The sequence below is a fragment of the Gigantopelta aegis genome, chromosome 12, assembly GCF_016097555.1.
Source record: "Gigantopelta aegis isolate Gae_Host chromosome 12, Gae_host_genome, whole genome shotgun sequence".
Lineage (NCBI taxonomy): Eukaryota > Metazoa > Mollusca > Gastropoda > Neomphalida > Peltospiridae > Gigantopelta > Gigantopelta aegis.
The window spans coordinates 34,391,643-34,463,731 of NC_054710.1; the positions used below are offsets into that span (position 1 = coordinate 34,391,643).

At 36.5% G+C, this 72,089-nt stretch overlaps 2 protein-coding genes across 2 annotated transcripts; one reads left to right on the forward strand and one right to left on the reverse strand.

Moving 5' to 3' along the window:
- Positions 1–8,059: 8,059 nt before the first annotated feature.
- On the reverse strand, positions 8,060–28,934 carry LOC121386905 (hepatocyte cell adhesion molecule-like). The gene is made up of 5 exons (XM_041517946.1): positions 28,725–28,934; positions 25,336–25,656; positions 21,252–21,512; positions 12,782–12,884; positions 8,060–8,539 (listed from the first exon to the last, which is right to left on the reverse strand). The coding sequence occupies exons 1-5, from the start codon at positions 28,834–28,836 to the stop codon at positions 8,479–8,481; spliced, it is 858 nt and encodes a 285-aa protein (XP_041373880.1). The 5' UTR covers positions 28,837–28,934; the 3' UTR covers positions 8,060–8,478.
- Positions 28,935–43,925: 14,991 nt separating this feature from the next.
- LOC121386018 (fibrinogen-like protein 1) lies at positions 43,926–67,031 on the forward strand. Its single transcript, XM_041516813.1, has 4 exons — positions 43,926–44,045; positions 61,155–61,170; positions 62,937–63,101; positions 66,757–67,031. The coding sequence occupies exons 1-4, from the start codon at positions 43,926–43,928 to the stop codon at positions 67,029–67,031; spliced, it is 576 nt and encodes a 191-aa protein (XP_041372747.1).
- Positions 67,032–72,089: the final 5,058 nt, after the last annotated feature.

Here is a 72,089-nt window from a genome sequence, read left to right on the forward strand (position 1 = left end):
GTCCTGAGAAGCTTTGTAGGAGCTGTGAATCTCTAGCAACTAACGTACATATTTTCTTTGTTTGATTCTTTATTTATTTACACTTCAACATCATTTATATTAGTCATATACAACTGCATATGAAACATCTGGTATTTACGATGTTTTAAAAATATTTATTTATTTATTAGGCCCTATTTCTTCTTTTCCATTCACCTTTTTAATTATTTCGGCTTAAATTCAGCCTTGGCTTGTTTACTTTTGTTCATTCTCCGCCGTCTGAGGCCTTACTTAATTCCAAATACCGAATGCGCGGTCGGTCTGAGATCGATCCCCGTCGGTGGGCCCATTGGGCTATTTCTCGTTCCCACCAGAGCACCACGGCTGGTATATCAATGGCCGTGGTATGTACTATCCTGTCTGTGCGATGGTGCATACAAACGATCCCTTGCTGCTAATCGAAAAGAGTAGTCCATGAAGTGACTACAGCGGGTTTCTTCTCTCAATATATGTGTGGTTCTTAACCATATGTCTGACGCCATATAACCGTACATACAATGTGTTGAGTGTGTCGTTAAATAAAACATTCCTTTCTTCTTTCTTTCCAAATACCGAACAATTTTTTTTAATAACTGGGTGAAAAGAAATCCGTATAATGCTTTATAAATATTCGAATCATGTTAAAATACGATGAATATCTGTATACATACACACGCGCACACGCGCACACATTAATATTAGTTCAGCCCATATCCGATATTCATCCGATATTTTTCGTGTACGGATCCGAACCGATGGTTTCTCGAGCGTTAACAAAAACATATTTTTGATTTCGTGATCAGCAATAATTCACAACTGTCTCCAATAAGTCTTTGTTGGATGTCGACAAAATTTTCGGGTTCCCTGCTGATAGAATAATTAATCATGGAGATATTCACATTCCTATTGCATGACCTCCCATTTTCTTTGCCCCCGAACTCTGCGAGATCTCGCGTGAGTTCAGGGTTAGCGTCCACGGGTTGCTCCGCGACACGGACATGCGCAGTGGAATGAAAAGGGCCAGTAAAATGTTTCTTCAATTGGCCCTGCTGGCGACCAAAAATTATGTACACATCATATATGTTAACAAAAACGTTTTCGTATACGGGCTTCTAGTGGTGGGTGTTTGTAAATATGGGGGGTTTTGTGGAAGGGCGGGGGGCTACTTTGACCCCCATATTTGTTTTAGCATATATGATGAGGAATACAAAAAAGGAGGTCTACATGATTCCTAGACCGGCCGCCCATCAGGCGAGCGCTTTACCACTGGGCTACGCCCCGCCCCCTGATTATTTTGAGAGCTGCGGGATCCAGAGGGAACTTAGGGTCGCCGTCACCCATACAAATATGTCTGGATAAATCGATGTATGTGATGGGCTGGAATACCTTACTGCGTTCTTTTGATTACCAACAAGACAAAAGGTGTAAAAACGTTCCTACAAGTACAAATTAAAAAAACCCCAAAAACCTCGAAATAAATCTCAGTAGGCTATTTGGAAAATGGTGAATAGAACCGAGGGCATAAAGCCGTAATTAATCGTCCCATCCCTATTCCCTATAATGGTATTTTGAGAACTCCTCGGATATGTACGAATTGCAGGAATGATCCTGGCGGGCCCCAACACGCGATAAACCAGGCGAATTCTCAGGCCTGAAATTATTTATAGAATATAAGTTACACTGGTGGCACCTAAATCTGCGCACCTAAGCATTTGTGTTATATTTTAGAGTTAAAATCTCTCATTAAATATATTTGTTTCACCACCACAGTACAATGGAAAAATAAACGTGTTACTATTGAAAGTTAGAAATTAAATATATATTTTTAAAACTCAAGTAGGCCTAATGCGAGCTTTTTAGTGGCACCCCACTGTATGACGACACATACATCTGCGCAGCAAACATTAAAACAACCACTTCTGTCCCTACTGTTCACAGAAACAAGAAACTGATAATGGATCCGACTTTTCTTAAGTTCTAGACAACAGACACTTCCTATTATAGTTGGTTTCAAGCTAATTTAGAATATTATGCAAATTAGATAAATATAGATGGTGTTCGATGCTCCTTAGTTTGGATAACATAAAATTACAATATAAAAAGCCAATATCTCAATTTATGATCATTATTCAACAAAAGTTGTCTGCCATTAACTGTGTAAATGGGCATAAATGGTGTTCGTTAGATATATAGCACACTCAATGATAATTCTGAAACAAACTATAGCTAAAAATAGTCCATTGTGTAGGCTTTATAGTCTGGGCAGCCATGTTGGTTGTGTTGTGTCACTCGGAGGGAAATTCAATGTATGCTTAACGGATAAAATAAAACATTTATTTCATTTATGGAATCATCAGTTACAATAAGGTACCGTATGTATTGAACCTTATATGTAAACTTGTGTAAGTTAATATGCAAGTAACAAGTAACAAGGTTGATCACTACAACGATGACAGACATGTGTTGACAGGTGATATGAAAAACATGTTGATCGAGGCTGGCAAACGTATATGTTTAGTGCATTAATTCAGAGATTTCTTCAATCAAATTGTTATCTATCAGTTGTACACATATATTCACCGTCCAGATGCGTTGTTTTAACAATTGTTTTATGAATTAAATTAATCTTGCGTGTTTGTTTACAAGCATACACCAATACTTGTTTCAAGACGTAATGCAACGTAACTAACATGAGTGTATTTACATCCTCCGAGGTATCCTGTTCACACCCAGTGAGCACTGGAATACTTGATGTGTTTACGTAATATATGATATTAACGATACTGAAACATACTCTGGTAATAAGTTATAACATATTGTGTGTGTGTGTGTGAGAGAGAGAGGTGTTACTACCAGTGTTTTTCGGTATCGTCAATATCATATATTAGGAATAAGAATTGTAATATGCGAGCCTCTGACTAGCATAATACATTATTTTTATCTCTAATATATGGCATTGACAATACCGAAACACGAGGTTATCATATAATTTTAAGTTTAATACGTGTTTTTGTAAACTGTACACGCAACTTTAATTTGAGTCCGCCATTACTATATATTCAATGACGTAAGAATATGTGGCATGGTCTTTGTGACTGGAAATGAAGTCAAACACGAATGACGTCATTTTGGATGTCCTTACATCAAACTAAACTAGTGCATAACGGGTTTTTTTTGTTTTCTGAACGCTGGACCGCTTTCAGTGTATAATGTTTTTATTTGATGACTTTGAATGCATACGTCGATTATGGAGTGTCACCCTAGTACGTTTGCATAAATGGCAATAAACCTAGTGCCGTGACCTCGATTAATTTAGGGGCGGGACGTAGCCCAGTGGTACAACGCTTCCTCGATGTGCGGTCGGTGTGGGATCGATCCCAGTCGGTGGGCCCATTGGGCTATTTCTCGTCCCAGCCAGTGCACCACGACTGGTATATCAAAGGCCGTGGTATGTACCACCCTGTCTGTTGGATGATGCATATAAAAGCTCCCTTGCTGCTAATCGAAAAGAGTAGCCCATGAAGTGGCGACAGCGGGTTTCCTCTCTTAATATATATGTGGTCCTTAACCATATGTCCGACTCCATATAACCGTAAATAAAAATGTGTTTAGTGCGTCGTTAAATAAAACATTTCTTTCTTTCAGTTAATTTATAACTAATTTGCAAAGTTATCCAATTCTTAAAGTATGTGATCTAAATAAAATATCACTTTGATTGCACTGAAAATGTAAATACCTGTATATATAATTGATACACAAAAACAAACACTATAGAAGTAGTTGAAGTTTTATTTCCAGAAACAAGAGGTAACACACTGGAACACACAACAATAATAGAAGCATATACTATGAATTTACCCTATCTCAATCTAAAGCTAATCTTAGCTTGTTTATTGGAATATCTATATAAAATACGATCACAAATTAAGATGAATTGCTTATTTATATAAATATCAAGATGTATGTCAGGCCAGAGAGAGATCCGCTATTTAATTTGCAATGTAGTTGCTAGTACATGATAATTCATAGATAATTTTCAGTGTTAAAATTCTAAACTTCCTAAATATAAATTGCAAGATATCCAATCAAAATTCAAGAAGGTAAACTTTACAATTTTTAATTTTAATTATTTAATAAATAAATAAATACAATTCTTAAATGTATCTCTGTTAGATGATCCTTGTACCGAGTTTCAGAACAACCTAAGTTAAAATATAGGGGAAAATCAGAATCTGAATGTCTTAAAATTTAATAATTATAAATTCAAAATATCTATCCACTAGTTTTTGAAGACTGCCCTTGTGAATCATTATCTTGAGTTTCAGAAATATGAATTCAAAACTGTATTTACATTTTAAAAATTAAACACAAAAAGTTTAACTTTTCCAAAATATCGCTCTATTATTTTGTTCAGACTGACCAATAAGTGTTTGTTTTTTGTTGTTTTTTGGGGGGTGGGGGGTGGGTGGATGGGTGGTGTTTTTTTGTCATTGTTAATATTTCCAAATAACAAACCCGTGTTGCCCACTGAAATGACACATTAAATAAATTTCGTTATTTTGTTTTCGAAATTAACTGTATTTGATTGTCCTAAGTTTTGTAATAGAACATCTTCATTTTATTTCCACACACACACACACACACGCACACGCACACGCACTCGCACGCGCACGCGCACGCGCACGCGCACACACATACACACACACACATACATACATACATACATACATACATACATACATACATATATATATTTGTCGTGTACCTACTATATTGAGAATTAAACATTAGGAAGACCAGGCACCCACTGAATATACAAAATCTGATATTCTAAACACAACGTTCATAGCCTTAAACACGAAACTAATTCAATGACTTTCAAAGATTGTTACACAGCGGTCAAAGACAATAGAATGCGATAAAATATATTAATTCAGTTCCTTTATATTGCTTGCCATGACAAAGAATTGTTTGTTTTTACATGCATCATGACAGGCTAAACCTTGTAACTGGAAAATATCAAGTGCATGCAGAAGTAAAAAAATATCATTATTGCTTTGGCTATGATTTGTGAGAATTTAAAGACTTAATAGAATTCAAATATTTTCAAAGAACTAAACAAACGTAGTTATTTTCAAATTTAAAAGCTTTCAAGAAATTTAAAGACCGCTTCGAACCCTGTAAACAGGACAATGTATTTAATAAGCAATTTAAGTATTGGACATGTTTTATGAGTTGGACACGTTATAATGGCAGCAAACTCTAGACAGTCAATGCAACTTGATTTTTGTTTTGCGTTTGTGTTTGTTTTTGTTTTTTTAAATAACAATTATGGTAAAACGACCTTTATCACAATGTGTTACAACAATAATCATGAACTATTTTAAAGTAATCTTAACTTAACTTAAATATCTACACAAAAGATAACAACACTATTTAGTTAGTGGGTTTATCAAAAAAAAACCCACAATTAAATGTAAAATCTTACAGCTAGTCCGGGAGCCATAGGTTGATTTTTGGGGGAACATGAATTTGCCGGATAATTGTTTTCTTTGCTGCTTTTTTAATTTGTTTTTTAAATTGGGATCGAGCAGAAGGGGCGTTTGTAACCCTTGTGCAATTCCAGATATTAACCTTTTTTTATATAAAAGTTACACACAAAATGTTGGTTTTTATCAATTTCTTATAAGATAATAATACTAAAAGAATTAATTTTGCTTGTGCCAATGTCCACTCATTAGGTTGGTACCGTACAGTATATTGGGATTCATTTTATTAATAATAATCCCATCCTGGCCATACCAACATGGCACTTTTGTTTTGGAAAAATCCATAAAAAGGATTCACACCAATTAGGATGAAATAAGAAAACAAAAATAAAATAAAATGAACCCATGGCTCCCCTACTAAGCTCACAACGTGTAACAATAAAAAAAAACACCCAACGTAAACCATCTAAAGTCCACCTAATGAATACGTAAGCATTTTCATTCTAGCTATATATATATATTGAGAAAACAATCGATATACGTAATGGAGTCTCCAATTTTAGTGCACATATAGAAAATATATCAATAGTGGCATGCACCTATATACCTAATGAATATACCTACACTCATATATAGTTTGAGAACTATTTTAAAATATCTACACACAAGTTACAAACAATATTTAGTTAAAGAACAATGGAAGGTAAAATACTGGAGCTAGTCGTGGAGCCATAGGCCGAATTTTTTTTTTTTTTGGGGGGGGGGGGACCTGTGTGTGCCGGATTTTGTTTTTTTCGTTCCTGGTTTATGTTGATTTGGTGTGTGTGTGTGTGTGTGCTGGGGGGTTGCAAATCGAGGTAGGTACTGTACTGCCAATTTCCATACCGTTTTATGAATATTAACCCTTTCCTGGTCACACCAACATAGCACTTTCATTACATTTCCTCACTTATTGAGAAAAAAACCAACAAATAAACCACACCCTGCAAAATCAGATTTCTATCAAGTAGGATGAAATGAGAAAACAAAATATAATAAAATTAACCCTTGACCCCTGAATTAAGCCCACAAAGTGTAACAATAAAATCATGAACCATCTAAAGTTCGTCTAAAGAATACATAACAATAAAACAAAGCTAGCTATATACAGTAAGAAAGCAATGGATATACGTTATGAAATTCGTACATTTTAGTACGCTTGTAGAATATATGTACAATTTTGGCATGTAACAATTCATAGATAGTTTGAAAACTTGAATGTATGTTATGTTTATATAAGGACAATAATTCCTTTGTGACAGACGTACATATTGGACGATCAAACTAGTAAATAATGAAACAAATATATAAAAATCAGTGAAGTTAATAACGGTTGCATTTAAATATTAGAGTTGTATATTATGCCCTTTAAAAATGTATTTTTCTTGGCAGAAATGTGGAATAGTAGTCCGTGTGACGAACGGACGTGGAGAATGACTGAACAGCCAGTTTTATCAGCATATTGCCTAAATTATATTAGCCGTTAGTTGTCACGTAATTAATTCCTATTTCTATTTATAATCTAATCATGAGGGAAACGCATCACTGCATATTCAAAATTCAATAAAGTAAATGAATTTAACTGATTCATGTTAAATATTTTGACGGGCGTAAATAAATCATTTGACGGATTTACATTATTAACATAAGATAAACCCCATTATAATTATATTGAAATATAATTTAATAATTTCTAGTGGGGGGGGGGGGGGTTAATAAAGGGCTGTCCAAATATTACGTAAAATTAGACACCATCTCCTTTCTGTAACGCTAAACCATACACACACATCATCAAAAAAATAACCCCAAAAACACATTTGATAATTCTGTTACTCGATAACATCTTAAAAATTGCAGCAAACTCAGGAATGTCCCTTTAATGAGTAATTTTAGTCATCAACATAATCTGTCCCTTTAAATTGCAAGGTAAAATTATATTTTTCATATACGAACGGAAACAATTAATGGAACAGCCACGTTAAAGCATTTACACGTACAAATTTACCCTTGATGTTTGTGTACTGTTTTATTGTTACAATCCATGTAAAGCCGACTACCTTCGCTGCTTCAGCATTTTGCCTTCACCCCATATTAAAAATATGATTTAATTAAAGGGACATTCCCGAGTTTGCTCCATTGTAAGATGTTTCCGACAAATAAAATATTTCTATGAATAAATTTACATATTAAATATATTTTCTTGTTTAGAATATCACTATCTGTATATTCAATGTGTTTCTGGTCGTCTTAATATTTGTAAGAAGCTCGAACTGGATTTTGTCTTTCGTACGTACGAAAAAATATTTTTTAGCAAATAAAATGAAATTTAACCTTTTACAAATATTAGAACGATTAGAAACACGTTTAATATACAGCCACTAATATGTTATGCAGAAAAATATATTTGATATGTAATTACAGTCGTGAAAAAGACTCTGTTAGTCGATAACATCTTAAAACTTGCAGAAAACTCAGGAATGTCCCTTTAATATAGTTGGCATTTTGGTTGTTTGTTGTTGTTGTTGTTGTTTTTTTTGGGGTTTTTTTTTTGGGGGGGGGGGGGAGTAAAATGTTATGAGAGAAACCTTGATTTTAAAATTACTAATGTTTATATAAGTTTTAACATTATTCATTCAACAGTTTAATGCCAATTCATCAGTTACCGTTTGATGCAATCACACTATAGTTATTTTTAACCAAGTAAGATTAGTGAAATACTATGATACTTGAACTGTAGTGTAATTTGAGCTACAATGTTATTTGAAGAAACGACGAAATGAAAAATACTGGAGAACACACACACACACACACAAAGCAAAACCAGAACAACCGTAAACCATCTTGAGCTTGTTTCGTGATAACCAAATGATAAACACTGTGGAGTTATAGGGTTAGCCTCATTTTGTCTTCCATATTCGGGCACTAGTTACGCTTACGTTTCTTTAGTTGTACATTCATTCAGCCCATCATCATTTTCTTTCTTTAGTTTTTTTCTGAAAAGAAAAAAAGCTTTATTCCTAATGCACCAAGACATTTTACTGCTACGATAACACAATTTTCAAAGATTGAGCGCTTTCTATTTTCAAGGATGACACAAGAAAACTTACCACCTCAAAGAAGCTATCAGTATGTGCAGATAAAATAAATATCTGAAGATTAGAACAGGGTTTCTGCCAGAGGGTAAAATGGGTATGACGCCATACCCAAATATTTTGGCAGATTTTGGTTTTCAAGTTAACCTTTTGACAAAATTAATTATTCGTATCATTACTGTATGATTTTCTTAACCCTAACCCTAAACATAACCCATTTTCTTTCTTGGGGAGCCTCCCCCATACCCCCTGTTGACTGTGGTTGCAGTAAATTCCATAGCGCCATATCCAAAATTTTATTTCTGGCAGAAACACTGGATAAGCTGATCACATAAATACATACATGCAGACACCGGGTTTTCAAAACATCGCCCAGAAGCATTATATAAGTAACACAAAAGAAAAAAAAAATACAGGAAAAAAGACGATAACAACAGAAAAAGAAAAAAAGAAGACTACTTGAGTACAAAACCAATATATTGGCTAGTTAGCCCTGGAAAATATTAAATAGGACAAAGTAAGAAAAGCAATGCTAGACCAAATAAGCAAAGCTTTAAAGGGACATTCCTGAGTTTCCTGCATTGTAAGATGTTTCCGACAAATAAAATACTTCTATGATTAAATTTACATATTAAATATATTTTCTTGTTTAGAATATCAGTGTCTGTATATTCAATGTGTTTCTGGTCGTCGTAATATTTGTAAGAAGCCCAAACTGGGTTTTGTCTTCAAATAATTTCGTACGTACGAAAAAACTATATTTTGGGAAATAAGATAAAATTTTACCTGGCACAAATATTAGAAAGTTCAGAAACACGTTTAATATAGAGTCACTAATATTTTATGCAGAAAACTATATTTGATATGCAATTACAATCGTTAAAAGTCTCTGTTAATCGATAACATTTTAAAAAGTGCAGCAAACTCAGGAATGTCCCTTTAAGACTCAAGCTCCAAATAAAGCACTGAATTCCTCCACCATATAAGCGGACACCGTGTCACTAAAATTGACTCGCCAATATACCAGTAAGGAATTGGAATACAAAACCAAGAAATCAATCCTCTTCGACAATGATGGAGAACCATGGATGAAAACTAAGAATCTGAATGCATTTAAAGGGACATTCCTGAGTTTGCTGCATTGTAAGGCCGAACAAAAAAATGTACTTGTTTCCTATTACATGCTGGAAAAATATAGGGTAGGTAGGTAGGAAAAACATTTTATTTTGGAAAATAATTTTATTTATGGATATTAAATAAAGGTGTTGACTATCGGTATCCAAAATAACCTCTGCATGTATAGAAATGCATTATGCAAACCAACAATACCATTCATCACAGTGTTTTCCCTAGAAATGAAGTAAGGCATGGTAAAGTGACGTTTTGGGGGCATATTTTATGTGCAGTTTTAAATATAAGGGCTTTTTTTTCCATTATACAATTTTCAAAAAGACAAAAACAGTATGGCCAATTTATTTTCTATATCTATTTCATAACTTAATTAAAAAAAGGAAATATGTAGTACTATCCACATACATGTAGGTGTGTTTAAAGGCTTCTTTTTACATGGGCAACTTATACATTTATAACAGGCAAGGTATTTCGATTTTGAGGGCAACATGGTGCTGACCTATCTGTGGGAGAGTACATACAAAAGACCCCTTGCTGTTTAATAATAGGCAGAAGGTTTACTCTCATACTAACACTTAACTTCTGTACTGGTCAGGACAGACTTGGTTGAACCTTAATTGGATAGAAACCAGTAAATAAGTTATAACAATTTATTTTAATGAAAACTGAAAAGAATAGTTCTATATTTATCTGTCCAACAATAACATTTAAAAAAAATGTAATGAATATTATCTTTCCTAGTGTATCTAAGAAATTGTAGACTTAACAATTTTATAATTTGCAATGTTAGTTTTATTCTGTATGCATCCAGTATTAAAGTACACACTTGGTTTGAAGCAATCAATTGGTCCAATGAATAGAAATGCAGTACAAATGCTCAGGATCCTCAAACGAATGTTGAAAAGTAAAGTTTGTTTTATTTAACGACGCCACTAGAGCACATTGATTTTTATCTTTAATATCATCGGCTATTGGATGTCAAACACATGGTCATTCTGACACTGTTTTTAGCGAAAACCCGCGAAGTTCCCAGTGACCACTTAAAAAAAATAACGAAACGCATCGAGATCTTACTGACATATTTAATCATTTGATTTGGCAGTAAACTCCATCAGTATCGGTAAACATTCCCTCCCCTAGTTTATCAGAAGGTCACTAAATTTCTACAAGGCCAGTTTGTCGATGATGATGATAACTAGTTTAACGTGCCCATATACCACTAGGGTTTCGAACACGCCCATCCCGAGTCCGACCCCCATTTTGGGGTGAAAATGGGCAGAATTTTGAAAATAGCAATTAGTAAAAAAGTTAATAGAATAAATAAAAATAATAAAAAGGTTACAAGCCAAAAATAAAAAAGAATTGACTGCTCGGCCGAATATTTATATAATTTTGAACATTTTAGAAGGACAGTCCAAAATTAAATAAGAGAAAGAAGAGACTATTTAATAATATTTAAAAAAAAAAGTAATTTCGACATAAAATTTTGAACGCAGATCTAAAAGTTTAAAGTCCGATCGATATGTCCACGCGAGATCGCATATATTCGTGAAAACAATTTTCCGACTCTTCAACCGATATCTCACGAAAGTTACCGAACTTCAATTTGAAGGGAAGTAACTCCATCAATCAATTGTTAGAAGAAAACATTTCGTGGCTAACGGGTCGCCAATAAAACTAAATTTGCGACAGTAAAACGACCGATATACGTCCGCAAATCGGAAAACACAGTAGGGTTATCCCCTAAATGACACCAAATTAGTGCTTGTGATAGTTTTGGAATGTTTTCGTGGAAATCGTTGTTATATTAAAAACACATTTTTGGATATACAAAAAACGTTTTATGGTCGGCAGGTTCAAATTAGGGTTGGTCGTCAGGTAACCGGAAACAAACAATATTTTATGATACGCCTAAGATGTTTCCGACTAATAAAATATTTCTACGATTAAACTTACACATTAAATATATTTTCTGGTTTACATTATCAGTGTCTGTATATTCAGCGTGTTTCTCGTCATCTTAATATTTGTAATAAGTCCGAACTGGAGTTTGTCTTCAAATAATTTCGTACGTATTTTTGGAAATAAAATGAAATTTAAACCAGTACAAATATTAGAACGATCAGAAACACGTTTAATATACAGCCACTAATATTTTATGCAGAAACATAGATTTAATATGTAATTACAATCGTTAAAAAGTATTTATTAGTCGATAACATCATACAATCCTGCAAACTCAGAAATGTCCCTCTAACATAACATGATGGTGCAGAAGTCTTTGAACTAGTACGCTTACTCATCGATCACACGTACATGAAGCATCAACACAGATCTTGACAGATATGGCGGCATGGCAGTCCTCAGAAATTAACCAGGAAGCGACACAGACTATCTGTTTTGTTTAACGAAACCATTAGAACACATTGATTTGTTAATCATCGGCTATTGAATATCAAACATTTGGTAATTTTGACATATAGTCTTAGAGAAAAAACCCGCTACATCTTCCAACTAGTAACAAGGGTTCTTCTATATGCAACATCCCTCCCACAAACAGGATACCTCATACCATGGCCTTTGATATACGAGTCGTGGTGCACTGGCTGGAATGAGAAATAGTCCAGTGGACCCACCGACGAGGATCGATCCCAAACCGACCGTGCATCAAGCGAGCGCTTTACCACTGGGCTACATCCCTCCCTCAGATCATGTGATGAAAAATGTATTTTTATAATCGTTGAAGAATGTGGACGCCATCTTCAACCTAGTCACTGGACCACACAAGCAATATAGACATATGAAAAGCCCAACAACCTTACATACATACATACATACATACATACACATACATACATATATACATATATACATACATACATACCCCCAAATCAACTAATAAAAAAAAGATACCCCCCCCAAAAAAAAAAAAAAAAACCCAACAACACCAAAAAACAAACAAACCAAGAAACATAAAATCAACAGCAGACAACATATTTATGATTTAATTACCTCTTGTAAAGTACCCAACACACGGTACAAGTAACAGACAGTACGATAGCGATCATAAGTCCTGATAAAATACCGGCAGTAAAGGCAGACATGTTTTCTGCATCTAAAAAGATAAATAGTATAACACTATAAATTAAAGGGACATTCCTGAGTTTGCTGCATTGTAAGATGTTTCCGACTAATAAAATATTTCTATGATTAAACTTACATAGTAAATATATGTGCTTGTTTAGAACATTAGTGTCTGTATAGTCAATGTGTTTCTCGTCGTCTTAATATTTGTAAGAAGCACACACTGGATTTAGTCTTCAAATAAATTCGTACCTACGACAACCCCCCCCCCCCCCCCCCCCCCCCCCCCCCCTATTTTAGGAACTAAAATGAAATTTAACCTAGTTCAAATATTAGAACGATCAGAAACACGTTTAATATACAGCAACTAATATTTTATGCAGAAACATATATTTGATAATTAATAACAATCATTGAAAGTCTGTTAGTTGATGAGATCTTAAAACTGCTGCAAACTTCCTTTAAGACAGCGTTGACATTCACTGCTATAAGACTCCCCCTCCCCCATTCTGAAGTTCTAAACCATTAGACATGGACTGTCAGCTTCTCAAAATTCAGATCAATTTCTGATCAAAGCAGACCCAAAGGCGGGCGTTTTGATAAGGTGTGACTGATATCAGGAGTGCCGTCTGTACATCTACCGATATTTTACCTGTTTTCTAGGGCGCGGGACGTAGCCCAGTGGTAAAGCGCATGTCTTATGCGCTATCGGTCTAGGATCGATCCTCGACGGTGGGCCCATTGGGCTATTTCTCGTTCCAGCCAGTGCACCACGATGACATGTTCTACCTTGCTACTAATGGGAAACAATGTAGCGGGGTTTCTCTCTATGAATGTCAAAATAACCAAATATTTGACATCCATTAGCAGATGACTAATACATCAATGTGCTCCAGTGGTGCCGCTAAACGAAAGAAGCTTCTATGTTTACATATGTACGTAATAGTCCATCCTGGAGACATCATATGGGTATTTTAGACTCGATCTTTTATTCCTGACACTGTCCAACACACAGACAGTTCAGTCAGCATAAAGGCCCATAATACAATCAGAAGGTTTAAAAGTATACATGTCAAACGAAGGTAAATGCATAAACGAAGTGATGATCAACATCAACTTACTAAAGGGATATTCCCGAGTTTGCTGCATTGTAAGATTAATAAAATATTTCTACGATTAAACTTACATATTAAATATATATTCTTGTTTAGAATATCAGTGTCTGATATATTCAATGAGTTTCTGGTCGTCTTAATATTTATAAGAACCCCAAACTGGATTTTGTCTTCAAATAATTTCGTATTTAAATTAAATTAAATTAAATTTAACCTAGTACAAATATTAGAACGATCAGATATATATTAATATACACCCACTAATATACTTTTTTTTTTTACAGAAACATATATTTGATATGTAATTACAGTCGTCTAAAAGTCTCTGTTAGTCGATAACATCTTAAAAATTGCAGCAAAAGTGAAAACACAGTGAAAAGAACTGTGCGAAAGACACAAATATCCCAGGTAAGTAGAATTAAAATTTATAACACAATTGAGAATGTTGGAGATATTTCAACACCAGTTAAGTTCATCACATTTCTCCAACCAAATATATAATTCTTCTACTGCTTAAAGTGACTGCACTCCACCTAAATGTGATGCACTCTCAAAGTACAATGCTACGGTTTGGTTGGAACGTCATTTCCATTCCATTCCAATTAAAATTAGCTCCACTATTACATGTGGATCTAACAGCAGCCCGTTGGAGCTCATGTCCAGCTGACCTTTCATTCGACCAATCAAAACCGTACTTGCAAAATCATGTCAGTGATTTGAAAAGAATTTGAAAACATTCGGGATTATGGCAAGCGTATACGAAATAATTCGGGTGAATTACGACAGAAACTGTTTATAGATTGTAATTACATATCAAATATATTTTTCTGCATAAAATATTAGTAGCTGTATATTAAACGTGTTTTTGATCGTTCTAATATTTGTACTAGGTTAAATTTCATTTGATTTCCTAACATTATTTTTTGAAGACAAAATCCACTTTGGACTTCTTACACATATTAAGACGACCAGAAACACACTGAATATACATACACTGATATTTTAAACAAGCAAATATGTTTAATATCACAGAAGTATTGCATTAGTCGGGAAAATCTTACAATGCAGCAAACTCAGGAATGTCCTTTTAATACAGGGCTTAGTTGCTTTTGGTGGACTGCCTGGAATTTATGTCTACGCGATAATTATAACATCATAGCTGATTATATTTGTGTTGTCGGTGCACATTTTCTCAGGGTTTTTTTTTTGTGGGTGGGTGGGTGGGTGGGGTTTTTTTTTTTTTTACATTTAAAAACAAAAACTTCAAATCAGGAAGTAAATGGTGTACAGGCCTACTGGATTTCTCCTGTCAAATGTATGAAACATTGACCTATGACCTCTCCCCTAATTAATTGTGCTAAATCGGAAATAAATCCAAAGTGGTCTATTACTAACAATTGTTTACAGTGTAATTTGTGAATTGCGGTGTTTCTGTCCCCCCCCCCCCCTCTCTCTCTCTCTCAGTCTCTCTCAGTCTCTCTCTCTCTCTCTCTCTCTCTCTCTCTCTCTCTCTCTCTCGTGAGATTAGAGGTTATCTGAGACTATGCTGTGCAATCAGTCGTCTGATATTTTAGTTCAGTTTGTTTACATTCTGTTTTTACGGAGGTTCTAACAACAGTGTTTAGTTCATTTCCACACTCAGCTATATTCCTTGCCACACAAAAATCAAATGTATAGCATTATTAAAGGGACATTCCTGAGTTTGCTGCAATGTTTAAGATATTATCAACTAACAGAAACGTTTTAACGATTGTAATTACATATCAAATATATTTTTGTGGATAAAATATTAGCGGCTGTATATTAAACGTGTTTCTGATCGTTCTAATATTTGTACTAGGTTAAATTTCATTTTTTATTATTAATTGTGCTAAAACGGAAATAACTATTACTAACAAGTAAAATATAATACTTAAAAAGGCTGAATGTTAAGTCTGTTGAAGCTAACAGTTACAATATCCGCTTTGGCAGCCATAAAGTCAGTGACGTTGTTTGTCCTAAAACCTACCCATGGTATCCATGTCATAAACCAATGTGATAATACTTTGTGTATTAACTCGGTTAATAATGATATGCAAATCTAAAGGTATATGCATATTTTCAAAGTCTCTCGGTAATAATGTGTTGTTGTGAATCGGTATTTTGTCTACAGGCCATCAAGACCTGTATACCGGTACCTAAGGTTTCGTTAACGTGCTTGACGTTAAAGTAATTTGTGCTAATCGTGACGACGTCATATTACAGATGAAGGCGACTTTAGTATTGTAATTTACTAAATATCGAATGAAAATGTTATCTTATAAGTGTTATAGGATAAATAGAATTCGCGACTCGTGTTTTTTAATATGTAAAATATTAACCTCGTCTAGTTAATCGGTATTTGTCTCGAAAGAGCCTCGACAAATACTGATTTACATCGGTTGATATTTTTCACATTAAAATCAGTGTTCTAAAATGCTCGCCATGGCAACTAAAAAAATTCCCTGGCGTCTAAAAAATAAAATCACATTCGCCAGTTGGCGACTGTCCAATATTTTTACTTTAATCTATAAACAAAACTGGAAATCGGAAAATACAGTGGACCAGTAGCAATTATCTTCTATAAAACGTGTTTTCTATCGGTAGTTTGCTTGAAAAATAAACGTTTGAGACAAGTTGTATCGGACTATGAATAACGACTTTCCAGTATTCAAGAGTAAACACGTGAAGGGAGGTAATACTTCGTTATGGAGTTATCTCCCTTAACTTGATTTTTCAAGCGTTTGGAAATAATTCGGCCCCAGTTCAGTTTTGGACCAAGTCGGTCCTGTCCCATTTAGAACCCGGTTGTATTTACGTATTAAAATGCGATTTTTGAGTCACTGTGCGTCTTTACTTGTCTGTTTGAAAGTCTCGTCTCGTGCTTATTGTGATAACTGGTCCCTTCACGATAACGACCTCCCCAGTCGTGAATATCGTTTTAATCATGTCAGAAGTCATGTTCTCCAGTGGAGGATGAAAACATGTTTCTATTTTCATGACTCGTCTTTAGACGGCTTAAAAGACACAACATTCTACAAAACAGTATTAATGGATTTACAAGGCAGTATGTGACGAAAATAAATATTATTTAAACCAAAAGTAAGGCAGCTGATTGGTAACTACTATAGTAGTGTCGGAAATAGAATAAAAATGATTTTCGTCAATTATTTCTTTCATATTAAACTGACTAGTAAATATTTTGCAAATACCTATTTAATGATACTCTACCTAATTTAGCATTTACTTTTTGGGGCTCTCATTGATGTACAAGGTGGTGTTTACTCTTGTAATTAAAATAAAGATGGTGAACAGGAGATTTGTGACCTTTATTGGAACAGACTATAACACATTTTGATGACGTGTCAATTTCATTTACCCATAAACAAACCTTTAATTTAAAACTGCAAGCCAACTGATTATTTTGAATTACAGCATAAATTATTAACTATGACCGGCATATTTAGTTAATATATATTCAATATAAGTACATTAGAAATGTACACAATCATGCAACCACTTAAAAGTGCTATATCATAGTTATATGTGAGCATCTGTTTGTGATAAAGATTCTCCAATAAAAATGTATTTTCTACTAGTAGATACAATTATTTCCTATAATCATTTATGGACATACAATTAAAGGTGTAGTTTTTAAATGTTAAAGCAAAAATTAATAAAAACATGATTTGCAATAGCTGTCATTACGCGACTTTGAGATAGCACGTTCAATACCAGTATAATAGATCACAAACTCAAAATGGTTTTTGACAGTTTTGCTCAAAAATTACTTATAGATGTCTACACATATTTGTTTTGGAGAGGAATAGCGGTAAACTGTCATCAGAAACAGTCCCTCACATCTTGTAACAGCAATGAAATTGACACATGTTGAGCAAAATGTTTTATAGTCTGTTCCCATAAAGTGCACAAATCACCTGTTTACTGACATTTTTCTTTTAATTTCAAGAGTAAACACCACTTTGTACATCAATGAGAGCCAAAACAAGTAAATGCTAAATTAGGTAGACGATCATTAAATAGATATTTACATAAAATTTACTTGTCTATTTAATATTGTAAGAAATAATGGACGAAAATAATTTTTATTCTATTTCCGATAGTAACACGCTGAAGCATGGTTAGCACAATGCTTTTATTTAACTTTTAATGAGTACTGCAATGTAAATGTACATCTTAGCAGTGCCATTAAAGTATTAATTCGCTCAATTTCGTTTAAAAAAATTATTGGGTACAGAATTTGCTAATGATAGTTAATAGTCGTTCATTGTTTTAGTGGAACCAGACACAAACAGTTGTAATTATTAATAGGATAACTAGGATTACCCCCCCCCCCCCCCCACGAGTTCATTCGAATGTGGTCCTAATAACAATTACGACATTAGTAATGTGCCGTAAAATGGCACTAAAACTAAAAGCACGTGGTTTACATTAAATACAGATGAATCGTAATTATGAGTACTAATGATAAACGACAAAATATGTTAACTTCATTTAAAAAAAAAAAAAAACCGGCTACCAGTGAAACGGAGCTATCTGTACATGTGCGTAATAACGGTAATGAATCAAGTTTGACAGCGGCAGTAGACAAAACATGTAACGAAGCAAGTAGCTTAGGCGGGAAACGTAAGTTTATGAACAGTTGGAAAGATGAATTTTCATGGTTAGAATATGATAACGAGACCGAAACTATGTAATGTGAGGTGTGTAGAAAAGCAGGACCCGATTTAGCCGGTAAAACAGATTTTGTCACTGGAAAAAAAAGAGTTAAAAAAAGTCCATTTGAAGCCACAATAAAAGCGTCAGGCACGAAAAATATCGTCTAAAATGCGCTCCTGCAACAGAACCCCCAACAAAGTCGGCCATTTTTTATTGTTTCAAAAAGACTTTTGAAAAACAATCTGATAAAAGACAAACTGAGTTAAAAATAAAATTTAACACTGCATACACTGTTATTGCTAAGGAGGAAATGGCCTTTACAAAATTTAACCCTCTTTTACTGTTACAAACAAAAATAATGGCATTGATATTGGTGCATCTTACGACAGTGATGTTAAATGTGCAGAAATGATCTCCACTATTACAAACGAACTGAAACTAGACAGTTCAAACAACTTTATTACAGCTAATGTTATCTCTGTTATGATTGATGGGGCAACTGACCGCTCTGTAGCAGAAAATCAAGCTGTTTATGTTAGATTTCTTGAAACTGGTCACCCAGTAAATAGGATCGTCTCATTTTGTGAACTGGAACATGTTCATGCGGATGGCGTATTAGCTGCCATAAATAAAGCATTTAATTTGCTGACTTTGCAAATTATCAAGAAAAGGTAGTTGCCTTCTGTTCGGATGGAGAATCTGTCAATCTTGGTAAAAATAGTGGTCTAATCGACATACATTGTATGAAAAAATATGGATGATGTGTTGCATTTGATTTGGAAAACATATAAATACAGTGGTAAGAGCAAAAGAGAGCTTAAGGCCATTGGTGATGAACTTGATAGTAGAGTTTATGCACCTATCCCTGCACCAGATGGATTCCTCAAAATGATAGAGCTTTAAAACGTTTCATTGGAGGTCAGCCTAAAACGAGTTTGGCCCAGGATCCTTCCCAGTATGCTGCCATCTATGCCCACAAAGGAGATATTATTTTGCCATTAGCTGTAAGTTCAGTTAAAGAATGCATGTTACTTCTGGAAGATATGAAAAACAGTCCTTTGACAAATGTTTTTTTGCAGAAGTTATTGGACTCAATAGATGGCCAGTTAGAAAGTGGAAATGAGGTCAAGTTTCAAGGCATCATTCTTCCATTTAATGATACTGTGCGAAATGACTTCAAGAATACTGTTGAACAAATTTGCTGATATATTGTTGTTGGTACTGAAAGAAATGAGTCAGCGATTTGAAAATATATTGGGAGTTAACAAAGACAAAAATGCTGTTCGGGTTATGGAAGCCTCCTCGGTCTTTACTCATGGCCAACAACAGGCCATGATCTTCTAAATTATGGCAGTGACTTAATTAAAAGACTGATAGAATGGATTCGTGATCCACTGAAAAGAGCAGGCTGTGAAACAGAAAACCTTGTGGTTGAATGGAGGAAATTAAAGCTGCTAGTGGGTCATGATTTTAAAGAACAATCTTACAGTGATGTGTGGCAGATAATGCTAACTAAAACACCATACAAAACTGACTTTTAGAACATATTGCTGTTGGTGGAGATTCTGTCGGTGTTGCCGATCAGTTCTGCAGACTGTGAATGATGCATTTCTACTAAAAAGAGACTGAAATCTGACACCCGATTCTTCACTTTCAGTCAGCAGACTCTCAGACATTATATACATAAGCACCGAAGGCCCAGAAGTCGCAGCATTTGTGCCTGACAGAGCAGTGAAAAGGTGGATGGAGTCTAAAAGAAAGCCTCATAGAAAGCCTTCATGGTCAGAAGACATTCACATGGTGGACGCACTGTGATCACACAATAGACAAAAGTACTTTTTAATAACTAAAGAACAAACTCTTTAAAGGTGTTTAAATGTTTTAGTTAAACCAGTGACTCTTTATGAACGGATGATATCCATAGCTGTCTATATGATCCATTAGGGGATAATCAGGTCATAGCATTAACAAATGAAGACAGAAAAAGCGAAAGGTATTTCAAATTTCTTTATTCACGCTATTTAAAAATCTAATATATATTATGCAGTATACAAGTATATATAATTAGCTGGCTACTAAATATAAGTGGCTGGCGACTAACACATTTTACTATACTGGCCAGGGAAGAGTAAATTTGAACTTGTTTCGTAGAGCACTGAAAATACACTTGTGACGAATCCTCTATATACCCAAAGGAATAGTGAATTTAAAAAAAACACTATTCCGTCTAAAAATGCACTATCCCTTCAATTATTAATGTACCACTAGTTTTCCTGGCTGTGCTACGTCGCCCTGTACAACAATGCGTAACGAACAATTGTTTATAGATGCCAGTCTATGCATTACTGCGTACTAACTGGAATTGCAAACGCTTCTGATCCGGGACATAATTTCATTTGAGAAACGGTTGAAACATGGTGCCACAAGTTTTGAATACCAGCTATATATAGGGTATATAACAATATTCGGACTAGTGTTTGTTATAATAACATAATATTTAACAGTGCAGTTTTGTCACTAGGCGTATCTGTGATTACTAAGATTAAAAATACATTTAATGCTTACAAGTAAAGTCACATACTTACCAGTGACTGTCAGCATAAATATTTTACTTATTGATGTAAGTAGAGCAACGTTTGTCACTGTACACTCGTACACATTCTCGTCGTGATTCGTGTTGACGTCTTTCAGTCTTAACAGAGGCCTTGATGTGATTTCTTCATTATCCAGTATCCAGGAGTAGTTACACGGCGGGTTACAGTCAACACTGCAGTTCACAGTCAGATCTTCTCCTTCTTCCACTCTTATAGTAGAACTGAATGTAATACTGCCACGAACTGGGCCGCCTGACATAAAATATAATGAGATTATTACATCTAAGGAAACTATCACAATAATATCAGAAACACAACTTATTACAAACTCAGCCTGTTGATTTTACAACGCTGCACTATATGCATTAAAATTGTATTAATGTCTGCATTGAAACTGTATTAATATAAGCAAATGTATGTCCAATGCAGAGCTGCAACGATTCACTCGCGTATTCAATGCGCGCTATAAAGACAATCCTCGATACGTAATCGTTACTCAATACCGAAATGACCGCCTATCATTGACTATTTTGGTTTATTTTTGTTTCTGTTAATAGTCACGTAATGGCTGTTGTTTGTTTTGTTTGTTGTTGGGTTTTTATTTTTTTATTATTATTTTGTTGTGGGTTTTATTATTATTATTATTATTACTATAACGAAAATTACTACATCTTCTCTATAGCATAGCAAATTATTGATTAGCGCAAATGAAAAAACGAAACAAAAACATGCATGCAGTATTTTAATTACTTAAGTCATTTGCCTATGTTATATGTATTTCCTTGCACGCTAGGCCTATCAAATCATCATTTGTTTTACTAGTCTGTGGGATTAGTAAATATAAAAATCCACTAGCTTTCATATTTTATCAAGCTGTTTTTGTTTGTTTCTTTTATTTTGTTTATCCTGGATATAAATTGGGGATTAATGTATCTTTCATATATATTTTTTTTTTTTGTGGTAGGTACCTTTCACATACCATTATTACATTTTTAGACCCTGGATTCATAATTGTCGTTTTAATATATGTGGGGGGTTAGCGTGTCAGTCAACACTGTTACACCAGTACAATTGTAATTGCTAGAATGGTATTGTGAAATGTTACTAACAGTTATTTAATAAGTTAAAACCTTAAACTGACACACACACAAACACACACACACACACACACACACACACACACACACTCTCTCTCTCTCTCTCTCGCCACTCAATTCGCCGTATGTGTTAGACGTCACTTCCCACTAAAGAGTTCCAAAATTTCTTGGGTTGTCATCGTAGTTCAGCTATAATGTTTTAGGCCATTATACAATAGAAACATTAACGTTCTCAAATTTATTTTTTATTCATAATCCATATATAGAGCTATAAGAACATATACATGATCGTAAATCCGTGTCACTTAAATAATTCACGGTATTTATTTCGCACATCCATTAATGATTAATCTGAATTTAGTGTCTACAAAAGTTTAAAAATCTGATGTCACAAATCAGTTCCAATATCAGTATTCCAGAAAATAGCAGCCATTTTGTTTTGAACCATATGACATCTCTACATCATTAAGCCTTGACCCTTATGCAAGTTTAAACATGTGCAGGGCTATGTAGAGGACACCGTGCCAACTTATTATGTATTTATTTATTTTTAATTTACCGCTACTTGACTATTTACATATATGGAGACTATTCGGTTATAGCATTTCTGGAATAGAATAGAATAGAATAGAATAGGAATAAAACGACACCCCAGCACGAAAAACAAAAATACATTAGCTATTGGCTGTCAAGTTATGGTAAATGCAAAACTAAAGTGACAATCAACATCAATATAAAAATGCAACAGATAAATTAAAACACAGTGCAAAGAACTGTGAACATAAGTAAATATCACAGATAGGTAAGCATTTTTGGAAGTAGTGAATAATTTTTATTTTTTTTATTTTTTTATTTTTTTAAATTGTTTAATTTCAGGCCCATGTGGAAGGGTTAGAATGTCCAAATTCACTGTGCCAAGGAAGTGTCCCACAAAACGTGACTGGAATTTGTCAAGTAGTTAAGTCGACAATGGGATATCAATATGTCATCTGAGCTTTTGGTTGAGGTGACCTAATAATGAAACAAGGCTATATTATAACGAACCATGTTTTTTTTATCCAGCAACTGTTCTGTCCTATTTTCCTTTTAAGTTATATTTTTATTTTGTTATAATCTCTTTCTTCTGTATTAATCATACTAATCACTACTTACTAATTGACTAGTATTGCTGGTATCTAAACATGGCATTATCCGTAGTTGTACCTCGGTAGAATTTTCAGTAGCTTGTTAACTGATAGGGAGGGGGGTCTACGGTAATGTTGCCAGAATTTATATATATATATTTTTAGTTGTAATATTTTTGTAAATTGTTAAGTGGAAAAATTATTGTAGTAATAGTAAAATATTTTGATGAATTGTTGGCATAATAATTATGTTTAATAATTTATATTTATTGTTTATCCGTAGATAAACCAATGAGAGCATGTCACGTGTTAGTCGTGCGTGCTGGTAGCAGGCGTGTCTCGAACATACAGGCACTTTCTGATATGTTTTCTTAATGTCAGCACACGTTAGTTTGATACCATGGATAAATTAATAAGTTAGTGAGAGAATCTTACAATATGCAGGTAATGTGTTATGTACCGGCCTCGGTGGCGTCATGGTTAGGCCATCGTCTACAGGCTGGTAGGTACTGGGTTCGGATCCCAGTCGAGGCATGGGATTTTTAATTCAGATACCGACTCCAAACCCTGAGTGAGTGCTCTGCAAGGCTCAATGGGTAGGTGTAAACTACTTGCACCGACCAGTGATCCATAACTGGTTCAACAAAGGCCATGGTTTGTGCTATCCTGCCTGTGGGAAGCGCAAATAAAAGATCCCTTGCTGCCTGTCGTAAAAGAGTAGCCTGTGTGGCGACAGCGGGTTTCCTCTAAAAAAACCAGTGTCAGAATGACCATATGTTTGACGTCCAATAGCCGATGATAAGATAAAAAAAAAAAAAATGTGCTCGAGTGGCGTCGTTAACTAAAACAAACTTTACTTTACTCTTTAATTCCTACATGGGAGAATTGTAATTTTGTAATTTCGGCGTAAAGCATCTTTCAAACCATTTTTTTAGTTTCCAATATGGATTGTCTAAATTCTAATAGGAGTTGTCCTAAATTACTCAGGTTGCAGGTTTTTCGTGTAGGCATGTCTTTTATGTGGTAGGCAATGTTCAGGTATCTATAAATGTCAGGAATCTCAGGGTATTAATATTGAAGAAAAATGTATGTTACGTGACATTGTTAAATGGTTAGGGTTTTAGGGTAGTACAATCTGTCAAATGTTTACTGTATTTTGTTAAGAACAGAACAGAACAGAACTTTATTGTTAAGAGAGATCTTTGTGTTTGACTGTGATAAATAAATGTTTTAAAACTGTTGGGTATTTTGTTAACTCTGTGGCGGGTGTCATATGATTATTTGTGCATATTTTATTAAGTATTAGACTCTAGGACATTTTTGGAAGTCCACACACGAAAGTGGTGGCCCGACCTCGCGTGGGAATTATAATCACATTGGTAGTAAACACCGAATCATATTTGAACTCCTGTTTTGTTTCAATATTAGCTGAAAACATGTTAAATAAAAAGAAAGAAAGAAATGTTTTATTTAACGACGGACTCAACACATTTATTTACGGTTATATGGCCTCAGACATATGATTAAGGAAAACACAGATACTGAAAGAGAAACCCGCTGTCGCCACGTCATAGGCTACTCTTTTCGATTACAAGCAAGGGTTCTTTTATATGCATTATCCCACAGACAGGGTAGTACCACGGCCTTTGATATACCATTCGCGGTGCATTGGCTGGAACAAGAAATAGCCCAATGAGTTCACCGACGGAGATCGATCCCAGACCGACCTCGCATCGACCGAGCACTGTACCACTGGGCTACGTCCCGCCCCATTGTTAAATAGCTACAAACTATGATGGTGATACAACTATGAACACAAATGAAGTAAAGAAGAAAAGACTGATGTTAACTTACGTTGTACAGTCAGGTTACAAGAAGACAGGCCTTTATCATCTAGTCCGTCAATACACCTCCACTCTCCAGCATCTGTTGCAGTGTTGAAAGATGTTATGATGAGAGTAATCTGTGTAGGCGAGTTAATGACAGATGTGTAACCAGGCACATCTGTCAAACATTGAGTATTATCAGTGTTACAATGTGAAACTTGTTCTGGAGCACTAGGTCGTAACCAGTAGATACCATTATACATCACAGTCCCAGTCAATGTGCAGGTTAAATTGGTACTCCTCCCAGGGTATCCTCCATCCATGCAATCAATGGATGTATCTATTTTCCCTGAAATATATATTTTAAAAATATTAATAAATTATAGTACATAGAAAACCATCTGTTAAAACAATATGGCCATAACTGGTTGCATTATACTTTATGAATATAGAACACGTTGCTCGACTCCCGACAAACACCCTAAATTACGTTTTGTTGGAACGGCATATATAGTGTGGATGACAGTCTCGAGGTGTGGGAGGGAAGGTGTGTGTGTGTGTGTTTGGGTGTGTGTGTGTGTGCGTGTGTGTGAGTATGCATGCGCGTGAGTGTGGAACACGAGCTGTATAGAGGAAAAGAAAGTACATTTTCATCCAGGTTGTTTCGCTCTAAAACCTGTTCGCATCCTGAATAATTTTACAACTAAGAATAGTTATTTGTATAATTCCATTTTATATCAGACAAACAAATACTATACCTGTGTGTGCAAGTGCATGCAGTGTGCACTTTGATTTTACTGTACAACATGTGTATGGTTGATTCCAGACAAAGCAATAGTATACAATATTTTCATATAACACTGTGACAAGCACAATCACTACACATTGCATGATTGTTAATTTGGGAGATATTTAACTTAAGTGTAAAGTAGTTGTCTAATTGGTTGGTGTGATACATCATAGGATCAGTTGCCCTTGGTTGGACATGTGAAGCATTTCATCTCGTCCCAAGCAATATCTCATAACTGTTAAAATTAAATCAAAGGCCATGGTATGTTCATTTCTGTCTATGAGAAAAATGCCTATACAATATATTTGATAGCTGCAGGTTTCTTTTCTCGCTAGTCCAAATGCCAAAATACCATATGTCAGACACATACTAAGTACTAATATACCTATTAGGATCTGCTACGGCGTCTGTAAACAGACAATCCTGTTTCTGCTTATTTGTTGATTTAATCATAAGTGCAAAATATATTAAACTTCTCTGCATGAATATTATAATTGAAATTTGCATTTCAGGTACAGAACTACTACGGTTTATTAAGGACTGAAGCTATAAGCCATTCCATGCTTGTTTGTGAGGATAGAGCCTGATGTATGGTCTATTTTGGACAGAATGAATGAATGAATGAATGAATGTTTAACGACACCACAGCACGAAAAATACATCGGCTACTGGGTGTCAAACTATGGTAATGCAAACAAATAAAGTGATGATCAACATCAATATAAAAATTCAAGATTTAAATAAAAACACAGTGTAAAGAACTGTGCAAAACTATAAATATCACAGATAGATACTGACTTTTATTCAACATTTTAATTGTATCTTGAAGAAAACAAGGGTATTTGTGCTGTATTGGCCATTCTCAAAGAGAATGTTACACCCCTGCACCACGGTGAGGTTACAGCACGCGCAGGGTATTTTGGACAGGTCAAGCAGACTACAAAATGGCACAAGAAAAAGAAAAGTGCCAGATTTGTATTCAGATGATCAAACTACGTTTGACATATTTCAATCATGATGATTGTTCCTTAGTAAAAAGAAATAAAAAATAAGTAAGAAGTGTCAATGTGCCAGGTGTTAATGTTGTGAGATCAAAGTGAATATCAGACTGTAGTTGGAACACTGAGTACTGAAATTGTTATACTTTGAATTACTTTAAATTAGTCCACTCAAAGTTGTCATCCAATGTAAGCCATGCAATAATGATCATAAAATTGATATGAAACAGGGTTTTCCCCACCTAGACTATTTAATTATTCAGTACCATTTCACCTGTTGTTTGTATGAGTACAGCCTACATGGCAGTGGCTTCTGGATAGTTATTGCTGGGGATAAATACAGTGTAAAACTATGTATTGCTGGTCGACGTTTGTTATTTTTCTATTGTGTACTGTATATATAACATAATATGATGACAGATGTACAAACAAAAACAATATATTGATGATTACATACAAATGATCTAAAATTAATTCAACCTCCACAGCTGTTGCATTATATATAGTGGCACAGGTACTCGGGGCTTTAGATCTCACTAACTTGGGCACAATCGATTATTTTGTACGGAGTACAGAGAGGTCCTTTTAGCACAATAATATTAACAACTGCTGAAGGGTTATAGTTATTCAGAAATGCATTTAAGTTATTCTAATCTTCTAATTTATATAATATTGTTATATTTGTTTGAATAGTTTTTTTTGTGATATAATTGGGTGGTGTTTGCCAAACACTGGAAAAAAACCTCATGGCTACAGTCATGTACTAAGCAATATTTGTTGGTACCACAATAAAACGAATATAAATTAGTTACTTTCTTCCATATATAACTTGTTACTGTAGCTTATTAAATTTATCGTGATAACAGCAAACGACTAACCATTAACCCACTGATCTAGACAGACAGCACACACAGCTGAAGCATGTGCCCAGGATCCGAGAGTGTTATTGAATATTATTATTACATATACATATATAGATATATGTGTGTATGTGCGTGCGTGCGTGTGTATGTATGTATACACACACACACACATACATGTATGTATGAATATATATATATATATATATATATATATATATATATATATATATATATATATATATATATATCTCTCTCTCTCTCTCTCTCTCTCTCTCTCTCTCTCTCTCTCTCTCTCTCTCTCTCTCTCTCTCTCTCTCTCTCTCCTCTCTCTCTCTCTCTCTCTCTCCGCAATTATTTTTACTTTTTAACAAGGTGAAGATCGATTACCGTACCCTGAACTGAACGTTCTTAAAAAAGCGTAAGATGTTTCATTTTATTTTTGAGACTATCCATACAATTTCAAATCCGCAAACGCACGAGTTATCTGAAACTGACAACAGTCTTTTTTCCCCCAGAGAGAAATATTTGGGTATGGAATTGAATGCAAACACATTCAGCACAAGAAAATAAAATAAATAAAAAAAAACATGCGTTACGTGACATCGTTCAGTACAACCATCCACCCACTGGATAAAGTTTGAACCTACAATCACCCACCCTATCGAGCGTTACATTTTTAAATGGTCCTCAACGGGCTCGAGTAAACATAATTAAATTCAATAACTAACATAACTAACATACCCGTACTTCCTTGTGATAAACTAACCTAAAGAAACATCACATTTTAGCAGAAACACCAACAGGAATGACTTCCATAACATGAATACGTTCTTTGGGCTCCAGCATGGCAAAAAGACTAACTTCCCTGTTGAGACCATCTTCCAATGCGAGTCATGCACTTCAAAATCAAGAATATTGTACTGCCCTTCGTCAGCTGGTTTCTTTTCTTGTTTTCTTATTTTCTAACTTCGTTTTATTTATTCTGGAAGCAAGCACACAAAACAGGTTACAATCTGTAGTCAAATGAACCGATATAGGTGACATGGTTGCCATCTAGTATATCGGAATATGTGTCTAATTGTTTAAAAATAATAATCAAACTTTAATGGTCAAATTTATTTCATGTAAATTATTATTTTATTGTTGTTAAACTATTATGTCACTAAGACATTAGCAATGTCGGCCTCATAGTGTTCAGGAAAGAACATATTTAAGCAATGTTGCAGTTGAACAGATTTGATATTGACAAAACTTTAGTACCCTGTAATGTTCATAACACATTAATGTACTATTAATTGATCTGTCAGTAATAGACATTTGCTGACACACTGCAGGTGTTAATGGAGTTTGTTTTGACATATGTCATCACTGTTTATTATTCTGTTGTGCAAGAATCAATTTCCGTTCTGTTTCTACAAGTATGTATGTATGCATGCAGTAAAACAGTTATCCACCAGGTTCAAAGTAAATACTAAATGTTTTACCTCCTGTCACACACACACACACGCACGCACGCACACACACACACACACACACACACACACACACACAAATGGTACTGTAACTCAGGTTCTTATGGATTATCTAGCTTGACATTTTCTTGCAGTCTTGTGCAATATATTAGGTATACCCAACAACGTTTCTTTTAAAACTCAGTGATGATCTATTTGGAGGGTCAAGGTCAAAGGTGATATCGAACTGTAACTTGTGAGGAGTTAATTTTTGAAAGTTTGGTATGTACAATAAATTGTATTTCTTACACCCTCGTTGGTTAGAACATCTGTAACAGGAGGTTTAATTATTTAATGCTAATATCTTACACCATCTTGTTAGATCAACCCAAGTTTGTTATATTATTAATAGCGGACTCGGAATAAAACAAGTCAACAAGGTAATCTAAACTCAATCATGCATCTATAAAAGAATGAATGAATGAATATTTAACGACACCCTATCACGAACAATATTATAAAAGAAAGTAATTATTTTAAACTGGTTAACCAAAATAAACAGTTTCCTACTTTCAGTGAGCCTTTCAAACTACACTAAACAAAATTAAAAGTGGATATTCTATACCATAAATGAACATAACCCTAACAATGAACCCACTAACCCAACTCCGAAGAAGGGGGGTGGGGTGGGGTGGGGGGGGGGGGGGGGGGGGGGGGTGAGGGCTCGAATGAAGTTGCCATTTTGAAAATAATCCCTCCTGGTCCAAAATAAATTTAATATACCCTTTAACATTAGAACTCAGTAGTCTAGACTAGGAATAATTAAAACCAGCAATTAAAGACGTATAAATCGACATCAAACCCAATCTAATTACTTTCCCCAATACAAACTACCAGTTATAAACTTAAAATTACTCCAATTACTCAATCACCCTAAACAGCTTTAATTACCTAACAATAACATAATGACACAAGAAACTTATATAATCTTGTTAAAATCCATTTCCACTACATTCCTTCCCCTTAAACCAAAATTGTTATTATTATTTTATTTTTTCTGTTCTAAAACAATACCCAAAAATAAAATAAAATAATAACTTTTGGTTAACCAATATACACACAAAATTCAAACACAAACACAAACACAAGCACTTTGAAAAACACTCCGACTAAAGTCCATTGTCCATTGGTTCCGAAGAAAACACACACAAATGTATTTAATATCACTAAAAGACATTGAAGAGTTTCTCTCAGGCGAAACAAAATGAAAACGATTAAAGGGACATTTCTGAGTTTGGTGCATTGTAAGACGTTTCCGACTAATAAAATAGTTCTACGATTAAACATATTTTCTTTGTTTGGAATATCAGTGTCTGCATATTCAATGCGTTTCTGGTCGTAAGAAGCCCAAACTGGATTTTGTCTTCAAATAATTTTGTACGTACGAAAAAGACTTATTTTAGGAAATAAACTGAAATTTAACCTAGTACAAATATTAGAACGATCAGAAAGACGTTTAATCTACAGCCACTAATATTTTATGCACAAAAAATATATTTGATATGTAATTACAATAGTTAAAAAAGTGTCTGTTAGTCGATAATATCTTAAATATTACAGCAAACTCAGGAATGACACTTTAAAGTCCATTGCCCTCTATCTCCGAAAAACCCCACCACGTGTTTAAGGACACTGCGAAATGGAAGTATCACACTCAGGTGGAAGTAATAACCCTCGTTCTCTGAACTTTGAGTTCCTTTCCTCAACTGGTCTCGTGGGGATAGGACGTAGCTCAGTGGTAAAGCGCTCGCTCGATGCGCGGTCGGTCTGGGATCGATCCCCGTCGGTGGGCCCATTGGGCTATTTCAGCCAGTGCACCACGACTGGCATATCAAAGGCCGTGGTATGTACTACCCTGTTTGTGGGATGGTGCATATAAAAGATCTATTGCTGCTAATCGGAATGAGTAGCCCATGAGGTGGCGACAGCGGGTTTTCTCTACCAATGTCTGTGTGGTCCTTAACTATATGTCTGACGCAATATAACCGTAAATACAATGTGTCGAGTGCGTCGTTAAATAAAACATTTCCTTCCTTCCTTCAACTGGTCTCCTGGCCTTCTATATGTCCATAATGATGTACTTTGCACAGGAGGCATTAAATAATGGCTTTTTTTAACAGTTTCCGTCCACACAAATGACATTTGAATATATGTACAGTGAAGACATGATACATAGCCCAACGCCTCATGAATGACCTGTACGTTGGATACATCTTCTTGTCACAAGCAGGTACTGAATAACTCATGCCCTCTCCAGGAAACATTCTTCGATCATCCCTCACTTCAAATCCAAGTCCTTCCATACCAACAGCATTAGCTTGAGCCATCGCTTAAATTACTAAATTATCTAAATATTAGCATTACATTGTATTACAAAACAAAATTACATCCTCCTTTCTGAATTAAAAAAAAATCAGCCACTCTTTATTAAAAAAAAAAAAAAAAACCAAACAAATACCGGTACTGTACATAAAACAACAATTTGTTTTTACAATATCAACATATCCACCCCTTCTTTAAAAAACTAAAACTAAAAAATGTATGTGTTTTTGAAAATGAAAAGACAATATGATAATCTTGCCCTGGGCCTTTTAGTGTGTAACTCCAGCTTGTTTCCCTGTGTTGATACATCCCAACCCTTAAACTGCAGCTCAAGGTCAATGCAAATCACATGCTTTCAATTATCTTAAAGAAGGTAGACAGAATACCCTGCACTTCTCTTCAATAATTACCAAACTCCCCCTTTGCCTTACCACATTTATATATCTTATAAACACACACACACACACACACACACACACACACACACACACACACACACACACTAATAATAATATTTTAAATGCAGGCTCCCTAACTGACCGGTGTTCATGTGTTCTAATGAATGCATTCGCCCTATGGAAACCTAGTCCGTGGATACTGTTCTATGCTCTAGTGCAAATCTGACATATGATCTACCAAAATTAAAATGCGTACACTATAATACACTTAAACACATGCCACAAACTGTACTAACTACAATTTATTTGCAAATCAACTTTCTAAAAAAAATTTAATAATAATACTTTAAAAAAAAAAAAAAATCGATTATCCTGGCTAAAGAAAAAAACAAATCTTAATTGACTATATTGACTAACATGTAGTTCTTAATCGACTATCCTGGTTACTGCACCAAAAAATGTAGCAGGAGGCGTAATTATTTAATCCTAATAGCTTACGCCATCTTGTCAGATCAACACATGTTCGAATATTATTAATAGCTGACTAAGAATAAAACAAGTCAATCAGTTATCTGTAAAAGGAAAGTCATTCTTTTAAACTGGTTAACCAAAATTCATTTGTGTTCCTACTTTCAGGGACCCTTTGAAACAACTCTAAAACCAAAATAAGAGTGGTTATTCTATACCATAAATAAAAATAACCCACTAACCCAACCCGAAGTGATGGCGGGGGGAGGGGGGGGGGGAGATTAAGCAAGAGTGAAGTTGTATTCACTCTCTGCCAACTCGAAAATAATCGCTCCAAACTAAATTTAATATACCCCTTAACATTAGAATTCAATAGTGGTGTCTAGACTATTAATAATTAAAACCAATAGTTAAAGACTCCTATTACTTTCTATACCATTTATAAACTTGAAATTGCTCCCAAGTAGTTACTTATCCTAACCAGCTTTATCCGACGCCATATAACCGTAAATAAAATGTGTTGAGTGCGTCGTTAAACAAACTATTTTCTTTCCTTTCCTAACCGGCTTTAATTTTCAAACAAGAACATAATAACAACACAAGACAAGCGACTTATACAAATAGAGTTATTTCCCTTACATCACTTATATAATCTTATTAAAATCCATTCCTGCTACACATCGTTCGTTATTTTTGATAACATATACTTGTTTACACATGCACATGTGTTAACAATTTCAAGACATACGACTGGCTGCTCTTAGATGATGATCAGATCACCAATGTCATACATCCAATTAAAAACAGCACGATCGAAATCGATTACACTGTGACACACACTGTTATCCTGGCAATCATTTGTCTGTGACGCGTAAAGTTAGCTACAAGTGCAAAGGCTGTAAATAGCTTCTAGTCAAAAAGAGGTTAAAATGTGCTTATAACCTGGTTTTTGAGGACATGTAAGAAACAGAATAATACATTCGTGTCCGTTAGATACCATTTATCGTACAACTCGTTGTTTAAAAACGTATCAAACTCGCTTTCGCTCGTTCGATACATTTTAAAACAACTCGTAAGATAAATGATATCTAACGGCCACTCGTGTAGTATTCTCTATGTGTCTAATATTATACCAGGTGTTCGTGAAAGACGATAAATAAAGCACATCATGCAATAAAAATGATTTTATTTTCTACAACACAATAAGGCCACGTTTACACAAGACCACAAACGACACGGTCACACCATTCATACCATTAACAGTGAAATGAGTGCCTGTTTTTAAATCGAATAAAACTAAATAAAGGTAATTAATTTCAAGGTCAAAACGATTTCTCTGGCAACAGCAATAATAAAACAAGAATCATTGTGGACAAGTAAGTGCAGATACTTTAACAACTAGTCAAGCAGTGAGGACCTGGATTGCATGCGGCGTGGATGCAAAGCCCCAAAACTGTCACAAATTGTCTTTATACTGACTGCACAAGAGACTCCGTGCATTGCGATAACAGCCATGTTAGATAGTCGATCTGCAGTCAGGGTAGTACGAATGAATGAATGAATGAATGAATGTTTAACGACACCCCAGCACGAAAAATACATCGGCTAGTGGGTGTCAAACTATGGTAATGCAAATAAATAAAGTGATGATCAACATCAATATAAACATTCAAGACTTAAACAAAAACAGTGTAAAGAACTGTGCAAAAACACAAATATCACAGAATTTTACGGATACTGAATTTTACTCAAAACGTCAATTTTGTGCTGTATTGGCCATATTACACCCCTGCACCACGGTGAGGTTACAGCACACGCAGGGGAGGGGGGGGGGGGGGTGTTAGTACGAAGCCCGAGAACTTTGACGGTATGTTAAGGATATTTGGACAGTTATCAATCATGCTCTCTAACCGTCAGTATTGCGCAGTCTCTGCCTACCAAGATTCCCGCTCTAATACAACAACAATCGTATGATTGATGTTAAATACTTTTACATCGTTAATTTTCGAGATACCTTATAAAAAAAATTAATAATAATAAAAAAAAATTAAAAAAATCATATTAATCACTAATACACGCACTACAGAAAGAAACCGTCACCAAATACGTATTTAACTGGACCATTATTGAAAAGGGATGCTGCTTAATGTATTTTGCTAAAAATGGTAAATGTCATTGAAATCTGAGAGGGCGAGTCCTAAAAGTAACTGATTTGACAGTCATGGAGTGTCCCAAATGAAGATGCCTTCGCCAGGAGGGAGCTGGATGGGGAGGGGGTGGGCCCATGCCCTCTCACCACCGTTTCTCAGGATGAGAATGTTGTACTTGAACGACTGAAAATTAGCATGTTTGTGGAGCATGCCTCAAATCCTCAAATTAAAGCCCTCAAATTTTCTTCTTATGTGTAACCCCTTCCACCCTCCACCCCCAAATTCAAATACTCCCATAGCGCCCAGGGCATTGTTTCTGCCAGAAATAGCTTGTGTATGGCGTTATGGTACTGAATACAACTCCCAGAAAAAAAATGGGTTAAGATTAGGGTTAGGCTTATGAAAATCGTACAGTAATGATAAGAGTCATTATTTTTTGTCAAAATGTTAGGCCTAACTTTAAAAAAAAAAAAAAAATCAAATTTTGGGGGGTATGGCGCCATACCCATTTTACCCTCTTGCAGGGGTAGAACCACGTTATTCCAGATATTTGCTTATAAAAAAGAAAGCATCTGGGGGAGGAGCTGCTATTATGAATTATATACTGTTTTTAAATACCGGTAAGTATACTTAACTCCAAAAGAAACGCGAAAATTTTAAAATATTAAAAAACCCACATTTGAATAAACTATGTACAAATCGATTAAGTTGACCAATAGCCATCTTGTCAGCGTATCCAATTCCACATAACGCATGAAAAAAACGAGTACAGTGTGACGTCACGCACGTGCTGAAATTGACGACCAAAATCGATCTGGAATGCAAAACGGGTGGATCATGAAAGATGCGAATTGCACGTGAAACACTACCAGGCCTGGGTATAAAAGAAACGCCAGACAGCAATGTTCAACGAGTAGCGATACAACGATGCCACGACTTAACGCTGATTCCAGACATAGAGCTTTGGGGAATTTGGAGGCCGGAATGGATGCCAGGCAGGTTGCACGTGCTTTCGGTGTCCATGTCTCGACAATCTACCGTCTCATAGACCGATTTCTACAGAACAACAACGTCGTCGACCGTCCACGTAGCGGCCGTCCCAGAGTGACGTCACAGCGCCAGGACCGTTACATCGTCCGAACTCACATGCGTGATCGGTTCGTACCAGCCACCACAACAGCCCGGCAGACAGTGGGAACCCACAACCGCCCCGTTTCCTACACCACGGTACGACGTCGTCTGATCGCCATCCATCTGAACTGTCGTCGACCGTACATTGGACAACGTCTCACACAGCGACACCGCCTTGCACGACACAACTGGGCTGTTCTGCATCGACAGTGGCGGAACCGACAGTGGCAGAACATCGTCTTCTCCGACGAAAGCCGCTACTGCTTAGATAGGGCCGACGGTCGTATGAGGGTGTGGAGGCGTCGAGGTGAGCGCTTCACAGATGCGTGTGTTATGGAGAGGGACTGTTGGGGAGGGCCTTCCGTCATGCTGTGGGGTGCCATATCCTGGGGACGTCGTGTACAACCTGTCATCTTCGACAACAACGGCCGAGGACGCGGCAGGGGCGTCACAGCACAGCGCTACATCGACGAAGTGCTCACGCCTGTGGTGGTGCCTTTTTTCGCGGGTCACCGTCAGATGGTTTACCAGCACGACAACGCCAGGCCACACACGGCACGGGCCACCCAGGCATTCCTGGCACAGCACAACATCATCACAATGGACTGGCCAGCTTTAAGCCCGGATCTGAACCCCATCGAGCACTTGTGGGACGAGGTTCAGCGCATGATGAACCAACGCCCTGCTCCCGTGGTGACACAGCAGCAGCTCCGCCAGGCCGTCGTGGACACCTACAACAACGTGCCCAGGGCCTTCATCAGGAACCTCTTCCTCTCCATGGGTAGGAGGTGTGCGGCGGTCATGGCCAGCAATGGCGGACACACCCGCTATTAGTGGACATGTTTGAGTGGCATGTGACGCCATTGAAGAAGCGCCATGGCCTTGACATTTCAAATGACAATGCGACCTCGATTTTTAACATGTCAATAACATGAAATCTCATCTTTACGAATTGTTTAAGTTTTTCATAGAAACGATTATTTTAAGAACTTTGGGACGTATTTCAATGAGTGCACTCAAAACCTCCAATCTACGTATTCGCGTTTCTTTTGGAGTTAAGTATATATACATGTATAAGCCGTAAGTAGCTTACAAATGTTTTGTTACTGTAATTAAATGGGCAAGAAAACTAATAATCGTTGTGAGGATAAAATGTGTTTGTAAGGGTCTCGGTAAACCTCGGACCTGACCAAAAAAAACAAGAGAAAACCCCCCAGAAAGAAGCATTTTGTCCCTCGGGTTGGAATTGCCTTATCAATTTTCGCATCCTTGTTTTGGCTTCGTACATAATAAATATAGCATATTTTACCGTAATTTCACTTGAAATGAAATCCATTTTTCGTAAAAGGTACAGTTTTTTATTCACAAGATTTTCTTCAAACACATTCACTTGACGCCATATAACCGTGAATAAAATGTGTTGAGTGCGTCGTTAAATAAAACGTTTATTTCTTTCTTTCAAACACATTCACGTGCATTAGTATTGTTTAAACAAAAACAAATTTAAAATCAATTTTGCACTGGAATTTTTCCAGCATTCTTAAAACGGAAACGTTATGTACCCAGTTTATGGTTATTGTAAGGAGATGCAAAGTGACGCCATTGGAATACTGACGTCACTCACCTTCAAAATTAACTATATTATTACAATGATTCGCCACATTAAAATAACAACTGGTCTATTAACCTTGATTCCTGTCATTGTGTCAAATTCTATAACAAGCAGACAACGCTGTTTACAGATCGGTATTTTTTTTAATGGTTTTTTTTTAATTTCATAATTCTGGACAAACTATTAATTTTAAGTTTTAAAAGATGAACTAAATAAAAAATACCTTTTGTCAAATATATCATATCAAAAAAATACCGTTGGATACATTTGATTTAGTCCACACTTTTTCTTTTTTTTCGGATTACGGATCCGCTGACGTTAATTTTGCCAAAATGAAAAAAAAAAAAAAATCAGTTTTCAGCCAATTTTTTATTTTATTTTCCCGCCTAGTTATTAGTTTTACAATGGCGGTGTCGGGGAATACGAAATAAATAAAAATACAAGCCTTGAAATATAAAGCTAAATCGGTATTTACAAGCCCATCCAATTCCAACTCCGTAAGATTTTGTCGGTGCACTTTCAGCTTCGATCCGGAAGTATTTTATTTGGTGCGGTGCACTTTCAGCTTCGACCCGGAAGTATTTTATTTGGTGCGGTGCAACCTGGAGTAGAGTGGTATATAGAAAAGTGGAATTCAATCCCATCTGAAACGGAGTGCCGAAGAATCGTTCTCTTCCTCGACATTTCATTAATTAATTAATATGTTTATTTAAATTTTATGTTGATGGATTTTTATTAAAAGTAGTACAAAGTATGTTTTGAATGGTGTTACTACTTTAATTTATACCCAACTCCGACTTTGCTGAACTTTCATTTCATCTGTTGACAAGTTCGGAATTTAGACCAAAACATGTTGTTTTCTTCTGAAATGATAATAAAACAATTTGTATCTTTTTTAAATCTTGGCTTGTTCTATTGGGGCTGGTGGATAGTAGTTTCCTCTCATACACAGCATGTAATACCTGGCTTCAGTATATCAAGGCTGGGAACCTTTTTGGATCTTTCTTAGTTTTAGTTCTCCATCCTACTGAAAACATCCGTAATACAAAAAAAATAAAAAAAATAATAATAACAACAGGAATTGGGTTAATTTTATTTTTATTCCATCCTCCGACATTGCCGCCTTCCCCCCCCCCCCCCCCCAAAAAAAAAAAATGTGGCCTAACATTTTTCATTTGGGGATGTGCACTTTTGAGGGGGGGGGGGGGTGTGTGTGTGTGTAAAAAGTGTACGGTTTGTACACTCGTGAAAATGTTGAAAATTATGGACGGCCTCTTATTGTGTACGAAGCCAAAACAAGGGTCCGAAAAGTGACTGTCGTCGACCTTAGTCCGTCCCACAGGGAACGCCTGGTTGATGTTGTTTTTTTGTTCTTGTTTTTTGTTTGTTTGTTTGTTTGTTTGGGGGTTTTTTTGTTGGTTTTTATTTTTATTTTTTATTTTTATTTTTATTTTTTTTTTTAAATGGGGGGGGGGGGGGTCATATTAGGAAATTTACTACAACAGTGGCGGATCCGGGGGGGGGGGGGAGGGGAGATATAGGGTGTCTAGCCACCCCCTCCTTTCGTTTGCAATTTGTTTTTGTTAATTTCAAATATATATTGTTACTTCAAAGTTTCGTTCAGGAAGATGCAAATAAAGTCATTCCGACAAAAATAATATGCATCGCCCTGTTGTCAGTCAGGTGTACAAATGAACCGAGTATGGTTTGCATCGGTAAGGATAAAATTAAATCGTTTTCTATATATGTTGGTGTGAATCAGGAAAACGGCAAAAAATTATCAACTTTATGGAATTATTAATTAGAAATTAGATCCTCGGAAATCAGTGAAATAAGGCTCTAAAATGTCCACAATGCCGAAACTTCAGGGGGTTTTGTCCCCGGAACCTTCACCATGGCTCTGCCCCCGCCGGTACACTCCATCCCAATCCAGCCACCCCCTCTTATTATTTACTAGATCCGCCACTGTACAAGCTATTTATTTCTCAGCAGATTATTTTGTAATTTGCGCACACAAATAGCTATTTTGTGTTATTTCCAAAACACTTTTACTTTTCTTCTTACGTACAACCAAACTGAAATTATTAACAAAAAAAACATTCTTGTAGGCGGATGGGACTGACAATACATTAATTTTTCCGCGAAACGATCAAGTTTTGAACGATGTTGGGTTTTTTTTTTTTTTGGCTGTCATAGTTTTTTAAGGCGAGTTGAAAATCGCATTTTAAAAATTTAAAACATTGTAGGCCTATATATTGTATACTCTTACCAGAAAGGTGTAGGCCCTAATGTGTTGGTTTTTTGTTGGTTTTGGGGTGGGGTTTTTTTAATTGGACGCTGCAGTAACTGTAAGTAAACACGTAGGCCTTTTTTGACAAATTTGAAACAGCAATTCTCTTACGATTATCATTTAAAACGTTTTTTTTAAAAAAGGTATCCATTAATTTTCAAGGATTTAGGGTACGTAGTAGACCTTATTGGCTAGTCCAGCGCATCATTTTATAAACATTTTTTTTTTTTTTTTTTTTTTTTTTTTTTTATTTTTTTTTTTGGGGGGGGGGGGGATAATTTCACTTTGGTTTGACGTACGAAGAAAAGTAAAAGTGTTTTGGAAATAACCAAAAAAAAAAGTGACAATTTTTGTGTGCAATAATAATAAAAATAGGCCTATACTCGGTTTAGAAATAAATAAAACTGTCATACATATCTAACATCGTAAGAAAGCGCCGCTTGCTGGGTTATGGACGCCATTTTGGTTTTAGGGACTGACTATAGAATGAACTTATGAAGAAACGACTTTACAAATTTATGAATTGAATATATATAATAATGAGCGAATAATAAATAACGAATAGTCATCTGTCAACAGAGATCGCCTCTAGGTAACACTAAAATTAATATAAAAAAAACTATTTCTCTACTGTTATTTTGGTTTTACGATAACTTGAAAACAGATTACTCACTTTTAATATGGCAGCCAGATCAGACGTCATGTGCAGTAGTCAAATTACGTCATCACTGCTTGGGAACGAACCATACAAGATCGCAGAGTCCTCAGCGATTCTTTTCGAGAGAGATCAAATTAAGGCTGGGAAAGTTTATAATGTAAATGTATGGCGATCGGTGGTCAGGTTTTATCATAACTAATATCAATTCAAGCTGCTACCTAGAGGCGAGCTCTACAAACAGATGCCCGGGCCATTCATAATAGCAGATATTTCGTCCACGGCGCAGGGCCGTACCCTCTGGGGGGCAGGGGGGGGGGGGGGGCAATTTTCCCCTGAGAATCTCACGGTTTTTTTAATAGCATACACAGCTCAGGGTTTAATTTGTATAGTGTTTCATTTCTTTATAAAAAGTAGTGCCCCGCCCCTAGGATTTTGATCAGGGTACGGCCCTGCGGAGCTATTATATAATGAATCAGTCCATGAGCCAATAGGCTTTATCATTAAAGGGACAGACCCTAGTTTTTAAACACTACTGCATATTTCTCACTATTATAGCCGTTTATCATCACTAAAACCAAGCATTGCTTATATTGTATTGTTTAGTTTATCCAGATCCGTAGAACCTGTAGTGTGTTTGGTCATCGTGGTGTTTCTAATACCACGGAAATGCTTTTTTTAATATATATTTTTTTAAACGCACGTGCGGTTATTGATTCCAGTTCTAGTCTAGTTTTAAGGATATTTCCCGGTGTTAACGTCACAGACAGTTTTTTAAACGTAAAATGTGTTAGATATAGTATTATAACTAGATGACTGTTATGTTTTACGAATACGGTGGCAAGCAGTATTATAGTTTATTACATTGTTTCATCCTGATACTGTTTGTATTCGCACATGATGTTGACAGATTAAAGCAGTATGATAAACTAGCATTAGTCACGTGACGTATGCCCTGTATCAATAGTTAATTTACTTGGCGTATTCGTATAATACACGTGAGTTAAACAAATAATAAAATATTATTTTCCCTCAGTTTTAGATGCATTATATGATAACGGTCACAACCAGTTGAGAATGTAGAATATTGGTTTTATCCTATTTTGACTGAAAGGCCATTCTCCATTATTGCGTCCACAGGAAAAAACTGATATCCTACGCCATTAATTAGCTTTCAAGTGTCTATGTCATATCGTGAAATATTCTTTTGAGGTGGCCACAGTTACATTAATTAATTGTTACCCAGGAAATACTCCAATGTTCTGGCACATGCAGATAGTCATAGTAGGCCTACCACATTCAGTAATATTCGCAACTCGCGGAACTTGCCAATTTTATGCTGAAGTAGGATATATTCAATTTAATTGGCGATAAAATAAGCCTAGTCCAAAAACGAAAACAAAAATAATAATAATAATAATAATAAAGTAAGAAAACTTGTTGAAATGGAAAGTTAATATGCTTCAGCATTCAACTCTTATACGATTTTTATGAAGTTGAAGTATGGTATACATATTTAAGAAAGAATTATCGGATAGGCCTACTTTATTATTCCTAGTAATTTTGTTATGGTTATTTTTCATCAAATGTTATATCTATAATGATCACACGTATTGTTACTAGATATAAATATTTGGCCGTTTAAACGGTATCGTTTCGTATAAATGGTTCTGTTTAAACGTTTCCAAAATTGTGTAGTTGTCACAGCCCTATTAATAGCCTAGTGGTTTTCGTAGTAGTAGTCGTAGTCGTAGTCGTAGTAGTGGTACTACTAGTAGTCAAGGCGGGATTTAGACCTTGGGGGTCCCGGGGCACTTCAAGTTCCGAGGCCCCTCAACTTAGAAATTAAATTACATTACGAATGGAAAAAATGAACTAATTTTATATAAATAAAAATTAATAAAACATTTTTTTTTTTATAGCGGAGCTCTCTAGTCTGATAGGCTTCTTGTTGTTTCTGTAATAATAAATTCAACTTAATAATGGTTGTTTACCTTTATGTAGATATTCCAAGAAATAAGTTATGATTAGTATTAGATTAATATGGATAACAATTATTAGACGTGCTACTACATTTGTAGCTAAATAGTTTGTTGCATGTTGTTTCTTAAAATAAAGAATACATTTTAATAGTGTTTGTCTTTGATTGGTAGCGTGTCCGCCTACGAAGCGGTCGGCAATCGGATCGATCCTTCTCAGTAGATCCATTTGCAGTTTGGGCTATTTTCCCTTCTAACCAGTGGTCCGCAACTGGTTCATCAAATGCCGTGGTATGTGTTGTCCTGTCTGTGGGAAAGTGCATATAAAAGACCCCTTGTTGCTTATCGGAAAGAGTAGCTTATGTGGCGGCAGCGAGTCTCCTCTAAAGAAATATGTCAGAATGACCATATGTTTGACGTCCAATAGCTGATGATAAGATAAAACTCTATGTGCTCTAGAGGCGTCGTTAAATAAAACAAACTTTACTTTGTATGGTGATATCAAACACACAGATTACTCCGTTTGAAGAAAGCATAAGATCAGTGGTGCACTAAAAGGGTGCATTTGTAGATTAGGCCTTCCACTGGCCACCTGGGTCGCTGCTGACTCTGGTCCATATCTGAAAATGCTTGGAATGGATATATAATATATCAAATTCCATGATTTTAACCAAATGTAAAAAGTTTGTGTTTCCCTGTGTAACGTGGTGTTTGGACTCCCGTAGAATACTGAGTTACTTTTCTACGGCAAAAGTGTCAAATTTTTAAAGTAGAAATATCTCCCTGCTGAAAAACCCGTAGTACTGCGATTCCCCAAATGTTGCAAACTGACCCGTAGAATAAAGACTGCCTCTTAAAACCAATGAAAACCTCAATGGGATTTAGGGGCTGTGCACCACGACTGGAATATCAAATGCCGTGGTATGTGATACCGTGTCTATGGGATGGTGCATATAAAAAATCCCTTGGTACTAATGAAAAAATTATGGCTGGGTAGGCTCTTCCGAAGACCTTCTTAGTCATCTGGTGGATGGTGAGGATATCCATGTCGGGGAAGCAGGAGAGCTTCATCCACTATGTTGTTACGACGGCGGGTGATACACGCTGCAGCCTTCATATTCTCCTTCATGGAGACGCGTTGAATCGCGAACTCTCCTTCAAAATCCACCAGCGGCTCGTATGAGATCGACATGACATGCGTGAACAGTTTCCTGGAGCTGTCCTTGGTGTTGATGTTCGTCTTGACAAGATTGGTGTAGCGGGGGTTGAGTTTGCCTCTCTACAACGTCCAATCTTGTCCCTCGTCCACCGCCGGGGTTTGCCTAGCTCTTGAAGAGGAGGTGCCTGGCTGGTTGTCTACCGTCTCGACGGGGGCCACCTGTAAAGTCGGAGGCCGCACTGGAGTTGCCGAAGTCGGGACTGGTGTTGGGGGCGGCGACGATCTTTCATGCATGGCTGTGTCCAGGACCGCACCTGGCGTAGTTGAAACGTCGGTGTCCAGTTCGGCCGGGGCCTCTTCTGTCCTCTTCAGTTTTCTAGGAGCGGCGAAGCAGAAGGAGCCGCTGCCGGCGGTTTAGCCACCGGTTTTGTCTCCCCCTGTGCCGCCCCTGAAGCACGTTTCCTCTTCCTCCACCTTCCTTTCTTCAGTTCCTGGTCGCCGTACACCAGGGTCACGGTTGCCCGAGAACCGGTGTAGGCGACACGGTATTCAATCAGCGTTCCATACGTTCTGATGAGACCCCCCCCCCCCCCCCCCCCAGGTGGATGTGTGGATGTGTGTATGTATGTATGTATGTATCTCTCTCTCTCTCTCTCTCTCTCTCTCTCTCTCTCTCTCTCTCTCTCTCTCTCTCTCTCTCTCTCTCTCTCTCTCTCTCTCTCTCTGTGTGTGTGTGTGTGTGTATATATATATATATATATATATATATATATATATATATATATATATATATATATACTAAGGAATGTATTATTGATTATTGAACTACTTTTAATTCAACTTGTTTTCGTTCTTATATCCAATTAAGGTTCAAAAACGCTGTCCTGGGCACACACTTCAGCTATCTGGACTGTTTGTCCAGGACAGTGGGTTAGTTGTTAATGTGTTAGTTGTTAGTGAGAGAGAAGAGGGTGTAGTGGTCTTACACCTACCCATTGAGTCCTTAAAATTCACTCTGGGTGGGAGCCGGTACCGATCTGCGAACCCTGTACCTACTAGCTTTATGTCCGATGGCTCAACCACGTCGCCACCAAGGCCGGTCACTGAACTATTGGCATTGTCACGAGTGCGAACACTGATCCTTTGTTGCTATGTAGGTCGTTCTAAAAGTCGTTCCAATGAAAAATGCATTAATAATCAGCGAACTCAATAATGATCGATGCAAAGGTATTTAGCGGCGTCAAGCATAATCGGAAATATATGACTAGCACGTGTTAAGCACCCATTGAACAATTCTGATATAGACCATTCTCTGAGGCAGCGGCTATAATTGTCCAAATGTCCGTCTAGCTCTCGAAAGGCAAAATACTCGGGCTATTATATTTTTCCTTCTTGGCACCAGATAATAATAATTAAAAAAAAGTTTAAAAAAAAGTATGTGGATTATATCTATTCGTGTGCATATATTTTGCCATTTATATGTATGTATATAAAACTGTGTATATCATATGAAATTTAAAATAATATTGTGAGACAGTGAACTCTGGGCACCCCAACCCTGACACTGCCATTTTATATTCTGGGGACAATAAAAAAATAAATAAAAAATAAATACTCGGGCTAGCTATTCTAGTTACGAAATGGATGTTGTTATACAATTGTACGAAGCGGGGGGGGGGGGGGGGGGGGGGGGGGGGGGGGGGGAGGGGGGGGGGGAGGTGGTATTTTTGGAGCAAAACCTCCAATTCGGGCAAAGATGATACAGATATTCGGGCATAATGTATTAACCTGAGACCTTTTTACCATGTATTTCCCTCATTCTACACTCAATATTAGTTGTAACCCATGTGAAAATGCGTCGAGATTCGTTTGTCACCCTATAATAGATGTTTGGTAGTAATGCCAATGTGAATAAATGTTGTTATGCGTATTCGGGTATTTTCCCTTGATTCGGGCAAAAGCCTGCCTGTCTCCCCTACAAAAATGGCAGTCCGTACGCCTATGTTTGTTTATAATATTGTATGATATTTTTTTAATACATACATATATTATAATGTTAGAAGTTTGTTTTGGTTAACAGCACCACTAGAGCACATTGATTAATTAATCATCTGCTATTGGATGTCAACCATTTGGTAATTCTGACTCGTAGTCATCAGACAGACAGACAGGAAAGCACATACCACGGCATTTGACAAGATGTGGTGTACTGGTTGGAACGAGACAAAAACCCAATCAATTGAATGGATCAACGGCGATTGTTTGATCCTGCAAAGCAAGCACCTCATGCGAGCATTGAACGGGCGGAGCTAAATCTAAATTTAATATATCATCGTAATATTGTCATCTATATTTCTATAAATACATTATTACTTTGCTTGTAGCGAATTTTGTGTTAAATGATGAAGAAGTGCGTTTTAATATATACTCTTCAAAAAAGTAGGGGAACTTGAAATATAAATGAATTATCAACTATTAAACCGAACACACGTTTTGACCACAGACATCCTATTAAAGGACGTTCAGGTCTGTTTATCAACACCCCGAAACACATTCCATAGTTTGCACGTGTGTGGGGTGTCATTCTCGATTTTGACAATTTCCAGGAAGGTCGATTAATCACTGTGGAACATTATTTCTGTCAATCTTTTTCATTCTGTTGATCATACAGTTGTTATTGGTTTGTTTTTATTCATTTTTATTGTTTGAATTTGCGATTTACTGACCAAAAAAAACCCCGTCAACTTTCAAATTTGTCTTCTGACCCCAATCGTCCCTCAAGATCTTTGCTGTTGTTTTTTATCGTCTGTTGTTTTTGCATATGCTTTTGTGTGTGTTTGTGTGTGTGTGAGAGAGAGAGAGAAAGAGAGAGCGTGTTTGTGTGAGAGAGAGAGAGAGAGAGAGAGAGAGAGAGAGAGAGAGAGAGAGAGAGAGAGAGAGAGAGAGAGAGAGAGAGAGAGAGAGAGAGAGAGAGAGAGAGATAGTGCGTGTGCGTGTTACTTGTGCATGTGCCCGCGCTTTTCATTGTTTATATGTTTTTGTTTTTATAAAATTTGTTTTGTTTAACGACACCTATAGAGCAGATTTATTTGGTTATTCTGACATATAACCATATAGTGGAAACTGGCATTTTTCAATTAATAGCAACGGATCACTGATAAGTATGCACCATTCAACAGACAGGATAACACATACTACGGTATTTGATATACCAGTTGTGGTGCATTTGCTCAAACGAGAACTAGCCTAATGGGACCACCAACGGGGGATCGATCCTAGACCGACCGCACGTTAAGCGAACGCTTTACGATTGGGCTACGCCCCGCCCCATTACTAAGCATTGTGGATTATTTTTAAATAGGTCGTCATAATTACAGTCTGTGTGTATGTATGACTGTCTGTCTGCATGCTTGCCTTTCAGTAGGCTATCTATATGCATGTACCCTACAACCTTGTCTTTATGTCCAACACATTCAGTCTTATTTAGTCCAATTTATTCTTATGAATATTAACATTATGTATAACATGACACTTACAGTATAAAAATAATATCATATTTCTTATTTCTGTTAATTCAGTTCGCCGTTTAATATTACATTTAACTGCTACATTATTACAAGTACATTGCACCGAACAGTGCTTGGCAATAAAAACATGATAAATAGAAATGGGATACAAGAACAATACAAACCTAAAAATATAAAAGACGCTGTCAGCATATAACTGTTTAATAATAACTGCAAAACGAAACGATTAAACGTGGTTTAGAGTTTGACCAGTTCGCCGAGAACGCTACGTATTAAAGACAACTTAAGTCCAGTGTATAATGGTGTATGGGATCAATTGTATACGCTTTAAACAAGAAACTATTTATTGTTTAGAGGTGGCTTTGTCTGTATTTCACAATCACAGAATACAAATGACATAGTTCTAGTTATTGAACAAGTGGGATATTTAATATCTACCGTATAGTACAAATAATAAAGATGCAATGTGCTTTGTTTAACGACACGCGCCGTATATGTATATGAATGTATGTATATGTGTGTGAGTGTATTTATATGTATATGAATGTATGTATATGTGTGTGAGTGTATTTATATGTATATGAATGTATTTATATGTGTGTGAGTGTATTTATATGTATATGAATGTATGTATATGTGTGTGAGTGTATTTATATGTATATGAATGTATGTATATGTGTGTGAGTGTATTTATATGTATATGAATGTATGTATATGTGTGTGAGTGTATTTATATGTATATGAATGTATGTATATGTGTGCGAGTGTATTTATATGTATATGAATGTATGTATATGTGTGTGAGTGTATTTATATGTATATGAATGTATTTATATGTGTGTGATTGTGTATAGGTCATGTTACATCAACCTGATTTGGCTCGATTATTTCACACTAGAATTTCAATAAACATACTCTTTAAAGTGAAAGATCCTAGTGCTTAAACACCACTAATGACTACGACATATGTTGCACTATTTAAGAGTCGTTTTTGTCACTGAAATCAAACATTACATAGATTTTATTATTTAGATTATAGATCTCCGTACATCCCGAGTGTTTCTGCTAATCCTGGTATTTCTAATACAACAAAATAAAAATAAAAATAATATTTTTTTAAAACGCACAAGTAACGGTTACAGACATGAAGTATTGTCTATTTTAAGAGTATTTTTACGTTTCAACTTCACGGACTCTTGTTTCGCTCTAGTGTAATTTTATCCAAATATGTGTAGATTAACTTAACATACCCCGTTCACATGCACACATCTGCATACAAGAGTATTTGTTTAGATATATGCAAATTTGCATACCGGAGTAAAATTGGTCATATGAACGCATTTGCATATACCCCTCAATACCGGACATCCATGGGACCAAGTAAAATGTCCGGTTTTCAGAGGTGTCCGGTTTTCAGGGGTCTGCCTGGCCTTCTCTTGGATGATGGGACCAGAAATCGAGATGTTTTTAGCGCGAGCTTGACAGAACCACTGCCATACCAGTTCATTGAGCTTATCAAATTTACATGCGTTATTAAACCGCCGTTTATTCCCGCTAATATTCTTTTCAAACTCTGCCTTATAAACCTCTCGTTTTTTGATGATATCTCCAACTGTTGATTTGCCAATACTAAACTTTTCACTCAAAGATCTTAACGTTGGTTTAGGTACACTTTCGAAACTTTTAATTATTTTGAGTTTATCATCGAGCGAGAGTTCAACACGGCGACGTTTAGCTGGACGTTCCGTCATGTTGAAAATCAACATGAAAATGAAACACTACTAACATCTATTCGACTACGCAAAGTCAACATATACTTTTGCTTACTCTTTATTTCGCTAAACAAACGTTTAAAAAAAACCCAACACATTCACACAAATTAAATTCCCTGTTATTTGTGTCAATCTTTGAAGCAACTCCTGAGATATGTTTGTGAAGGATCACATTTAAGACCTTAAAACACACTCGTAACTTAATAAAGACATCTAACCCAAACCCGAACTCCGCTAATGTTAACCATAATTACAACACAATCAATGTGTTTACAGTAGTTAACTCCATACCAAAGCTTGCGATCAGTCCTTTTAATTGTTTATTGTCAAGCCATCGGTGTTCACAGACAGGTGGGCGCCATATTGATTGGTATCGGTTTGATCGTCCGGTTTTCAGGGGTAGGATTTACACTAAGTTGACACATTGGGACCGAATTATTTCTCCGGTGTTCAGTTTAGAGGGGTTTCCGGTTTAGAGGGGTAAAATATAGTGTTAAAAGATGTGTAAATCACGGGACCGCGGAAAACGTCCGGTTAGGAGGGGATTCCGGTTTAGAGGGGGGTCCGGTGTTGAGGGGTTTCACTGTATGAGTAAATATACTCACATGTGTAATTTTGAATAATTTATACTTCCTTAAGACCATATGCAAATTAACATTTGCCTATAAGTAAACGTATTGCTTGAGTATTTCAGACAACGTATTGCTTGAGTATTTCAGACAACGTATTGCTTGAGTATTTCAGACAATGTTTGTTCATATGTACGCACAGCAAAACTTCCAAATATTTCTCCAATGAGATTATACTCAGGGAAGTTTCCTTTTACAAAATAGTCATGTAAACGCTTAGCAAATACCGTTTTGCACACATGGGTAAAATATGCATATATGTATAATTACTCATTTTATGTAAATGTTGGTCACGTGAACGGGGCTTACGGTTACATCAATGCCAAAATGTTTTGTCAAAATAAGGATACAACAAGTATATATTCATGTATGAATTAAAGGGACATTCCTGAGTTTGCTACATTGTAAGATTTTTCCGAAAAATTAAATATTTCTACGATTAAACTTACATATTAAATATATTTTCTTGTTTAGAATATCAGTGTATGTATATTCAATGTGTTTCTGGCCATCTTAATATTTGTAAGAAGCCCAAATTGGATTTTGTCTTCAAATAATTTCGTAAAATACATTTTAGGAAATAAAATGAAATTTAACCTAGTACAAATAGTAGAACGATCAGAAACACGTTTAATATACAGCCACTAATATTATATGCAGAAAAATATATTTGAAATGTAATTACAATCGATAAAATGTCTTTGTTAGTCGATAACATCTTAAAACTTGCAGCAAACTCAGGACTGTCCCTTTAAGAGTTTTGAAACGCTTTTTGAATGTATCTTGAATGAAGCCATGCTGCAAAAGCCTTGCTAGTTTGATGGTACTCAATTCGGATTCAAAATCTGTCTTCCGGTTATTCCTGTTGGATTGCAGAATGAATAATACAACGATTACTGCCTTCAAATATCGACTTTATCCTGCTGGGGTTGAGTGGCGAATTCAGACGTCTGAAGAACTCTTGGGGAATGGCCTGCCACTCTGCCATAAGAAGTTGACCCAGATCATGAAGGTTGGCCGGCATGGTTATCCCGAACTCTCCTGCCTAATTCGTCCCAGTCGTGCTCTATTGGGGCCAAGTCAGGCGAATATGCTGGCCAATCCATCCTGGCGATACCTTGTTGTCTGAGAAAGTCCGTTACCACCCTGGCGCGGTGGGGTCTGGCATTGTCATCCTGCAGAACTGCCCCGCCGCCAATCTGCTGAAGGCCTGGGAGAACCAACGGCCGGATAATCTCATTCAGATAGCGGATTTCATTCAGATTGCCATCCACCACATAGAGGGGGGGTCCTGTGGTGGATAGAGATGCCGCCCCACACCATGACGCTGCCACCACCGAGCCGGTGACGTTGTCTAACGTTAACGTCAGCGAAGCGCTCCCCAGGACGTCTGTAGACACGAACCCGACCGTCGTTGAACTGGAGACTAAACCTGGACTCATCAGTGAACATCACTCGACCCCACTGAACACGTTGCCACCGCAGATGAGGTGTGCACCAGTGACGTCTGGCCGTTCTGTGACGTTGTAGGAGTGGTGGTCGAACAGCCTGGCGACGGCAGCGTAGATTATTGGCTCTCAGACGATTGCGTATGGTTTGATCAGACACTCGAGTTCCAGTCGCAGTCCGCAGATTGTCACGTAATTGGCGTGCAGTGGTTGTGCGTTGACGTAGAGTCATATTGGTGATGTAGCGGTCCTCTCTATTTGTAGTGCTTCGGGGTCTTCCCGAACGTGGACGATTTCGAACAGAATTCGTTGCTTGGTACCGTTGCCACAGTCGGCCAACGACACTCTGACTGACACCAAGTCTCAGAGCAACATTTCTTTGCGTATTGCCATCCTGAAGCCAAACAATAGCCCTTCCTCGATCTTCGATAGTCAGTTGACGTCGTACCATTGTCGAATTTGGAGTGTGCACCGTACACGAACGCAAGCTCCAATTATACGAAATTCAGCATTGGGAACATGGAATACACATGCAAAGCGTGCAAATGAAGCGCTTTGTGAAAAAGCAAGTTATGGGCACTTAGCAGACCTTTCGCTTTCGCCCTAATTTACGTGAAAATGTAAGCATGTTTTCGCCATTAGAACTAGTCGACAGTGTCAATGACAGTGGATTTTAATTCATTTATGGGTTGCTTAGACCCACTTTCGTCAACATGGAACAATACCATGCGTGACATTATGGTCTAGCTAATATAATTGACATTCAGAAAATAATGTCGAAAATATCGTCTGACCCTTAAATTCTTTTGAGTAGTATATATATACTCACGGACAAAAGTTTCCTGTGCATCATTAAAATTTCAGTGAGAATTAAAAAAAAAAAAATTTGTTTAAAAATATTGTGTTTTACATAGATGTACTATTTATCTGTTAAAAGTACAGTGATCCTATGCTGTCTTCTGAACCTGAAGTATGGTCTACACAATGTGTGGTGCGCCGTGGGTGACGATATAACAGAATAACGTATTGATATACGGCCATGGTCGTACTTTGTGATCACCCAATCGCTTGCGTACAGTTCTTCCATTGATTGGCCGTAACTCAAGAATGTATTGGGATGTTAAACTTGTCATTTCTAAATGATTCCATGTGCGTACTCCCTTGATATTAACGATTTATTAACGTGACGTTAGGTGTCGAGAACGTCTCCGTAGACACTGCATAGTGTTCCCATGAAAACCAGTGAACACCAAAATACCTAGCAAGAACGTCTGTGCCATTCTAACCTCAATCTGACCCATCGTTCGAAGAAATTCATTTTATTGGAGGAGTGGAATCACACTGACGACGATCAAATACCAACACAAATATTTTGTTCTGAGTGACGATAATCCATGCATAGTTTTAGAGTCCACTGATACGAAAATGACGTCAAACAGGAGCACGTGACCAAAATGCTAGTAATGCAACTTGTGATTACAAAACATGAATAGTTCGTGCAACTGACAGAACACCGCTGGAATATCGAAAGGAGTGGTTACTCGTTCATTTCCTAAAAATTTTATGACCAGATTTCAAGTAAATTATATTCTATATGCAATTATTTGGTACACAGGAACTTTTTTCCGCGAGTATATTACACGCGCTCACATTCCAAATTAAAACAAATGTCAGAGATTGAGATTGCAAGTTTGGAATAAGCTACAACAGAAAATAAACCAATATTTTGAGGCAGTTACCAGTTGTTCTCGCTATATATTACAGATGCTCACTTTTGAAGTTAAAAACAGAATCGGAGGGTTGCGGTAAGATTTCCTTTAAGCTACAATAGACAATACCTTTGACTGCTCTACGCGTTTTAATCCCCACTGTACCTTGTGCAATGACATTAGTTTAACATAATTCAAAAACTTGAAACGTATTTCGCCCTCAAATTAATCTGAGCGATATTTTTCTGTAAAAATACTTAGTTGAACCTTTTCTTGAAATAGTATGATATTTACACTCTGTTTCTTGAAATAGTATGATATTCACACTCTGTTTCTTGTAATAGTATGATATTCACACTCTGTTTCTTGAAAAAGTATGATATTCACACTCTGTTTCTTGAAATAGTATGATATTCACACTTTGTTTCTTGTAATAGTATGATATTCACACTCTGTTTCTTGTAATAGTATGATATTCAAACTCTGTTTCTTGAAATAATATTGTATGCACACCTTCGTACGCATTCACATTCTATTTAGTTCACGGAATATGTATTGTAATGTATTGGCGCGCGCTATAAAGTGGCAGTCCTCATATGGACGGAATTGGAACAATATATCGAGGTAAAGATCAGCTCTACCGCATAGGCACCGTCCTCGGTGGCGTCGTGGCATCGGAGATAAGGCTGGTGGGTGGTGAGTTAAGAGCCCGGTACATGCTCCCACCCAGAGCGAGTTTTAACTACTCAATGGGTAGGTGTAAGGCCACTTCACCCTCTTCTTTCTCACTAACAGGTAACATCTATACCACTGTCCTGGACAGACAACTCAGCTGAGGTGTGTGCCCAGGACACCGTGCTTGGAACTTAATTGGATCTAAGCACGAGAATATGCTGAAATGAAATGGAACTTCATAGGCAAAAACCACCTGATAGTGAATAAGGCCGGCATTCCTTCACGGCTATATTACAACTTCTTTTGAAAGCTGTCTTATGTTGAGATACTGTATTGACTCTTTGAGTAAGCTATTAACAGATTCGTATCCGTATGTTACGGCGTTTATTACACACTTAAAAGCAAATCTATGTTGATTCGGGTGTATTAGTGGCGAGTTGAGTAACGCATATTGTATTAGCATTAATTTATCCGGGAAAGTTATCATTTTTGTTTAACGACACGACTAGAGCACAGTATTAATCATCGGCTATTTGATGTAAAACAATTGGTAATTTTCACAAATATAGACTTAGAGGGAAAACCAGCTATATTTTTGTCCATTAGTAGCAATGGGTCTTTTATATGCACCATCCCACTTAAAAGATAGCATATAGGCAGTTTAAACCATAATGTGCTGTTGTTTTATGATCATTCATTTCTTTTATAAATAAATATCAACAAATTAACCTAGAAATAGTTTCTGATTAACACAAAATAGTTCCAATAGAAATGAGAAACAAACTGAGATATTTAATGGACATCAACCGACCAATACGAACTGTGGCATTGCGATACGTCTACCTATAGCTATTCTCAGGGAGGGTTTGTTGTTAAGCGTTACTATGTCAATTGCGATACGTCTACCTATAGCTATTCTCAGGGAGGGTTTGTTGTTAAGCGTTACTATGTCAATTGCGATACGTCTACCTATAGCTATTCTCAGGGAGGGTTTGTTGTTAAGCGTTACTATGTCAATTGCGATACGTCTACCTATAGCTATTCTCAGGGAGGGTTTGTTGTTAAGCGTTACTATGTCAATTGCGATACGTCTACCTATAGCTATTCTCAGGGAGGGTTTGTTGTTAAGCGTTACTATGTCAATTGCGATACGTCTACCTATAGCTATTCTCAGGGAGGGTTTGTTGTTAAGCGTTACTATGTCAACAGCGATACGTTTAACGCGGAACTAATCTTTTTGCCATTCTAGAGTTCACAGACCTACAGAACATATACAAATTGGCAGCTTTTACTGGGGTTTTACGGATGTTCACGGACTTCAATGTTAAGACAGAAAGAACTTAACATTTGTGTCTGAGTATTCGATGTTGACAGCTGTTTAACCTGGAAGAACACTTTATATTTAGTGCTCATTGTTTTTAATTCGGCATAATATTACATTTAATTTCAATGAACACGTTTAACTTGTTTTCTGTTCAGAGGTTATAGTAGTTTTGTGGGTTTTAAAATATGTTCTTTTTTAATGTCTTTTAATCAAAGCTATCAGATTAATTATTTTCCTTTCTTAATTTCACGAATTTTAATATCAAAGAGCAGTTCAAAATAACAGATTTTGTGGGTTTTTTATTTTTTATTTCCAATACTTCATAATTAATTTACAAAATAACATATGACTATGTGTTGACGGAGGGTAATATAATTCATAGATAACAAAGTTAAACAGGCCGATTTATCTTTCTTAATTTGGAGCATACAATATCGTCTCATGAAACAAAACAAACATAATACGCGATTACAGTCATACGGCTTGTTTTATATTGATGACAACATTTCTAAATCTACAGATAACTTCTATTGCTCACACACTATAATATAGTGCATAGTCTGCATGGAATCTCACAAAGACGATTGCCTGTGTAGTTTATGACGTCATTATGACGAAGTATCCAAAATTCACTATTGTATCACTTTATGTGTACTACGTAGTATCTGCAGTTTGTGTAGCTAGCGTTCATTTTCAAAGTTGCAAACACAGTCAGGTTGGCTATTTAAAACTATTTAGCGACAAATCCATTCAGTCTGAAGAATCTACAAGATCTTTTATAAAGAATGGGATCCAGTCTCCTAGCAACTGTCTCATTGAGTGTAGCAGACGACTGGGCCACTGGTGTCTGGGGTTCGTCTTCAACAAAGAACAACAGCGGTGCACAGGTTACAAATTCAGTCTACTGACAATGCCGCACATATCACAACTAGGATCAGTCGGATACGGTAAGTAAAACCACATTAATATTTACCAAAATCAAAGGAAATAATAGTTGTGACTCCGATGACCGGCCCCTGCACGTGCTGTAACCTCACCGTGGTGCAGGGGTGTAACATTCTCTATGAGAATGGCCAATACAGCACAAATTGAAATTTTGAGTAAAAATCCGTATCTATCTGTGATATTTGTATTTTTGCACAGTTCTTTATACTGTTTTTATTCAAATCATGAATTTTTATATTGATGTTGATCATCACCTTATTTGTTTGAATTACCATAGTTTGACACCCAATAGCCGATGTATTTTTCGTGCTGGGGTGTCGTTAAAATTAATTAATTAATTCATTCATTCATTCATTCCGATGATCGGGGATTTTTTTTATAATATTAAAGGGCATTGTAGCCAAGAGACCGGCCTCGGTGGCGTCGTGGTTAGGCCAACGGTCTACAGGCTGGTAGGTATTGGGTTCGGATCCCAGTCGAGGCATGGGCTTTTTAATCCAGATACCGACTCCAAACCCTGAGTGAGTGCTCCGCAAGGCTCAATGGGTAGGTGTAAACCACTTGCACCGACCAGTAATCCATAACTGGTTCAACAAATGCCATGGTTTGTGCTATCCTGTCTGTGGGAAGCGCAAATAAAAGATCCCTTGCTGCTAATCGGAAAGAGTAGCCCATGAAGTGGCGACAGCGGGTTTCTTCTCAAAATCTGTGTGGTCCTTAACCATATGTCTGACGCCATATAACCGTAAATAAAATGTGTTGAGTGCGTCGTTAAATAAAGCATTTCTTTCTTTGTTGCCAAGAGAAGCTACACATTAGTAATTTTTTATAACCTTTATTTAATTGTTGGATGTTGGTGTAAAAGGAAAGCAGGGCCGTGTTAACCGAGGACCTAGGTACAGTAGCAATAGTCCTACCCAGACTTACATACATTTTAAAGGGCTTTTTTTTCCCTTGGACTTGTATTCCTACCCGATTTATACCCCTGTCATAGCGGTGATTGAAATACTAGTCCAGCAAATTAATATTGATTTCCGTCTGCTATGCTCTGCAATTTGCACGAGCTGCCAGCATAACACGAGAAAAAAAAGAAGTGGTTTTGACTGCCTCCCTCAAAAAGGGAGCCTGCATGCATAGTGTGTCCAAAACTGTCAGGTGTAAATGTTACTGCTTTGTTTTAGTCAGTGTAGTGACCAACTGAGCTGTTGAAACCCACTCTTAGTCATTGATATTTCTGTTAACTGATAAACCTTAATGAAAACCATTCAACATAATTTGAATCGATGATATGGTTGGTTTCGGTCTGAGAAATCACAAAGCTCCGAGCCTGACATGTCATGGTGTGGTGCATATAAAAGATCCTTTGCTGCTAAACAAACAGAGTAGCCCATGAAGTACGACATCGGGTTTCCTCTCTTAATATCTGTGTGGCCTTAACCATATGTCCGGCGCCATATAACCTTACATACAATGTGTTGAGTGCGTCGTTAAATAAACCATTCCCTTCCTTCCTTCTGACATGTCACATGCTAGACCAAATTAGTTTTTTAAAATGAGCAAATGCCAGTACATTGTATATGGCAGATAATATTTTGGTGTATATAATATGAGCAAATTATAATTATTTACGAGTACCGATACTGATACTGTAATATGGAAAACGTTTTCGAGATGTATTGTCTGTTATTTCGTTTACCTTCATCGGGGTATGAAAATAAAAGCATCTGCAAACTATGTGAATCGGCGAAGCCATTCTCACATACGTTTGCGAATGATTTTTTTTTTGTTCATACCCAGATAAACGTAAAAGAAATAACAGACGACACTTATAATTAAATTCGAAACATACCATTGGCGGATCCAGAAAATCCATTGGGGGGGGGGGGGGGGGGGGTGGGGGGGGGGGGGGGGGGGGGGGGGGGGGGGGGGGGGGGGGGGGGGGGGGGTGGGGGGGGGGGGGGGGGGGGGGGGGGGGGGGGGGGGGGGGGGGGGGGGGGGGGGGGGGTGGGGGGGGGGGTGGGGGGGGGGGGGGGGGGGGGGAAAATCCATTGGGGGGGGGGGGGGGGGGGCGGCAATGCCATGAGACGGAATGCCAATCGAACTTTGGGAGAGGTTTGGAGGGGATGGTAAAACAATGAAAATTAATATATCATAAAATTAAAACCGTCGCAAAATTTAGGGGGGGGGCTCAGGATATAAACATATAATAATATTATGGCCAAATTGAAGATATTATTTAAGATGGGTTTTGTTTTTTATCATTTGATTTTTTTTTCTATAGTTCTGGACATGCTTCACGTAAAAAAAGTGAAAAGCATCAAAATATTGTCGTAGTTTTATGTTAAATGTGTAGCAGCATTATATATAATAATAAACAATATACAAAAAAAACAACCCTAAAAAAACACACACCCCAAAACAACAAACAAACAAACAAAAACAACAACAGAAAACAACATTACTCATAGTTGAGACTGTCGGCTAGATCATTGAAAGAAAGAAAGAAATGTTTTATTTAATGACGCACTCGACACATTTTATGCACGGTTATATGGCGTCAGCCATATGGTTAAGGACCACACAGATATAGAGACGAAACCCGATGTCGCCACTTCATGGGTTACTCTTTTCAATTAGCAGCAAGGGTTCTTTTATATGCACCATCCCACAGACAGGGTAGTACATACCACGATCTTTGATATGCCAGTCGTGGTGCACTGGCTTGAACGACGAATTGTTCAATGGGTCCAATGACGGAGATCGATCCCAGACTGACCGCGCATCAAGCGAACGCTTTACCACTGGGCTACGTCCCGCCCCTGCTAGATCATTGAATTCAAAACGATATTTTCTTGATTCTTTTTCCTGCCCAACACAACATTTGATTCGTTTGTTATTCCGTCCATACTAGTTTATTTTTGCATGGGTAGGATGAGCCGACATCTCACATTCTGCCCACCTCATTAGTAAACGTGATGCGAAAAGGGCCGGGGGATTTAGCTCCGTCGATGACTTGTATTTCAAAAAACGACCTCGGTGGTGCCCCCAGAACGAGTTTTAACGACTCAATTGGTACGTGCAAGACCACTACACCTCTTCTCTCTAACTAACAACTAACCCTCTGTCCTGGACAGACAGCCCAGATAGCCGATGTGTGTGTGTGTGTGTGTGTGTGTGTGTGTGTGTGTGTGTGTGTGTGTGTGTGTACCCAGGTCAGCGTGCGTGGACCGTAATTGGATATAACCACGAAAACGAAATGAAATAAATATCAAAAGCCGTGATATGTGCTGTCAAGATTGTAGGGAAGTTCGTGTAAAAGATAACTGGACAATTATGGTAAGATTCCTTTCAAGACTACCCGTCCGGCCGATTATACATTATACTCTTATGGTTATTTACCAGCCTCGGTGGCGTCGTGGTAGGCCATCGGTCTACAGGATATATATATATATATATAATCTTTGAAATGAGTAACTGAAACAACTAAACAGAGTCAGACTGCTTAATTGGTGAGCTGAAAATAATATTGTGACAGATGCACAGTTTGGTTTTAAACCTGGTTATGGTACAACTGATGCTATATTTTGTCTTCATTATTTGATTTCGAAAGCGTTGGGATGTCAGAAGAAGCTGTATTGTTGTTTTGTTGATTACAGGAAAACCTTTGACAGTATAAATATATATAAACTATTATTTAAATTAGTCCGAAACGTATCACAGGGAAAATTAATACCATTATTTAATCTATGTATGAGGTCTTAAAGACGTGTGTAAAATTCCAATCTAGTTTTTGTGACTTTTTCAGTAGTAACACTGGACTTATGCAAGGCGAAGCCTTGTCACCATTTTTGTTTTCATTGTATGTAAATGATTTTGAGAACTAAGAGTTAATTAAAGGTTCTGGTGAGCCGATGTATATACAACATATTTCACTGTTTATTTTAATGTACGCAGACGATACTGTGCTGCTGTCAGAGTCCGTTGATGGTCTGCATAAAATATTACATCCGTTATATACTTATAGTACTAAATGGAATATTGATATAAATATAGAAAAAAACTAAATTGTCGTATTCAGAAACGGGGAAAATTACCACTAAAGACAAATGGACTTACATTGATAATATAATCCAAGTGGTTGATAGTTTTAATTATCTTGAATTAACGTTAAATTACAATGGTAAATTTACAAAAACTAAAAAATTAACTGCTTTACAAGGCAGAAAAAAAATGGGTCATATTCTCAGACTATGTAATAATCTATCACTTCATAAGGAAACACAGTTACATGTTTTGATACTTATATATCTAGTGTGTTAAATTATGGTTGTGAAGTATGGGGTTTTTGATACTTCTATATCTAGTGTGTTAAATTATGGTTGTGAAGTATGGGATTTTGACCCAGCTCATGATGTAGAAAAGGTTCAAATGGATTTTTTGTAAAATGATATTGAATGTGAAAAATGGTACAATGAATGCAGCTGTGCTAATAGAATTAGGAAGATTGTCTCTACATGTAGTACGTAAAGTAAGACTTGTTAAATATTGGTTGAAGCTTTTAGAAACGAAGAATTGTATCTTGAAATCAATATGGATATATATGTTAGAAAGTCAGGAATCTTTTAACTGGTTACACCATGTAAAAGATTTATTATTTTCTTTAGGATTTGAAGATGTATGGTTTAATCAGCAAGTTGATAATCACGTAATATTTATAAAAAGAGTTAACATGCGCCTCTCAGATCACTGCATTCAAGAAATAGACACATTGTTGAACAATTCACCAACATGTAATATTTTAAGGTATTTAACAGATACGTTTTGTTTACAATATTATCTGAGGATATCATTACCTATATGTTATTCATCTCTTATCACAAAATTTCGTGTTTCATCATACCAATTACTCATTGTACCAGGAAGCTATTATGGAATTGAACGATCACAGAGAAAATGTCGTATGTGTAATCGGGATAACATTGAACATGAATTCTAATTTTATTTTAATATGGTCATTGTATTTGTATATTCGCGTATTGTATGTAAAATAAGTACTACTGGTTAAGGCCGTCTGTTTTTAAATTAATACAATTTATTTTAATATGGTCATTGTATTTGTATATTCGCGTATTGTATGTAAAATAAGTACTACTGGTTAAGGCCGTCTGTTTTTAAATTAATACAATTACCGTCTGTTCAGAATAGCAAACAACTTTTTAACCTTGAACAATATTTAAAGCATGTATTACATTTAAGATCGCAACATGTACAACTGTCCATCCTCCAAATACTCATCCACTGGTTTATGTTTATGCTGATGATTATCTATATATGACTTATAATATTGTATATACTTGTATGCTTATGAGCCACACGGCTTAAAGTAAATACGCTACTACTACTACTACTACTACTACTACTACTACTACTACTACTACTACTATTCAGGCTACGTATTAGCATTGTGACAAATTATTGATTTTGTTTTTCAGGAAATAGCAAAGTCGGGTACTAATTTACTAAATAAACTGACTCCCTATTTAAAGATATTCACCGAGTAATTGAAACGACAAAACATAGTAAACGAACTGTTATTATACAGAGAAAATTTCAAAATACTATTGAAGTATTCAGGAAAAACTAACATTCACAGATTAACTCAAATGACTCTATTTAATTCTAATAGAAATTTCCCTCTATAGCAGGAAATAGAACCATCCACATGTTAACTGAAATTACTGCATATTTCAGGAAATACTAACATACTCAAACTAACTGAAAACAACCCCAGTAAACGTAACAACATATTAACATATACAGGTTACATTTATGATTATTTCGAGGAAAACCCCAATATATACAAACTAACCTAAATGACTATATTTCAGGAAATACTAGCATTTACAAACTGACTGTTTCTACATGATACTGACTTTTATTGTAAATTTTAATAGTATCTATCTATGATACTTGTATTGTTGCACAGTTCTCTGCACTGTCTTTTAATTTAACTGTTGAATTTTTATACTGATGTTGATCATCACTTACTGTTTGCATTTACCAGTTTGACACCCAATAGCCGATGTATTTTTCGTGCTGGGGTGTCGTTAAACATTCATTCTTTCATATTCACAAACTAACTGAAATGACACTGTACACAAGAAATACAAACTAAGTCAAATGATTATATTTCAGAAAATAGTAACATACACACACTAACTGAAATGACTGTATACTTCACAAAATACTGACATACACACACTAACTGAAATGGCTGAATACTTCACAAAATACTGACATACACACACTAACTGAAATGACTGTATACTTCACAAAATACTGACATACACACACTAACTGAAATGGCTGAATACTTCACAAAATACTGACATACACACTAACTGAAATGGCTGAATACCTCAGAAAATACTACCATATACACACTAACTGAAATGGCTGAATACCTCAGAAATACTACCATATACACACTAACTGAAATGGCTGAATACCTCAGAAAATACTACCATATACACACTAACTGAAATGGCTGAATACCTCAGAAAATACTACCATATACACACTAACTGAAATGGCCGTGTGCTTCAGAAAACACTAACATACATACACTAACTGAAATTACTGTATACTTCTGGAAGTACAAACATATACAAGTTAACTAAAATGACTATATTTCAGAAAATACTAACATATATACACTAACTGAAATTGCTGTATACAGTATTTCAGGAAATACTAACATGACAATATTTAAGAAAATACCAACCTTCACAGACTAACTTAACATGCATGCCAGAAAATACTAACACAGAAACTGACTGAAATGACTCGATATTTCAGGAAACGCTGACATCCACAGTCTAACTGAAATGCCTCGATATTTCAGGAAACACTGACATCCACCAACTAACTGAATTGACTCGATATTTCCGAAAACATCGACATCCACCAACTAATTGAAATGACTTGATATTTCAGGAAACACTAACATCCACACTGACATCCACGGGCTAACTGAAATGACTCGATATTTCAGGAAACACTAACATCCACATTGACATCCACGGACTAACTGAAATGACACGATATTTCAGGAAACACCGACATCCACCGACTAATTGAAATGACTCGATATTTCAGGAAACACTAACATCCACACTGACATCCACAGACTAACTGAAATGACTCGATAGTTCAGGAAACACTAACATCCACACTGATATCCACCGACTAACTGAAATGACTCGATATTTCAGGAAACACTAACATCCACCGACTAACCAGCCAGAAGCCCCACGAGCTGATGGTAGATCTGGAACGGTTCAATGGGGAGATTCGTCACGCAGCTTACAGCTCGTTCTCTGTGGCTTCAGAGTCTAAAAAATTCAAACTTCATGTTTCCGGCTACTCGGGCAATGCCGGTAAGAGCCATGCACTAAACCTAGGGAGGCAAAACAAATTTCAAATAGAAAGATATATTTACTTGAAAAAATGTGATTATGACAAATTCAACGAATGCTGGAGAAAGTGGCTTGACCTTTTTATTGCTGATAGGCCTACATAAAATCCTAAATATTTATTTATTATAGGGTTGGTAACATTTCACATTTCTTTCTTTATAGTCTTCGTATGTAAAAACTAAATATATGTTTTAGCTTGTTTGAAAATATACGTGTTTGCCAAACGTTTTTCGAACCTCACATATTTTCACCATACTTCATTAAAGGGACATTCCTGAATTTGCTGCATTGCAAGATGTTTCTGACTAATAAAATATTTCTACAATTAAACTTATATATTACATATATGTTCTTGTTTAGAATATCAATGTCTGTATATTCAATGTGTTTCTGCTCGTCTTAATATTTGTAAACGCCCAAACTGGATTTTGTCATCAAATAATTTCGTACGTACGAAAAACCATATTTTAGGAAATAAAATGAAATTTAACCTAATACAAATATTACAACGATCAGAAACACGTTTGATATACAGCCACTAATATTGTCTGCAGACAAATATATTTGATATGTAATTACAATCGGTAAAAAGTCTCTGTTAGTCGATAACATCTTAAAACTGGCAGTAAACTCAGGAATGTCCCTTTAATAATTCTGTGATACTAAATGTTATTCTTACTATATTACACACCCACTTAAAGCAGTTAATGTTTAAAAAAAGAGTTTTGATAGAAAAACCTTTCCTTTATATCATTTCTTCCCCTCCTTACCTTTCTATTTCCTCCTATATGCTCATTTCACCTGTCCTTCTTGACCTTCAGATCAGTAAAAGAAAATATGTGTATGCTTGTACAATGCAAGATAACAAACATATATAAAGTAAATGCCATAAAACATGTATCAAACAATTATTAGTTTGAATACATGGACAAACAACCATCGTATAATTTTATAATTATTGTACATTGTAAGATAATGATTCAAGGCACTCAAACATTGACACTGCTATTGCTTTAAAAAAATTATTTGCATAGTATTCAATCAAATATCGTAACGTATCTAGACTGATTTTTCAATTACAAAAAGGGGGTTTCAAATAGGGATATCGTTTTACCAGAGAGAAAGAAAGAGAGAGAGAGAGAGAGAGAGAGAGAGAGAGAGAGAGAGAGAGAGAGAGAGAGAGAGAGAGAGAGAGAGAGAGAGAGAGAGAGAGAGAGAGAGAGAGAGAGAGGAGAGGGAGGGAGGGAGGGAGGGAGAGAGAGAGACAGAGACAGAGACAGAGGCAGACAGAGACATACAGACATATATAGAAACAGACACATAGAGATAGAAACAGATATGTATAGAGAGAACACGAAAGAAATGAGGAAGGGGAATGTCACACAAATATATTCCAGTGACGAAACCATTGTGTAAGAAGAACCGGAGTATCGTCATGTGGGTTGAGTAGTGGGATATGTACTGGCTGTAAATAAGTACGAATAATAAATATATGTGAAAATCAACACTAATTTATCGCCAGAACTGGAACATAGCCAGATATGCACACGCAAACACATTTACATAACAAGATACACACAGGCACGCACGAACATACACACACACACACATACATACATGCATGCATATAGCCGTCCCAGTTGTAAACAACTGGCCTGATGCGCAATTGGTCTAGGATCGATCTCGTCGGTGGATCCCTTGGATTATTTATAGTTCAAGCTAGTGCGCCACGAGTGGTATATCAAAGGCACTGGTATGAGCTATCCAGTATGTGGGATGGTACATAGAAAAGATCCCTTGCTACTAATGGACAAAAATGTAGCGGGTTTCCACTCTAAACCTATACGTAAACATTACTAAATGTTTGTCATCCAATAGCCGGTGATTAATAAATCAATCAGTGAGTTTTAGTGGTGTTGTTAAACAAAACAAACTTTAACCACCTATCGATCCATCCATACGTACGTACGTACCAACTCACCCACCTACCTACATAACTACATACATATATATATGTATATATATTTATACATAGATACACGCACACACACGTAGATACAGACAAAAACATACGTGTACATACACAATATCCAAATATTTACACAGCATAGATTATACTAATTCCTATGATGATATGCTGTTCATGGATCACTGGATGGAATAGGAAAACTCAATAGCTCCACCAAGAAGATCGATCTTCCATTGTAGTCCATTTTAAACGAAAGGATTACAACTCAGAAAAAATCCTACTCGTTTGAGGACGCACTTACATTTTCAACATGTCCACATTTTTATATGGTTTATCCAGAGCCCCAAGACGACTGTTTTATGTGTCTCCCTGTCTGTGGGAAAGTGCATATAAAAGACATTTTGTTTCTAAATGTGACAGGAATTACCAGATATATGACATCCAATAGCCGATGATTAATTAATAATTTCATTTTGTAATTACTGTTTTGTAATAGGCGTCTTGATTGGCTAAAATGCTATCACGCGATCTAAAAATCCAACGTTCATTCTTCAATGAACGTGAAAACTGCACTTTGTCGGTAAACAATGGAATCCCCGTTTCTATTTTTATCCTCAAGTTCGTCTGCACTGTGAGTGACGGTGACAATTCAGGCTTTAAACGACTCCGGTTTTGAACTGAGACACATAATGTATATGACAGGCCACAAAAACGAAGCTTCTATTAGAAGTTATAGCAGAGAATGCTCAACAAATCAAAAGAGAGACATGAGCGTAGCTCTGTCACATTTGACAAAACGCCAAACCGACAACTTACACGCGCGGAAACACATACGCCTTCGTGCACAATTCCGCGACCTGTCCTTTCCGAGAATAATATCACACACTCACAAACTTCCTCTGAAATCCACACACACAGTAACACTGAAACCACTTTATCCCTTTAAAGTCAGTATTCACATTCATTTCCACTAATTCAACTTTTGACAACTGCAATTTTAATATAGGTAGTAGATAAATCTTCTAAATAATTTGACGCTCTCCCTCATGTTAATTAGTTCAAAATTTATGGAAAAAATGTTTGCGTTATCAGTTGATGTTCTGTTATTTAAAATTTTATAACGTTTTATCCACATTTGATTCAGAAAATTAAAATGTATAAAACCTTATGTAAATCAATAATAATGAATCGGAGATTGGACGGAAAAAAACGAATGCAACTTTCTAAGGGAATTCTCTTATCTGTGTATTGATACAGTTGTAAATTCTTGTGGAATAGATTTTAATTGTTTTTTTTAATATAGTTTTGTATAATGGCAATATTAATGCATTTGGAATTATAAGAATTGAACGTTATATTTTTGACGCGATACGCCATTCATACAGTGTGTAAAACGGTTTTGGTGTTTATCATCGCATGAACGTCAAAAATATAACGTTCAATTCTTAAATGAATGTGTTCTAGTGGTGTCGCTTAACAAAATGAAATGTAACAAAGCATCTCAAGGAACCCCGACCCCCCACTAATTTGCCAAATGCCCATTGGAGTCTGCATTGCAGAGATAAACAAAAACGAAAATGGCGAGCAAGATTCAAAATATATGATTAATTTCTAATATTTCTAATATTTATTTATTCTTCATTGCAGGAGACAGCTTTGTATACCATAACGGTCAATTCTTTTCCACTGGGGACCAAGACAATGATCCATTTCAAATGGTAAGCTGTGCCGAGGGAACCGCCGGAGGGTGGTGGTTCAACACGTGTCTCACATGCAACCTGAATGGTTTCTGGTACTCCTCGGAGACTCAGCTAGTGCGAGACATGGGGATCACCTGGTCACCTGACTGGATTAATATATACTCCAGTTTGAAGACATCGGCCATGAAGATTAGACCAGTAAACGACACACTTCTACCGTGAGGATTCAGCCGGTAAACAGGACACCTCTACCTGAAGATTCCACCAATAAAAAATACTTTTCCCATTAAGTTTCGACCAGTATGTAATGCACTCGTACAATGAAAATTCGACTAGTAAACGACACGCTTATAGTTGAAGGTTCGACTAGTAAACGACAAATATCTACTCTAAACGGCACATTTCTACCATAATAATTCGCCTAGTAAACGACACACTTATAGCATAAAGATTCGACCAGTGAACGACAAACTTCTACCCTGAAGATTTGACCAGTAAACGGCACATTTCTACTATGATAATTCGACCAGTAAACGACACACGCCTACAAGTGAGAATCAATCGGTACAAAATGCACTGCTACCGTGACGATTCCATCAGAAAACAACACAGTTTTACTATGATGGTTCGATCAGTACACAACACACATCTAGCACGATAATTCGACCAGTAAACATTAAATTCTACCTTGAAGATTCGCCAAGTAAATAACGCACTTCCGCAATGACGATTCGACAAGTAAACGACAAGACTAATACTATGAAGATTGAACCAGTGAACGACACACCCCTACCATAAACATTTAACCAGTAAATAACGCATTTCTACCACGAAGATTCGACCAGTAATTAACATACGTCTACTATGAAGATTCGACCAGTAATCGACACTTCTACCATGAAGATTCGACCAGTAATCGACACACTTCTACCACGAATATTCGACCAGTAATCAACACACTTCTACCATGAATATTTGACCAGTAATCGACACACTTCTACCATGAAGATTCGACCAGTAATCGACACACTTCTACCATGAATATTTGACCAGTAATCGACACACTTCTACCATGACGATTTGACCAGTCATCGACACAGGTCTACTATGAAGATTCGACCAGTAATCGACACACGTCTACCATGAAGATTTGACCAGTAATCGACACACTTCTACCATGAAGATTCGACCAGTAATCGATACACTTCTACCATGAAGATTCGACCAGTAATCGACACAGGTCGACTATGAAGATTCGACCAGTAATCGACACACTTCTACTGTGAAGATTCGACCAGTAATCGACACATGTCTACCATGAAGATTTGACCAGTAATCGACACACTTCTACCATGAAGATTCGACCAGTAATCGACACACGTCTACCATGAAGATTTGACCAGTAATCGACACACTTCTACCATGAATATTCGACCAGTAATCGACACACGTCTACCATGAAGATTTGACCAGTAATCGACACACTTCTACCATGAAGATTCGACCAGTAATCGATACACTTCTACCATGAAGATTCGACCAGTAATCGACACAGGTCGACTATGAAGATTCGACCAGTAATCGACACACTTCTACTGTGAAGATTCGACCAGTAATCGACACACTTCTACCATGAAGATTCGACCAGTAATCGACACACTTCTACCATGAATATTTGACTAGTAATCGACACACTTCTACCATGAAGATTCGACCAGTAATCGACACATGTCTACTATGAAGATTCGACCAGTAATCGACACACGTCTACCATGAAGATTCGAACAGTAATTGACACACGGCTACCATGACAATTCGACCAGTAAACAATATATTAATTTCTACCATGAAGATTTGACCCGTAAATGACAGATATATCATGAGAATTCAGCCAGTTGACGATGCATTTCTACGATGAAGATTTGAACAGTAAATGACACACTTCAACCATGAATATTCGACCAGTAATCGACACATGTCTACCATGAAGATTTGACCAGTAATCGACACATGTCTACCATGACGATTTGACCAGTAATCGACACACGTCTACCATGGAGATTCGACCAGTAATCGACACACTTCTACCATGAAGATTCGACCAGTAATCGACACTTCTACCATGAAGATTCGACCAGTAATCGACACACTTCTACCATGAATATTCGACCAGTAATCAACACACTTCTACCATGAATATTTGACCAGTAATCGACACACTTCTACCATGAAGATTCGACCAGTAATCGACACACTTCTACCATGAATATTTGACCAGTAATCGACACACTTCTACCATGAAGATTCGACCAGTAATCGACACACTCCTACCATGAATATTTGACCAGTAATCGACACACTTCTACCATGAAGATTCGACCAGTAATCGACACATGTCTACTATGAAGATTCGACCAGTAATCGACACACGTCTACCATGAAGATTCGAACAGTAATTGACACACGGCTACCATGACAATTCGACCAGTAAACAATATATTAATTTCTACCATGAAGATTTGACCCGTAAATGACAGATATATCATGAGAATTCAGCCAGTTGACGATGCATTTCTACCATGAAGATTTGAACAGTAAATGACACACTTCAACCATGACACATTAGCCAGTAGACGATACAATTCAAACATGAAGATTTTAACAGCAAATGGTTCACGTCTGCCATGATAATTCGACCAGTCATCGAAGAATGACAAATTGATCAGTAAACAACATAATTCTACCAGAAATTATCGACCAGTAAACGACACACTTCTGCCATGGGCATTCGACCTGTTCACGACACAACTAATACCATGAAGATTCAAACAGTAACCTATAGATTTCTACCATGAATATTCGACTAGTAAACGACATACGTTCACCATAAATATTCAATAAACGATACGATCTACCGGCAAAGGACACACCCCAACAATAAAGATTTAATAAAGAAATAAAACACTTCTACCAAGAAGAATCGACCAGTAAACACACTCCTACAATGAAAATTTCACCAGCAAACGATACACTTCTACCGTCAGGATTCCTCCAGTGAACAACACACGTCTACGATGATGATTCGACCAGTAAATAATGGACTTGTACTGTGAAGATTCGATCAGTAAATAATGGCCTTCTACTATGAAGATTCGATCAGTAAATAATGGTCTTCTACTATGAAGATTCGATCAGTAAATAATGGACTTCTACTATGAAGATTCGATCAGCATATGATGGACTTCTACTATGTAAATTCGATCAGTAAATAATACACTTCTACCATGACGATTTAGTCCGCCAATGACAGACATAGATCTCCGTCGGAGATTAGACAAATAAACAACAAAACTAATACCACGAAGATTCAACCATTAAACTATAGACTTATGACATGACAATGTAGTTCTGCCATGACTGATTTATACACATGCACCTTCATTATATAATCAATAAATTCTACACTTCTACCATAGGTTTTCTTTTATAGTGTGTTGGTGATGATTGTGTGGTGTTGTTGGACATGGTTTTGTATGTTTTGGATAAAGTTATGTAATACCAATAATTGCATTTTACCGTCTCCTTATATGGAAAAGAAATGTTTTATTTAACGAAGCACTCAACACATTTAATTTACGGTTATATGGCGTCAGACATATGGTTAAGGTCCACACAGATTTTGTGAGGAAACCCGCTGTCGCCGCTACATGGGCTACTCTTCCGATTAGCAGCAAGGGATCTTTTATTTGCGCTTCCCACAGGCAGGATAGCGCAAACCATGGCCTTTGTTGAACCAGTTATGGATCACTGGTCAGTGCAAGTGGTTTACACCTACCCATTGAGCATTACGGAGCACTCACTCAGGGTTTGGAGTCGGTATCTGGATTAAAAATCCCATGCCTCGACTGGGATCCGAACCCAGTACCCACTAGCCTGTAGACCGATGGCCTAACCACGACGCCACCGAGGCCGGTCCTTATATGGAAATGCAGCAATATGAAGACAGTTAGTTAATGAATGCCAGACAGGAACTCGGCAGGATTGGTTTAAATATATATGAAATTTTGAAAAATTAGACAATAATATGTTTACCGTATTAATAGAAAGACTACGAATCAAAACAAAATAAAAATAAAATCTTTAGAAATATTTATTAAATGAATTTAAGTTACAAACCTATTGGAAAAAACTATAGCCATGATTTATTTAAGAGTTAGCAAATATTAAAATATGTGCTCATAAGTTAAATATAGACCATAGGCAGTGAATAGGTTGGGGAGCCATATTCACTACCTTACAACATATACACTTCACTTTATTTACACAAGTATGCATCAAAATACGATATCACTACCACTTTAACATGTATTTAAACCAATGGGATATTGAAAATAAAAAAGAAACGTTCCTTATTTTCAGAATAGAGGGCGAATAAGTTGAAAAATATGCAAAGGAATTTTAATAATGTGTGCATTCCAATTAAATATAGAATTTGGTAGATATACATATGTTGAAAAAACACATATATAATGACATCGGACACAACTGTATTGAAGTGTATTATCACAGACTACTGTAAATATTAAAGAGTGCAATAACACTGAACAATATTTAATTCCGGTCAATAATTGAAGAAATAACTTGATTTAATCTAAGTATAGATTGCATAGTTGTATTTGTTGTACTCCTCAAGATTAGTACATACATTTTGTACATATGCATGTATTTATTATGTAAGCTGATGAGTTGTAAAACTGAATGCAAAAAATAAATTAGTAAACATGTAAACTATCTATATACTAGTATATACACACACACATATATATATATATATATATATATATATATATATATATATATATATATATATATGTGTGTGTGTGTGTGTGACGGTACATCCTGTTAATTTTGTTTTCGCCTGTGGCGATATTAATTGTTTTAGAAGGCCGTGTGCAGTTCCAAATTGCACTTATCCGGGTGGGCAACTTGTTACGTAATACTTCTGCGCGACGGTCCTCGATCGGTACGCCTAATACACACCCAGAGCAGGTGTGGAGGCCATGTGGCTAGTAGTTACGTAATATCTCCGGTAGTGCTGTTTATGGCGAGGGGATTGCTCGCGGAATGGCGACAGCCAGTCTGACGATCAGAGAAAATATACCGACTCTGAGAGAGGTGGAATATCAGATGATAGGGGGAGGACCGCCTTGTACCCCCAGGCGAGATTTTCTGATTTTATAATAAATAGCTAGGGTTTAGAGATATCTGGAGAAGCAAAAA

Bases quoted from the DNA above. Each gene is read 5' to 3' on its own strand.
- LOC121386905 (XM_041517946.1), bottom strand. From the start codon at position 28,836: ATGGTCTCAACAGGGAAGTTAGTCTTTTTGCCATGCTGGAGCCCAAAG. The intron at 21,513-25,335 runs GTAAGTTAACAT...ATTTTATGTCAG, and splicing joins TTGTAACCTGACTGTACAAC to GCGGCCCAGTTCGTGGCAGT. The intron at 8,540-12,781 runs GTAATTAAATCA...TTTTCTTTTCAG, and splicing joins TGTTGGGTACTTTACAAGAG to AAAAAAACTAAAGAAAGAAA.
- LOC121386018 (XM_041516813.1), top strand. From the start codon at position 43,926: ATGGCTGTGTCCAGGACCGCACCTGGCGTAGTTGAAACGTCGGTGTCC. The intron at 63,102-66,756 runs GTAAGAGCCATG...TCTTCATTGCAG, and splicing joins CGGCTACTCGGGCAATGCCG to GAGACAGCTTTGTATACCAT.